Source organism: Salvelinus sp. IW2-2015, linkage group LG11 (genome assembly GCF_002910315.2).
Source record: "Salvelinus sp. IW2-2015 linkage group LG11, ASM291031v2, whole genome shotgun sequence".
NCBI lineage: Eukaryota > Metazoa > Chordata > Actinopteri > Salmoniformes > Salmonidae > Salvelinus > Salvelinus sp. IW2-2015.
In genome coordinates, this window is record NC_036851.1 from 6,379,199 (window position 1) to 6,451,287 (window position 72,089).

A 72,089-nucleotide genomic window follows, 5' to 3' on the forward strand; every position below is an offset into this window, starting at 1 on the left:
CACTTGTATGTTGGCTCCATATTGATGTTGAGGTTTTGGCTGACTTTTCTTAGAAATAGCCCAAAAACCCCCAATACATTTTGACCCGAGACATCGTTTTCAAAGCTGTCCAATTTGCTATAAAACCGTGAACATGGCAACACTGGCTATAATTCAATTCGCGATGATTGTACATCCGCTAAGTTGCACCGCGGCCGCCATGGCATTTATACAAATATATATTTCACTATGACCTGCTGCTGACTGTCAGGCAGTGAGGCAGGTTGTTGCTGAGTGAGTGGTGAGGAGAGCCGAAGGGGTGTGTGTTGAGCAGTGGTGGAAAAAGTACCCAATTGTCATACTTGAGTAAAAGTATAGATACCTTAATAGAAAGTTACTCAAGTAAAAGTGGAAGTCACCCAGTAAAATACAAAGGGGATTTTTTTAAACAATTATAAACCTGGTTTGAACCCTGAATGTGGTTTTGGCTGAAAGCTGTGGTATATCAGACCATGTACCACAGGCATGACAATACTTTTTACTGTTCTAATTACTTTGGTAACCAGTTTATAATAGCAATAAGGCACCCAGGGGGATTGTGGTTCTCCCACATGACTGGGTAAACCTTTTCAAGGAAGTAAATACGTTTAGAAGATGTAAAAAAAAAATATATATATGTATTATTAGCTAACTATAGTAGCTACAGTGCAGGCTAACTCAAATGAGCTGCTAAATGAGCAGCTACCTAACATCACATTAGCTAGCTATCTTGATGTATTTATCACTGTAAAAAACAAACACCAAATGCATTTGTAGGTAGCTAGATAACAGACATGGAGGAAGGTGAAAGGATAGCAGCCCCAACTGTCAAAATGAGAGAGTAGGCTATTCTGGATGGGGCAGGTACTTTTGTGTAGTTCCTGTCCCTAGAAGTGAGGATGGAGATAATAGTAACATAATATTCAGTGCGGTGTAATTTGAGTATAATGAAGTCTGTTTCTTGTGAGGTTTTCTGTCCTCAGATACAGAGAGCTGTGAAAGCCTGTCTACAGATGAAGAGGTCTCAATGAAGAGCAGTGGGTCTCAGTCCTGGGGACTCAAAGAGGTGCACATTTTTGTTTTTGCCTCAGCACTGCACAGCTGATTCAAATGATCAACTCATCATCAAGCTTCAAGTGGTATTTATGTATTCATTTGTGACGCTTCCTTGATATGATCCTGTTATTGTCACATGCATCTATCAATCTAATGTTATCATGATTTGTTATCAGGGATATTATACTTCAATAATCCACAATGACCTGGTGATGTAAAAGTCTAATAATGACATTATCTTCCATATTCCTACAGATACCTTGTAACTGGAGATTCTTTCAAAACAATTGCCGACAGTTAACATGTGTAGGACACTGCATGGTTGGGTGACCAGGGCCATCTGGGACTGCCTCCTGGAGGAATTCAGGTGTATGAAGGCTACCTGTGTCCTGCATAACTTCATGAGGATGGACACGAGGACAAGGAGGGGATCTGCAGCTTGCCGACGTGTTCCAGAGGATAGTCTGCTGCTCTGCAGGATGTTTCAAGGATGGGGTCCAACTACGCAGCAAGAGAGGCAATCCGTGTGCGGGAGATCTTCACCTCCTATTTCTTCGAAGAGGGTGCTGTTCCCTGGCAACACCATAGACTACACTATGCACAACCAAAGGCTCTTTTAAGAGTATTCTTCCATTTACTTAGCTATAACAACTGCAGTTATTCAATTCCCAGTTTCTCTCCCTTCTACTTCTCAGGTGAGGGTGCTGTTTAGGTAAGGGTGTGATGTCTGTACAAAAACAAAACAGGCTATTTTAAATCACCCATATTGAAAAATTTTAGAACAATTAGACCCTATAACCCACACCTACACACTCCTGTATTAATCTGATTGATGGATTGTGTTGTGTAGTAAGCAGGCTCACCATCAAAGAATAGGCAAGAGGGCCAACCATGGAGAACAGTAAGACACTTCTTTATTTCTATAACTACGCAAAATTGTTTGTCCTCGTGTGTCCGTTCATGTTATTCAGCATAAAGTACTCTGCAGCCACTTTGTGTGTGGCCTCAGCTGGTGTCCACACTGTTCAACAGGAATCTATAATTACCTTATTTTCTCAATAACAGTCTCTCTCCTTCATGTCATCCCTCTCTCCCCCCTAAATCCTCTAGGTCATATCAGCTGTGTCGGTGAACCCCTCCCGCATCTGAACTGGCTACAGAGGGCACAGCATGATCAGAGGTGAGAGGTCAGGCCAACAGGAAGTATTAAAGAGATGCTTTACATTGAAATACAGACAGAGATGTAGTAGTCCCAGAGTTAATGATCCAAGGTCAGTTTTGCATTTCACCTCCTGATTATATGACTGACAGTGTTAGAATATTTAAAAAACATAAGGCTTAAACATGCTCTCTCTCCATCTGTCTCTCATCTGCAGGTATGTGTTGATGTGAGAGAGGATGCCAACCCCCAGTCCAGTCATCACCACCTCACCTGCTCTTAAGATAACCTTCGGGCCGGCTAGAGACACTATTATGTAATTGTGATGAACTGAGAGAATATTAGGGTAGCAATYTGATTCATATGCTGCCTTCATCCTATGTTCTTAACTCTTTCCCATCTCTTTCTTCCTCTGTTTTTATAATGCACAACAGATGTGCATTGTAGTAAAGATTGAACTCGTATTTATAATATTACAATATGTATAATGCATGTCATTTTACCACTTGAATAATGAACTTTTCAATAAAGCATTTCACATTTGCTACTGGTTGAAATMAAGTCTCATTTGATGAAATACTACACCTATCCTGTGTTTATCAGATCAATGCAGATTAAGGAAATTAGATATTGAGATGAACCGGTTTTACAGTATTTTTTATTTATTTCACCTTTATTTAACCAGGTAGGCCAGTTGAGAACAAGTTCTCATTTACAACTGTGACCTGGCCAAGATAAAGCAAAGCAGTGTGACAAAAACACAGAGTTACACATGGGATAAACCAACGAACAGTCAATAACACAATAGAAAAATCTGTATACAGTGTGAGCAAATGAAGTAAGGAGGTAAGGCAATAGGCCAATAGTGGAAAAGTAATTACAATTTAGAAATGTACACTGAAGTGATATGTGCAGATGAGGATGTGCAAGTAGAAATACTGGTGTGCAAAAGAGCATTAAAACTAAAACAAATATGGGGATGAGGTAGGTAGTTGGATGGGCTATTTACAGATGGGCTGTGTACAGCTGCATTGATCGGTAAGCTGCTCTGACAGTTGACGCTTAAAGTTAGTGAGGGAGACATAAGTCTCCAACTTCAGCTATTTTTGCAATTCGTTCCAGTCATTGGCAGCAGAGAACTGGAAGGAAAGGCGGCAAAAGCAGGTGTTGGCTTTGGGGATGACCAGTGAAATATACCTGCTGGAGCACGTGCTATGGGTGGGTGTTGCTATGGTGACCAGTGAGCTGAGATGAGGTGGAGCTTTACCTAGAAAATACTTATTATAGAAGACCTGGAGCCAGTGGGTTTGGCGATGAATATGTAGCGAGGACCAGCCAACGAGAGCATACAGGTCGCAGTGGTGGGTAGTATATGGGGCTCTGGTGACAAAAGAGATGGCACTGTGATAGATTACATCCAATTTACTGAGTAGAGTGTTGGAGGCTATTTTGTAAATGACATCGCCGAAGTCAAGGATTGGTAGGATGGTCAGTTTTACAAGGGTATGTTTGGCAGCATAAGTGAAGGAGGCTTTGTTGCGAAATAGGAAGCCGATTCTAGATTTAATTTTGGATTGGAGATGCTTAATGTGAGTCTGGAAGGAGAGTTTACAGTCTAGCCAGACACCAAGGTATTTGTAGTTGTCCACATATTCTAAGTCAGAACCGTCCAGAGTAGTGATGCTAGACGGGCGGGCAGGTGCGGGCAGCGATCGGTTGAATAGCATGCATTTAGTTTTACTTGCATTTAAGAGCAGTTGGAGGCCACGGAAGGAGAGTTGTATGGCATTGAAGCTCGTCTGGAAGTTAGTTAAACAGTGTCCAAAGAAGGGCCAGAGGTATACAGAATGGTGTCGTCTGCGTAGAGGTGGATCAGAGAATCACCAGCAGCAAGAGCGACATCATTGATGTATACAGAAAAGAGAGTCGGCCCGAGAATTGAACCCTCTGGCACCCCATAGAGACTGCCAGAGGTCCGGACAACAGGCCCTCTGATGTGACACACTGAACTCAGTCTTTGCAAGGCAATCAGAGAAACCAAGGCTGTTGAGTGTGCCCAAATTAAATGTTAGCTATCTGGCTAACATTTATCATAAATTAGCTTTATGATAAAAAAATATGCATAATTGTTTGTTTCTACATTAACATATTCCTATCAAGTGTACATTTTTTGCATGATTCATTATGTTATAATCACTTACATTTGCTTTCATCCTAGTATTTTTGTCAGCCATATTTGCTGAAGAAAGTCTCTAGCCTTGGGTCACATAGCTTAATATTCATCATGGGAACCATTCGATATGATTGGTCATCGCTCAGCGGTCTCCGCTGGTGATATGCATAACGTTGGGAAAAGTTTATTTTTCGCCACCTCTTGCACCATGTTCGCACTGCCCAAAACGTCCCCGCCCTCTTCGCTTCTCACCGCTTTCCTTCTATTGAAAATGAATGGGAAGCGGTGTTTCACCGCGCGGCATCTTGTGCTAGTGTACACGGGGCTGTAGCCATAGTATATTGGCCATATACCATAACCCCTTGTGCCTTATTGCTTAAAAACCTCTGGACCACCCATCCCAGATCCGGGATAACTGTCATCAGAAACGCTGACTAGCATAGCCTAGCCTAGCGCCACAGGTATATAATATAATATAATATCATGAAATCACAAGTCCAATACAGCAAATGAAAGATAAAAATCTTGTGAATCCAGCCAACATGTCCGATTTTTAAAATGTTTTACAGCGAAAACACAACATATATGTATGTTAGCTCACCACAATATCCAAAAACACACCGCCATTTTTTCACAACAAAGTTAGCTTTCACAAAACCCACAAATAGAGATAAAATTAATCACTAACCTTTGAACAACTTCATCAGATGACATCATGTTATACAATACATTTATGTTTTGTTCGATAATGTGCATATTATAGCCAGAAATCGTGGTTTTACATTGGCGCCATGTTCAGAAATGGCTCCAAAATAGCGAAAGTAATTACAGATAGCCACGTGAAATACAGAAATACTCATCATAAACTTTGATGAAAGATACATGTTTAACATATAATTAAAGATACACTGGTTCTTAATGCAACCGCTGTGTTAGATTTAAAAAAATAACTTTAGTAAAAAGCACAGCATGCAATAATCTGAGACAGCGCTCAGCCATTCTCCGCCATGTTGGAGTCAACAGAAATACAAAATTACATCATAAATATTCCCTTACCTTTGATGATCTTTCATCAGAATGCAGTGCCAGGAATCCTAGTTCCACAAGAAATCGTTTTTTTTGTTTAATAATGTCCATTACTTCTGTCGAATTAGCAACTTTGGCTAGCATGTGTAGTTCACGTGTCCATAGAACTTTACGCTAATGAACGAAAACTTCAAAAAGTGATATTACAAATCGAATAAACTGGTCAAACTCAGTTGAGAATCAATCTTCAGGATGTTTTTCTCATATATATCCAATAACGTCCCAAACGGAGCATTTCTTCATGTCTATATAATCCATGGCAGAGAAGGACATCACATTCCCAGTGTGCGTGACCAAGAACTGGAAATCTGCCTGACCTGTCACTCCAATGGCTCTCATCCGGTCCCACATCAAGCTAGARGCTTCATTCCACGTTCTACTGCCTGTTGACATCTAGTGGAAGGCGTATGAAGTGCATACAGATCCATAAATATAGGAGAATTGAATAGGCGATGCCTTTCACAGCGACCCATTTCAGAATTTTCACTTCCTGTTTGGAAGTTTGCCTGCCATATGAGTTCTGTTTTACTCACAGATATAATTCAAACAGTTTTAGAAACTTCAGGGTGTTTTCTATGCAATAGTAATAATAATATGCATATCATATGATCTAGGACAGAGTACGAGGCCGTTCAATTTGGGAAACAATTCATCCAAAAGTGAAAATGTCGCCCCCTATCCCTAAGAAGTTTTAATCATAGCAGTCAAACCAGTTAAACCGACATCCGTTGATGGAAAATGATCTGGCGAATTTAATAACGGTGAATTATATTTTTTCGTGCGACATATTCAAATTCCTTTTATGTCATTTCATTCCTCTAAATTATTATTATTTTGAAGAAAACAGCATTTTGCTTCTAACGCCGTTATTACAAGTTACTACGATATTCCTTCTTAATTTGCTCGATAACGTTATGGAAAAAGGGGCTGGAATTTTTTGCGGACATTGAACTACAGCAAAGGGAAATAAAAACTGTCACTATTGGACTTAGACATAATGTCATTCATAGAACGGGATAGTAGCAGTGTGAACGGACACTGACAGTGTGAAGTTGGCAACACTAACAATTAGCCACAATAGCAGACAGTGTTAATTTACGCAAATACAGCTATTCTGGAAACTCATGAGCATATCGCTAGCTCTGACTATAGAAGCAGATTACTAACTCATTCTAGCTGAAGATCATTTGTTTGGTAACTGATATGCGAGAAGCAAACTTGTGATTTCACAGTGACTCTAAAAGAAAGAACATTGTTAGCTCATGAGAGAAAGGAGTTCCATGATATTAATGTACTTCTTTCCTTGAGCTGTTCTTGTCTATTAATGTTCTGTATTATGTTAAGTTTCATGCTTTGTGTGGACATCAGGAAGAGTAACTTCTGCTTTTGCAAAAGCTAATGGGGATGCTAATAATATACCAAAATACCAAACATACTTGGCTGGACAGCAACAAAAAAAACTTTAAAGGCATTTCTCAGTTTCACTCTTTGCATAGTTACTGCTCTTTGCCTTTGTAGGGCAGAGCGGGTAACRGCAGTCTAAATATGCTGAAACAAAGACACACTGCAGGAACTTCATTTACTGCCGTTGTCCTTGGATTTTGTAGTTACTCTAAATGTCATACTCCATTTTCTCTTTAAAGCTAAAATAATGTCACTTTTGGGTGACCCAACCAAATTGTCATAGAAATATGATTTATAGATCTTTCATTGTCATTGAAAGTAAGTCTAAGAAGTGGTAGATCTGTTCTAATTTATGTGCACTCTTTCATCACGTCCCGTTCTTTAGTTTCGTCTTTTAACTTTCAGTTTTGTACACCAGCTTCAAACAGCTGAAAATACAATATTTTTGGTTATGGAAAATACATTGCACAGCGATTTAGACGGTACAATGATTCTCTACACAATGTCTACTTGTCTTGTCACTTAAACTGAAATTAGGCGAACTATTAGAATTTTAATAGTTGGCCTTGGAGAAATGGCGGATCGATTTCTGCATTAGTAAACCTTAAACCAGGACACTTTATAACAAGATAAAACAATTACTAAAATAGTCATTTATCAGCGTAGTAACAAACCTCCACCCATGCGACCCCAAACTGTTCACAACCTCTTGTTGGCAAAGAAAAAATGGTGCAGTTTTAAAGCTATGTTCCTGCAATTCTACACATTTTTCCATGTCTTGTGAGTTTAGATGATACCAGGGGTAGAAGCACGACCGAATTCAATAATATATTTATAGACCATCTCAGTGTTGGAGTCTGGATAGATAGCTAGAGTAAAGACWGGATCTGACAGTTAATCTGAAATTAGTCTGAATCACTCTGTGATTGGAGATGGAGAAGAGAGAGAGCGAGAAAGCGGGGATGGATGAAGAGAGTACAGGACGGTGAGAGTGTAAGTGTCTACTGTAAGACTGCCGTAGTTACTAGTACTGGCACTGCCAACCACAACATCATGCCATTTCCAAAGTAGACGAATAGTTAAACGTGTCTGTACTGGCACATATTTACTGAGGTATTTTCTCATGGCGGGGAGCCAACACCAACTTCCCTTCCCACATTAGTGACAGCCAGTCAGTTGTGACACATTACCCAACCTTCTAAAGAATCAGTTCCTGAACATGGCCTTATTTCTATTTAAACCATATTGGATGACTCATTCATATTCCAGTCACCCAGCTCAATGTAACATCGATAGCTTTAGGCTATTACATGATACTCAGATTTTCCCTATAGGACTACCCATCATGAAGTTGCGACAACCTAGTCTATGAACGAAAGTTTACAATGTAAACTCAAGTTGAGGGAGCYTGGAATTGACATGSTGACTGCAGGAATGTCCYCCAGAGTTGTTGCAGAGAATTTAAAGTACATTTCTCTACCATGACGTCGTTTTAGAGAATGTGGCAGTATGTCCAACTGGCCTCACAACATCTATCCACTCCAGCCCAGGASCTATTCGGCACATGTGACAAATAAAATGMGATTTGATTTGACATTTTGATGCCTTCAAAATAAACCAAACAATTTATTAAACGTTATGTTTTGTTCTACTGATGTACAACCTAATACACATTTCCAAAGTTAAAGAAGAATTATAGAAAATTATCCTAATGAATAAAAAAAACAAAGATGTCTTGATTGTTTATGTCTTAGCCCAGAGTTAACATTTAGTTGCAAGTATCTTTGGCATCCATTACAGCTGTGAATCATATTGAATAAGATTCTACCAACTTTGTACAACTCTTCAGGGCAACATACACACTACATGACCAAACGAGTCGTCCGTCGAACTACCAAATGGCGAAGCATGATTTAACACTCCAGAGAACGCGTTTCCAATGCTCTCGAGCTTTACACCACTCCAGACTACGCTTGGCATTGCGCATGGTGATCTTAGGCTTGTGTGCGGCTGCTCGGCCATGGAAACCCATTTCATGAAGCTCCGGACGAACAGTTCTTGTGTTGACGTTGCTTCCAGAGGCAGTTTGGAACTCGGTAGTGAGTGTTGCAACCGAGGACAGATTTTTACGTGCTATGCGCTTCAGCGGTCCCATTCTGTGAGCTCACCACTTCACGGCTGAGCCYTTGTTGCTCCTAGACATTTCCACTTCACAATAACAGCACTTGCAGTCAGGCCAGCTCTAGAAGGGCAGACGTTTGTTGAATTTACTTGTTGGAAAGGTGGCATCCTATGACGGTGGTACGTTGAAAGTCACTAAGCTCTTCAGTAAGACCATTCTACTGCCAATGTTTGTCTATGGCGATTGCTTGGCTGTGTGCTCGATTTTATACACCGGTCAGCAACGGGTGTGACTGAACTAGCCGAATCCACTAATTTGAAGGGGTGTCCACATGCTTTTGTAGATACAGTGTATGACAGTGAAAAGAATGAAGCCTGTGTTAAAAGAAAATCCACTCCAAATCATCCATTCTGTTTGCAACAAGGCCATTTACAAATACTGCAAGACAAAAGAGCAAAGAAAATGTACTTTTGGCCTAAATTTAAAAAAAACGACAGGCTTGAGTCAAATCAAATACAAACCCTCTCTGTATTTATGTTGTGGTGGCAGAATCAAGTGATTGGTATGCTTGTGTTGGAATCGACTAAACTTTGAACATTAAGATTTAAAATAAATGATAGAGACAAAGCCTTCAAAAGAAAGAGTTTGTAAAAAGCCAGAAGGCTTTGGAATGTGTTTGACGGAGGASAGCGATGTGTTGATATAGGGAAGACAGATGGATATCTGTGGGTCAGGAGGTGAGGGGTGAGGTCAGTTCCCCTTAAGGGAGTAATCAGGGTTGTTATCTGGTTACCTTCTATCCTGTGGAGCCATAAACTGTAAGGAAGAGGAGTGTCTTAAGTAGGATGCATATAAACTGTGATGTCTGAAATGTTTAGCGGTCTGATTTCAGCTGTAAAGAACCTTTGGGAAAGATTAAACTTGGTTAAAGCTTCTCTAGTGTCCGTGAGTTATTTACTCTGAAAAATAAGAACCTAACAGTTGGCGTTGTCGACAGGATTCAKCACGATTTTTAAATCAAACCAAAGAGTCCAGATCAGTGGAACAGGAGCCGGCACAGCAAATAAGGTAGGCAAGTTCGTACACCTGTTACCACTCATTTTGACATCTTGGGGAGATGAGAATCGTAGGCTGAATAATTATGGAATACGGATTTAGGAAGCCTGAGTWTATTCAAAAGGCCCATTGTGTAACGACCGGTCGTAGCTTTATAGTAAATGGTAAGGCCCGGAAGGTAAACTCATACAGGCTGGTACCTGTAGGGTAAGTCCTAGGGGGTAACTCCCTAGTAGGTTGMTTCCAGCTAGTAKWATAAAGRCAATWGTAAATCCCAGTGGATTAATATCTYTGATTACTATTAATATCCAGGAAGGTAAGCCTGCGCAGGCTGGAACCTGCGAAGGGTGAGTCCTAGGGGGTAAATACCAGCAGGGTTGGTTCCCTGCATAGCTATAACGGGGTGAGAGCCTAGTTGTATTAGCCATAAAAGTGTGAATGGAAGGTTAGTTAGGTGTCCTGTTGGGGMGGTGAACCATGGCAGATTATGTGGAAATAGGAAGACAAGTGTGAATAATTTTGGTGATGTGTTATCAATAATAGGGATATTGGAGGAGATACGGCACAAAGACATTAATAAATCCGTATTCTCCAGTAATAGATTCGCAGACGTTTATGATATCGGTTTTAATACAAGGTATTAAGTGCCGTGTCCAATTAATTATTATCCGGGGAAGTGTGTAGTGCTATCTTAGAAAATAGAAGGACTGGGAACGGGAGTGTATTGATAGAATTTGCGCTTCTGCTTTAATGACGAGGTCCGAACCCTCTGACCAAAACGGTAATTGCGGGAGGAGTAGATTTAATTCAAGATGATGTTTTGAGAGTGGAATATGACTCCGCTCACCTCGCAGACGTGCGAGGGGTTAATAGGACCATTGATAAAAGCACTGAATATAGTTTCAATGGCCACGATAAAACTAAGAAACGTAACGAAAAAGCATCAAAGCGTAGGGAAACTGAGTCCTGTATTAGGTGTGGGGCTATTGGTCATTGGAAAAGGGAGTGTAAAGTGGGTAAGGAGCTTCTATATTCGGAGAAAATGTTGCCAGGCAAGCGTTTGCATCATTTTCAAAAGCGCACAACTTCAAAAGAGAGAACTTTCACCTGACCGTGTATAGTCTCTGTTCGATCGATAGGGGTACATAGAGATTACAGTTTCTATGTGAATGAAGACGTATGAGATAAAGTTATACCGAACTGTTTAGTAAAGGCCAGGATTAAATCTTGCGAACACGGATGAGAAATTGGCTAAATTTGCGACAGGGAAAAGTATCACATTCAGCGGATAACAGGCACAATCTAAGGCGATACAAATATATTACCCATGTCATTAAACATAGGACCAGTAACAATACCAGATCATTTTACATGGCAATGGATTAGAACCGATTGGAATGAGCGTAAAGAGAGAGAACAAGCTCAGTGAGAGACTCGTGTACGTGGAAAAAACAAGTATCTAATTGGATATTAAAATCGGACATTATCAAGGCCAAAATGTGACAGGCAAAAGTTACATGTGCCGTTGGAAATTGAACTGTAAACGATATCTGAAGAAGAACCCGCTAGAATGATAAGTGCCGGGTGAAAGGGGGGGGTAATACGCCCTGCTAACAATTTAAACTGAAAATACATTGAGATAGCATTTTTCTTTACCAGGCCACTCATGACAGGAAAACAGGGACAAAGGGGCCTGTAATGAGAAGAGTTATGACCGGCAATAAAAGGTTGCTTAAATGTGTGTTCTAACAGGGATGTGTCGAGTTGATAAACTGGAAGTAGCCTTAGTCTCAAAGTAACACTGAGGTCAGTCATTCTAAATTCGGGTTTGGATAAGTGATAAAAAGTTTTCGTTGTGATTGGATACTGCGAGAGAGAGTGGCTAAAGCACGACGAGGGGCTGGGCGCTGCTAGCATTAGTTTGGCCGAGAGAGTTTCAGAAACTTCTCTAAGTGTCATCGTGAGGGGAGTGGTTTGTTTGGGAACTCACTGGATGACAGCTTGGGACGAACATACATATTTGTTTGTATTACCCTGTATTGAAAGTTAAGTTACATCGCATCAATGAGTGCGCACAAGTTATTAAACATACTTTGTTTCGCTTTTCTTTTCAAGTCAATATGTGTTTAGGTGTGTGGAACATGAGGGTGTTCATTGTCCAGAGGGGGAATGATGTATATTGACTAAATTGATTTGAGAATGTGTTAGTAGGTTTGAAAATGTAGAAAATGCATTTGGAGTATAATGCCGATGACTCCAGTTTTATATTAAGTCCGCAAGCTAGATCCCAGCAATGTCTCATTGACGATAATGTACAATATTACGTATTGGATCTTTAAAAAATACACTTTACATGACCCTGCAGTTTACCTATAAAATAGCTGATGGTGAAGTAGACAACATGGCATTCATATCACAAAATACACTTGCTCAAAAAAATAAAGGGAACACTAAAATAACACATCCTAGATCTTAAGAATAAATATTCTTATTAAATACTTTTACTGCTGACAACAAAATCACACAAAAATGATCAACCCATGGAGTTCTAGATTTGGAGTCACACTCAAAATTAAAGTGGAAAAACCACACTACAGGTCTGATCCAACTTTGATGTAATGTCCTTACAACAATCAAAATGGGCCTCAGTAGTGTGTGTGGCCTCCACGTGCCTGTATGACCCTCCTTTACAACGCCTGGGCATGCTCCTGATGAGTGTGTGGAGGTTCTCCTGAGGGATCTCCTCCCAGACCTGGACTAAAGCATCCGCCAACTCCTGGACAGTCTGTGTGCAACGTGGCGTTGTGGATGAGCGAGACATGAGTCCCAGATGTGCCCATTGGATTCAGGTCTGTGGAACAGCGGCAGTCCATAGCATCAATGCCTTCCTCTTGCAGGAACTGCTGACACACCTCCAGCCACATGAGGCTCTAGCATGTCTTCATAGGAGGAACCCAGGGCCAACCGCACCAACATATGGTCTCACAAGGGGTCTGAGGACTCATCTCGGTACCTAATGGCACTCAGGCTACCTCTGGCGAGCACATGGAGGCTGTCGCGCCCCCAAAAAGAATGCCACCCCACACCATGACTGACCCACCGCCAAACCGTCATGCTGGAGGATGTTGCAGGCAGCAGAACGTTCTCCACGGCGTCTCCAGACTCTGTCACGTGGCGGACAAATTTGCCAATCTTGGTGTTCTCTGGCAAATGCCAAACGTCCTGCACGGTGTTGTGCTTAAGCACAACTCCCACCTGTGGACGTCGGGCCCTCATACCACCCTCATGGAGTCTGTTTCTGGACCGTTTGAGCAGACACATGTCACATTTGTGATGCCGCTGGAGTCATTTTGCAGGCTCTGCAGTGCTCCTCCTGCTCCTCCTTGCACAAAGCGGAGGTAGCGGTCCTCTGTCTGGGTTGTGCCCTCCTAGGCCTCCTCCACGTCTCCTGATGTACTGGCTGTCTCCTGGTAGCGCCTCCATGCCTGGACACTACGCTGACAGACACAGCAAACCTTCTTGCCACAGCTCGCATTGATGTGCCATCCTGGATAGCTGCACTACCTGAGCCACTTGTGTTGGTTGTAGACTCCGTCCTCATGCTACCACTAGCAGTGAAAGCACCGCCAGCATTCAAAAGTGACCAAAACATTCAGCCAGGAAGCATAGGAACTGAGAAGTGGTCTGTGGCACCACCGCAAACCACTCCTTTATTGGGGTGTCTTACCTAATTGCCTATAATTCCACCTCTTGATTCCATTTGCACAACAGCATGTGAAATTTATTGTCCAATCAGTGGTGTTCCTAAGTGACAGTTGATTTCACAGAAGTGTGATTGACTTGGAGTTACATTTTTGTTTTAAGTGTTCCCTTTATTTTTGAGCAGTGTATATAAATAAGCTCTCCAAAATGGATTTCAATATAAAACTTGGTAAAAATAGACAAGATTCCTGCAACCATAGAAGGTAAATACCTGTATTATGAAGAAAATGCCCTGGATTAACTCCTAGTCATATCTGTTTACTCACTTACTTATGGCATTGCCTACTCCTGATGACTTGTTTTTTTCAAATAAAATATTTCGCTTTATCTGGGACGCTAAACCAGACAAAATAAAGCATGTCTATTTTATTATGAATTGGGGTTGAGATGATTAATTAACTATAAAAAGCACTTAATCTCTCTAAAAGCTTCACTATTATTAAAAGTTTACTTGAACCCTAAATTGTTCTCAAGTAGATTACTAAGAAAACTCATCCATTGTTTTAGAAATGTTTTTTTTGCCTTTGCAGATTCCATGTCTCTTTTCAATAAATTAATATTATATTTTTCAAAAGTATCTGTCTTTTTCAAACCAGCTTTACAGGTGGCTTCAATTTACCCTGAAAGAGAAACAAATATCATGGCTGAACTCATGTGCTGGTTGATAAAATACCTGTATTTATTGGAAAGATGTTTGAAAAGGGTATTTTGTTCTTAAATATATGTAAGTTGGAATGGTAGAGTTGTCAGAATTGTATGGGAAGTCTGCTCAATCCAGGAGTACACCATTTGAGACATTGGGTTGGCGCCCCCCTGGGTTGTGCCGTGGCGGAGATCTTGTGGGGCTATACTCGGCCTTGTCTCAGGATGGAAGTTGGTGGTTGAAGTATCCCCTAGTGGGTGTGGGGCTGTGTTTTAGCAAAAGTGGTTGTTTATATCCTGCGTGTTTGGCCCTGTCCGGGTTATCATCGGATGGGCCACTGTCTCCTGACCCCTCCTGTCTCAGCCACCAGTATTTTATCTGCAGTAGTTTATGTACAGGGGCTAGGGTCAGTCTGTTATATCTGGAGTTCTTCTCCTTTTTATCCGGTTGTCCTGTGTGAATTTAAGTATGCTTTCTCTATTCTCTTCTTCTCTCTCGGAGGACCTGAGGCCCTAGGACCGTGCCTAGGACTATCCTGCATGATGACTCCTTGCTGTCCCCAGGTCCACCTGGCCGTGCTGCTCCTCCATTTCAACTGTTCTGCCTGCGCTATGGAACCCTGACCTTTCACCGAACTGCTACCTGTCCCAGACCTGCTGTTTTCAACTTCTAGAGACAGCAGGAGCGGTTAGAGATACTCTCAATGATCGGCTCATTAACAGACCAACTGACATTTATTCCTAATTATTATTTGACCATGCTTTTCACTTAGGAACATTTTGAACATCTTGGCCATGTTCTGTTATAATCTCCACCCGGCACAGCCAGAAGAGGACTGGCCACCCCTTATAGCCTGGTTCCTCTCTAGGTTTCTTCCTAGGTTTTGGCCTTTCTAGGGAGTTTTTCCTAGCCACRGTGCTTCTACACCTGCATTGCTTGCTGTTTGGGGTTTTAGGCTGGGTTTCTGTACAGCATTTTGAGATATCAGCTGAGAGAAGGGCTGTATAAATACATTTGATTTGATGACAGCATTYCCCCAAAAACGGAGGCAGCGGGAGGAGGTAGGGAACTGGTCTGTCTGCCCAATATAAAGGATCAACTTGCGGAGGAATAAAAATAGGAAAGTATACCAGTTTCATTTGAGGACCAGGATGTTGACAACTGTGTCATACAGATTGCAAAAATAGTTGGGAAGAGATTTTTGATATACCGATTCCATGAGTTGATATATAAAATGATGCAAGATTCAAGACTTTCAACTAAAATTATTATGTAGAATACTTGCCACCAACAAAATTTTGAATATTTGGGGCATAGAATCATCAAAGCTCTGCAGATTTTGTTTTGAGGATACAGAATCAATAGACCATTTATTTTGATATTGCCCTCAGGCAGGCAGCCTGTTTCTGGTCTCAGGTTCAGAAATGGCTGAAAATGCATAGCATTGATCTAAAATTGCCCCTAGAAATAGTACTGTTAGGAGATCTGGAGAGACCGGCTCAGTCAATTACTAATACTCTATGTAAAAGTATTTATCTTCAACTCGCTATCTGTGGATTCTATTCGATTGAAATTGAACGTTAAACAGCATAGTTGAAAGACATGTTGCGTAGAAATCTGAGMGTGGCCAGCAGAGATAGGTGGGATGGGCTGAGGGTTGGAATGTGGAATTGGAGACAAGTGTGAATGGAGTTAGCATGATGGTCAAAGATAAGTTTAAAAAAAACATAGGGCCAGTGTTTTTACAGCGTTTGCCTGAGGCTGATGCCGTGCAGGTGTTTGTACACATGCGTATACACGGACACACACGTAATAGTGCCAGACATGCACTCAAACATATACAGCTGGCATTGCTGTTATGAATTTAGTTGTCCTTGATGTCCTTTGTTAATTAAAAAGTAGATTTGTAGAGAACCGTGCTACCATCTAAATAGCTGTGAAATGTATTTTACATAACCAAAAATATTGTATTTTCAGCTTTGAAGCTGGTGTACAAAACCGAAAGTAAATTTTTTTTTWAACTAAACTTAAGAACAGGAAGCAAAGAAATAGTGCACATAGAACAGCTACCGCTTCTTATACTTGKTTTCAATGAGACATCTATAACGCACATTGGTCGGGTCGCTCAAGAAGTTACACATTGTAGCTTTAAAGAGAAAATGGAGTATGAAATTAGCAGTAACTACAAAAACCAAGGCAAACGGCAGTAAATGAAGTTGTCCACCGTGTTTTGACTGCAAATGCAAAGCGCAGTAATTATGCAAACAAGGAAATGGCTTTAGAGTTGTTGTTTTTTGTTGCTGTCCAGACAAATATGTTGTAGTTACATAATACATCAGTGAATTATCATTTATATTATTATGGAGTACTTTTTTAAGCATATCAACCATGACCACTGATCTGACGTATGACCCCAACTATCACTGGCAAACATGGTTACCGACCTAACATTATATACTATTCTCTCCTTGTGGAGAAAAGCACACGCTAAATATAATACACAAAGTAAGCAAAACAATGAAATACATCATTTCAACATTGCCTAAAATGATCAATAAGATAGACCTATATAACAAGTGAGATGTACAAACTATGACATAAGGAAACAATGAGCAGATAAGAGGCAAGCTATAATTTTGTTTAAGACATTAATGAGCGAGAGTCGATATGCCTATTGGTTCAGCACATTTGAAATGGAAAACGACAGAATTCAGAACATGGGCCGTTCTTACAGCATTTTCCGAGTACACCATTTCAGGACTGTTGGATAAATAACAGTGGCATATAAGCAGACAATGAAAACTCTTAAAAGATTAGATGACATTTCTCAAAKACAGGTTGTTACATGTGCACCACCAATTTAAACAAAAATTGGCTAAGTTCTGGAGGAGGAGAGGGGTCAAATTCTTGAAGTGAGACTAACTTCTTACTACACAACATACACTTAGTATTAATTCATTAGCTACAGTATACATATTGTGGCATGTAACCTTAGTTATGCAGCAGCATTTAACCTCACTAGGGTAGGGGGCACTATTTTCACCTCCGGATGAAAAGCGTGCCCAAAGTAAAACTGCCTGCTACTCAGGCCCAGAAGCTAGGATATGCATATAATTAGTAGATTTGGATAGAAAACACTCAAGTTTCTAAAACTGTTAAAATAATGTCTGTGAGTATAACAAAACTGAAATGGCATGCGAAAACCTGAGGAAAATCCATCCAGGAAGTGCCATTACTTTGAAATGGCTGTTTTTCCAATGAAAGCCTATCCACCATTTAAAGGGATAGGACCCAGATTCCGTTCCCTACGGCTTCCACTAGTTGTGAACAGTCTTTAGACATTGTTTCAGGCTTTTATTCTGAAAATGAGGGAGAATGTCAATGAGTGAGTGGACCCTGGGATGTCCTCAGAGCTGGTTACTGCGAGCGACCGAGAGCACGCCTTTCTTGTTTTCCTTTTATATTGACGAAGCTTTTGTCCGGTTGAAATATTGTTGATAATTTAGGCTAAAAACAACCTGAGGATTGAATATAAGCATCGTTTGACATGTTTCTACGAACTTTACAGATACAATTTAGAGTTTGTCTGCCTCTTGTGACCGCATAAGAGCCATTGGATTACTGAACAAAGTGCCAACAAAATGGAGGTTTTTGGATGTAAAGAGGTACTTTATCGAACATTTGTGTAACATGGACCAAGTTTTAACTTCCTGACTGATGTCTTGAGATGTTGCTTCAATATATTCACATAATTTTCCTGCCTCATGATGCCATCTATTTTGTTAAGTGCACCAGCCCCTCCTGCAGCAAAGCACTTCCACAACATGATGCTGCCACCCCCGTGCTTCACGGTTGGGATGGTGTTCTTTGGCTTGCAAGCCTCCCCCTTTTTCCTCCAAACATAACGATTGTCATTATGGCCAAAAGGTTCTATTTCATCAGACCAGAGGACATTTCTCCAAAAAGTACAATCTTTGTCCCCATGTGCAGTTGTAAACCGTAGACTGGCTTTTTATATTGGTTTTGGAGCCATGGCTTCTTCCTTGCCGAGCGGCCTTTCAGGTTGTCAACATAGGACTCGTTTTACTGTGGATATAGATACTTGTGTACCCGTTTCCACCAGCATCTTCACAAGGTCCTTTGCTGTTGTTATGGGATTGATTTGCACTTTTCACACCATAGTACGTTCATTTCTAGGAGACAGAACGCGTCTCCTTCCTGAGCGGTATGATGGCTTCGTAGTCCCATGGTGTTTAAACTTGCGTATTATTGTTTGTACAGATGTACATGGTACCTTCTGGCATTTGGAAATTGCTCCCAATGATGAACCAGACTTGGAGGGCTAAAATGTTTTCTTCTGAGGACTTGGCTGATTTCTTTTTGATTTTCCCATGATGTCAAGCAAAGCAGCACTGAGTTTGAATGTAGGCCTTGAAATACATCCACAGGTACACCTCCAATTGACTCAAATTACATCAATTAACCTTTGACAAATTTCTGGATTTTTGCAAGCGGTTTAAAGGCACTTCTGACCCACTGGAATTGTGAGAGTGAATTATAAGTGAAATAGTCTAAACAATTGTTGGAAAAATTGGTGGGCAGAACTGAAGCAGAGTGTGCGAGCAAGGAGGCCCACAATCCTGACACCAGCTCTGTCAGGAGGAATGGGCCAAAATTCACCCAACTTATTGTGGGAAGCTTGTGAAAGGCTACCCGAAACATTTTACCAAAGTTAAACAATTTAAAGGCAATGCTACCAAATACTAATTGAGTGTATGTAAACTTCTGACCCACTGGGAATGTGATGAAAGAAATAAAAGCTGAAATAAATCACTGACATTTCACATTCTTAAAATGAAGTGGTGATCCTAACTGACCTTAGACAGGGAATTTTTACTAGGATTAAGTGTCAGGAATTGTGAAACTGAGTTTAAATGCATTTGGCTAAGGAGTATGTAAACTTCCGACTTCAACTGTAGCAAAACATCATAATCTGATGGCCAGCCCTTCGTCCAGTTCCCCGCTGTCAAAACATCCCAGGCAGTCCTTTGATTGGTAGAAAGCAGGTTGTCTGGCATGCTGGACCCTGCAAGACCTGAAATGCACCACAAAATAATCTCAGCCCCCTTACAGTCGGACCGTGCATTCTGATGGCCTGACAGCCGTCATTACACTTATGACTCCACTGAAACATGTATGGCGTGTTGCGCAAACCCTCAACCTTCCGGCTCAAAGCCCAGTGCACTATCGACTCTGCCACCATAGATATGCTGTTAGGTAGAGTCGATATCTCTTCTTACAAAACGAGGTAACCACAACACACAAAGATAATTAGAATAAGACCTAGAGTATATGCAACGTTGCATTACTGCAGTCGTGATTTCCTCCAATCTCAGAGCACCTTGTGCTCATCGTAAGCAATCACTCCCCTATTGGAGTGAACGCAACACCATGCTACGCTCAACTCCACATGGAGTGAAAGAGGTATGTGACTGTAGGTGTGGGTAAGGATGACAGAGGCAGAATATACAGTTAACAGGTCATGTATTCCTTCACGCGGTAATTTAGGGAAAAGGGGCTGGACGGAACCAAAGCAAAGAAAGTTAGGAGAGGGGGGGGGGGGCTCTACCCATTACTTACCTAACACCAACCAAAATACAGGGGATGGTCCACCCAGGTCCTACCTAGTGTGCATAGACATGGCACATACTACAAGTATATATATATATGCCCACAGGCCTCTTGCCTAAGCACTCTTAAGGTGCCTTCCCCTCTGGGAACAAATGAAAAAGAATAAACTTAAAAAGTGAACAATTTCACTAATCAAAAACACAGTCCTATGGCATACACAAACATCAGAAGGACTGGCTACAAAATACTTTCAAAATTATACAGACCAACAACAAAACACAGGACATACCAAGAAGCTCTCTCTGAGCAACAACCAACACAGGACATACCAAGAAGCTCTCGCCGAGCAAAACAAGACATACCAAAAAAGAAACTCTCTCTCCACGCAACAACCAATACAGGACATACCCAGAAGCTCTCTCTCCTCCTAACAAAGAAACACTGGCTTATATCCAGCGCAGAAGGAGTCTGTAATTGAAGACAGCTGTATCCCCTGACGAGAGGGCGGGGTCAGAGCTCCAATTAGCAATGGGGTCAACCAAGCATTGAAAGTGGCTCATATTGCATTGATCAGATCAAAATTGCCACAGTAAATGGTAATGTTGATAGTGTTAACAGGGAAAACTACAGAACAGTAGTCACCAACCTTTTCTGAGTCAAAATGCAAGCCGAGATCTACCGCTCAGATTTTGTTTTTACATGACTTAAAAAACGAAAGCTTATGCAACATTAACCAATTAAAAACTGTACTGTAGCAATGAGGTTTGTGCAGTAAGCTATAGGCCCAATACATTATAAGTGCATATTGGCTTTGCTTGAATTCCCCTGCCAATGTATTGTTGTTGGGGCTGTTTAAAAAAAGATAGATTTCAAAATTTGAGGTAGGTTATATGATCACACCAGTAATAGATCCGTTGTGAGGCACAGCTGAGTGTACATACATTTACATTTCCTTTTTAAATTGTATTTACTGGGCTGATGGTGCCTGCATCTGATGGTCAGTCTCAGTGGAGGGAGAGAGCAGGAAGGAGACTGAGGGTCGCCTCTCAACATCCCTCCGCTCTCCCTTTCCTCCACTGACACTGACCAAAAAGGGACACCGTCTTCCAGCTGATGGCAAAACTCATGTCACACCTCACTATTTCTGCCTCATGCACAAATTCGTAGACAGTCTCCCTCTAGTCATGGTTTTAAACTTTTTGAAAACTCACAGTATGAATTTTGCTGTAGCTTTCTTTTATGCCTGCTACATTCCTGCATACACGGTAATCTGAGCCATCTGATTGGTCAGCGGTAAACCTATAGTGCACTTGATTTGCTCTCTGGGGGGGGAAGGCAGAGTTTGTACCTTCAGACACATGAAATGGTTCAAAATGGCAACAGTTGCTTACCCGGCGCACAGACCAGCTGAATCGGGTGCACCTTCCGTCAACGATACAAAGAAAATAGGAACACAAGGCTTTATCGTTGGTTTTGTTACAGAAATGTTTGGTGATCGCCTAGGAATGCCTTGAAGATCGACCAGTCTACTGCGATTGACCGGATGGTGAACACTGCTCTAGAAAGTTGAGTGAAGTTCAATCTCGTTGGGCTAATATTTCTTCCCCGGGGAGCAGCACGGCAGTCTCGGCTACTGCGCACCCAGTTTAGAGGGAACACTGGACTTGACCAGTCTACCACGATTGACCAGTTGGTGACCACTGCTGAACTCCAAGGCATTCCTCCTTCCACTGCGACTGACCTGGGGAATAGTTACAGGGGAGAGAAGGGGGGAATGAATGAGCCAATTGTAAGCTGGGGATGATTAGGTAGCCATGATGGTATGAAGGACAGATTGGGAATTTAGCCAGGACACCAGGGTTAACACCCCTACTCTTACAATAAGTGCCATGGGATCTTAAGTGGCCACAGAGTCAGGACACCCGTTTAACATCCCATCCGAAAGACTTCACCCTACACAGGGCAATGTCCCCAATCACTGCCCTGGGGCATTGATATATTTTTTAGACCAGAGGAAAGGGTGCCTGCTACTGGCCCTCCAACACCACTTCCAGCAGCATCTGGTCTCCCATCCAGGGACTGACCTGGACCAACCCTGCTTAGCTTCAGAAGCAAGCCAGCAGTGGGATGCAGGGTAGTATGCTGCTGGAGAGGAAAGAGAGACTCAAGTCCATTGTGGCATCATCCATAAAGCTGTAGTTGGTGTATTTTGCTGAGTAGCCAGGGCTGTCGGAACAGCCATCCCGCACACACATCAACGGCGATTCCTTCTTGTGTCTGGACTAGGGCTGTTGCTGTGACCGTATTACTGCCACACCTGCAGTCATGAGTCATTCCACGTGACTCCCATTTCCTCTTATGCTCTTAACAAGGGCACTGCGTTCATCCACCTCTGGCCTGCTCGCCTCCCTACCTCTGAGGAAGTACAGTTCCCGCTCAGCCCAGTCAAAACTGTTCGCTGCTCTGGCACCCAATGGTGGAACAAACTCCCTCACGACGCCAGGTCAGGAGTCAATCACCACCTTCCGGAGACACCTGAAACCCCACCTCTTTAAGGAATACCTAGGATAGGATAAAGTAATCCTTCTAACCCCCCCCCCCCCCCCCCTTAAAAGAGTTAGATTCACTATTGTAAAGTGGTTGTTCCACTGATATCATAAGGTGAATGCACCAATTTGTAAGTCGCTCTGGATAAGAGCGTCTGCTAYATGACTTAAATGTAAATGTAAATGTTATGCATTCTCCCTAGTCAAAAATTCCTATAGAATTCCAATTTAAAAAATTATATTATAATCCAAAATAAAATCCTATCAGATTTTGGGAACCTATCGTCTTGGGTTTTATACTATAAGATAGAATCCTATTGGACCTATCCTACACGATTTTATCCTATAAGATTGGTTCCAAAATCTGATAGGGTTTTTCTATTGGATTCTTGTATTGGGATATAATCCCATAGGAGTCCAATAGGACTGGTTCCAAAATCAGATTTTTCGGTAACACTTTACTTGACACCCAGCGTCATAACATGTTATGACATGGTCATAAACATGTCATAATATGTAAGAACAGCTGACATAACCTGTCATAATATGGTCATAACACTGTCATGACTCATATTTACACCTGTTGTGACATATTTTGCATTTTATTGCTGCTTATGACCCCTACATAAGTGTCAAAACCCACATTTATTCAAATGTGTTGTTTCCCTGCCAAGAACTTTCCTTTCGTTTTAAAGTTTGTTTCTTAAGTCCTTTGTTGTTGTAACGAAGCCTTTACAGGCATGTTCTTTTCATCATATTTTAAATAACTTGTAGAAAATACACTTTATGACACTGTCAAGAAGCATTATAAACATCATAATCATACAAGCCAGATAAGCCTATCACGTACATGCCCTTATGTCAGTCATCAGTCACAAAGAGGGAGTCTTGTGCTGTTCCTGAAATCTGCTCCTGCATTCATCCCAGTCATCAGAAACAGAGCATTGAGGTAGGTGCATGTCTGAAATCCACGTGTGCACAATTACAATGACAATTTAATATGTTTTAAATAACCTAAACATACTGTTGACAAGTAGGCTATGGTGTAATGGAATGTTTTGTCTTGTGTGGTAGGTTTTGACACTCTTATGTAGGGGTCATAACCAGACTTAAAATAATGCAATCTATAGCGCATTCGGGAAAAGTATTTAGACCCCTTGACTTTTTCCACATTTTGTTACGTTACAGCCTCTTTCTAAAAATTGATTTAAAAATATATCCTCATCAATCTACACACAATATCCCATAATGACAAAGCAAAAACAGATTCAGAAATTTTTGCAAATGTATTAAAAATAAAAAACTGAAATATCACATTTACATAAGTATTCAGACCCTTTACTCAGTACTTTGTTGAAGCACCTTTGGCAACCTTGAGTCTTCCACAAGTTACCACCGGCTAAAGCTATGACGGTGATATGCCTATTTACTCTGTTCGATCTCTCAGCGCAATCCACTGTCTCATCAGCCCAGCCAGGCAATTTATAAACTTGATCTCCACTATAAAAACCACCTAGACATTATCTCCCATTTCTTTTAGACTAGAATTTGATTTTCAACAGAAAAGAGTTGTATAAACCTTGCTGTCTGTCTCTCTGACATTTGCAACATTTTTTCAATATTGAAATTCGGTCGCCAGCTGTCCCATAGTAATGAACTTGGGAGTCGAGACGAGACAGACAAGCAGGCAGCTTTTCTCAGCCAGTCTAAATCATGAATCAGCTGGCATAATGTTTATGGATATATACAAATAAATGTGAATAGAAAACAGGTAAAACGAAATTCAGCTAGTTTGCTGTCTTTCCAGCTTCAGTTTGAAGTGATTGTGTTAGTTCTGTTGTTGGCTAGCTCCTCTGAACAACAGTGTCCTGACGAGAAAGCACATTTTCTATGCCAGGCAAAACTGCGTATCATTAGCTCATTGTTATGGATGGATGTAAATAAATGTAGCTAAAAACAGCTTAAACACAAATGCACCTATTTTGCTGTTATTCTGTCTGCAATGTTTGACGTGACTGTAAGTTAGCCGTAGTTTGCTAGCTAGCAAGCGATAAGAACGTTGCCAGTCAGTATGGCAATGGAACATTTAGAATGAACGACTGGGTCGCGTCTCTGGCAACCGAACCAATAGAACGAAAGACCAGCCTACTTGGGTAGCAACCCTATATTTATGTTGGGACTATATCTTGTGGAAGGATGAAATAGTATGAATAAATTTATCAAAATAACATTTTTAATTAAAATATGTAAATCAATATTTGATATGTTGGTAACCCGTTGAATAAAAGTGATAATGCCCTCGGTGTTGAGGATATATTGGCACGGTTTGCTGGCACGAGACAAACCCCTGCCCATATATCCTCCAAAACACCGACTTCTCTGGCATTACCAATTAATTAATATTCTACTACCGCAGGGAATAAATAATACCTACAACTTTTTTGTAGGCATCCCCCTCCACGTCTGTCCGGGGCGTATTCAGTATGTTGGCCATCAGGTGCATGACAGCAGACTCAGTGGCATATGGGTGGGTGATCATGATGAAGTCTGGAATATAGGCAGAGGTTCGGAGAGGAGAGAACACTAGTTAGGGATTAGGGATTGTGGCGTACCGCAGGTTGGCCACCAGGGGGAGACTCGTCGAGGCCTGGTGACAGATGGAGTCTACATCACGCGGCGATGGATCCCTCTGCAGGATGTGCCAGGTCTCGAAGGGCTCTCCCGCCAGGACTAATTGGGGCTGATTGTGGTTGGTGAGTAATCAAGTGGCTGATTGCTCACCAGCTGGACGAGTACCATAAAGCTGACAGAAGGGCAGCACATGGGGGTGGGGACTGGGGAAGAGAGATTACTTCTGTATAGTCGTGCTCAGTATAAGAGATAAACGAGGGCGGACGGTTTTGTTCCCCACAGGATACAGCAAGACCCGAGCCCAGTAGACGATATTCTGGAGGACTTATTATTATTTTAAATAAACATCCGTGAAACCGAGCTAATACAATTTTGTCTGTGTCTGATCTGTGTAAACGTCTTGACCAAATCCCCTGGTCTGCCACAAGTGGTGGAGAATGTGGGCATTCGGATAACGTGGTCAGATCAGGGTTGATGTTTATGCAGCATCAGCATGGACGAGTTGATAGCAGTCGGAGCAGTGGAGACGCATCAGAACGCCGAGGCCCTGCTGAAGGGGAGCCGGGCCGAGGACCCATCCGAGGGGACGGAAGGACACCCTCACCGCCGTATATCCTAAACCGACCATCAGCGGGGCCAAAGGGCCGCGGAGAGATGGCCCGGGAAGATCCGACCCGCCTCCACCGACCCCAGGTAGATGGAGACCAAAGGAGGTGTTTTGAGTGTGATGCCTGGGGGCACCTTGCATTGAATTTCCCGGCTCAAGAGGAGAGAATGCCAAGTGTGTGCAAAGCTGTCATCAAGGCAAAGGGTGGCTACTTTGAAGAATCTCAAATATAAAACATATTTTAATTTGTACAACACTTTTTTTGGTTACTACATGATTCCATTGGTGTTAGTTTTGTCTTCACTATTATTTTACAATGTGGAACATAGTAAAAATAAAAACCCTGGAAAGAATAGGTGTCAACTTTTGACTGGTACTGTGTATAATAATAGTATATATTTTTTAACTTTCTATGTCCATGAGTTTCTATTAGATAGACCATATGGATAAATAAAAAATAGCCTAATTAATAAATAACATCTATTTAACAATGACATTATTTTCAAATAACTGCAACTCTTCCAACTATTGATTTTTTCACAACTGCCACCATTTGTGCCAAAACATTTAAAACAAAGACATATTGACATAGTCAAATGTGTAAAACAAAGGATATTTCATGTTGAAATCCTATTAAACACCAACGGTATTCACCAAGTTAATGGTTTATATTTAGGATAAAGTTTTACTGCTTAGTCATTCTATTATTTTTGTAATAATCTTGAGGGCCAGAATAATTAGACACCTGTCATGAGCTCAAGTACCCAAAAAGGACACTAGATGTCATGTGATACATTTACATTTTTTTTTAAAGTTTGCAAAAGTTACCAGCAATATACCCTTTGAAACCCTGATCACATGTAAGACAATCGAAAACAAATGTCACTTAAACTTGGCACATAAAATGATAATCAGATAAGGCATTGAAGACATAATAGCCTACTACTGCTCATTCAGTCACATAACATGTCATGCTTTTGCTGTGTGACTCTTAGAGTATATGAGCGGAGCAGAGCGTGTCCAATTTGACTGAAGCGAGAGTGAGTTTCCCCAAAGGCTGGATCGTCGCCGCCTTGTACACTCCAATTTAACTCCAGTAGTGCTCAATTCACTTCACTAGCTCAGGGCATGCCCGGGCCCAGCATGCATTTGAAGTCTACTTGTGTACTGCTATAGCCCCTTTGCTTTAGCTACTGTCATGGAGTTCGTTAGATATTATCGAGAAAGAAACTGATCAAAACATACAGGTGCAAAATCAAGGTAACTTACAAAAATGAGGACCAAGAGGGAGTGCTTTGCCTCCAACCCCCTTCGATTTGTAGAACGGATGTGGGTGGGGCCAGTTCTACATAAGGGTGCAAATTTCAAAAAATCACAAAAGCTCTGACGAAGGCCGATACGTAAGCTTATTAAATATCGGTGATACTATCAAGAGCAGTGTGRGGTTTCCTTTTTCCTTCATCTGGCTTCAATATTTCAAAAGCAAATGGTAGGTCCAGGTAGTCACAAAAATAGATGGGTGTTGGTGAAATGGTGATTTGAATGAATGGAGTAAATTTTGAGCAGCGTTTTTTTTCTTCTGTGTTTGAGGAACGTTTTTTGCGGTGTGGTTGTAAAGAATGTGGAGCGCTGGCTCAGTGAGCGATAAGCGTTATTTCAGACCGCTCCACTCTGCTCATATACTCTGTACTCTTACCAATAAAGATTTTGCTCAGGGAGTGTGTGAGAACTCTTCTTGGTCCATTTCCTTCCTTTCATGTTGAAGTTGCTCATCAGTTCATTGGTTATCAGCCTAGTACGAGAACACTGTTACCCATCAAATAGCAGTCACAGAAAGAGAGATTTACACAGGAGTACAACAGTATTTTAGCCAGTGTGTGCCCACTTTTCCATCACTCCGGTGACATTGTCCCTCAACGTGTTCCCACCGATCCTACTCAGAAACTGTTTCTGAAAAACATACAAAAAAAAACGAACAAAAAATGTATTATTCAATATGTATTGGAGTTACACCTACAACTTTAAGTCGAGGTAAATTCATTGATGCCAGTTTGTCATTCAATGCTCCTCTGCAGATCCACATACCATCTGGCCAGCTACCTCCGGAGGCTCTAGAACTCTCTCCAGGTTGGCCATGTCTTCCAGGATTCTACACACAAACTGGAAGTCTGTTCCAGGTCCAGAACCCTCAGTAGAATCCCAGTGTTACAGAACTCCCCCCCCCCCCTTACCAGCTCCTTCACTGACTGACTGATTTCCAACAGCAGATCCAGGACCAGCTCCTGAAACTCTGGAGGAGTCAGAATGTGGTACAATGGAATTGTATCTTTATGGGCCATTTTCCCCAGATCCTGATTAAACCTACACCTGGATGGAAAAGCATGCTCAATGGAAATGGCTTTTAAACATGGAATAGGCTTAATGTGGTTCCGCGACACAGGCCATAAGCATTTCTGTGTGACTGACCAGATTGAATAAATAAACGTTATACTCGGTCATTTGGAAGAGGAAAACTTTTGGTTGGATTCAAAAGGTTTCCCATCATATCCTGTCCACTAAAAACACACAAATCATTTTTCAGAGGGAGGACATTTAATTCCACAGCACTTATCTATCTGCTTTGGCATTGGTAGTGCCAAGGTTACATTCTTCAGCTGCAGCACATACTTTAGGTATGTTCCCTCTCTGGCCTGTGAGGAAGGAAAAACCGCATCCCCTAAAAAAAGCAAGAGTGGAATTAGCAAGGACGTAAATCACATACAGAAGGATGATGCATTCTCTTCAACTATATACAATAAAATGTGTAATGTATTAATATGTATTATTAAACATATCAATACCCTCATATGGGACATTCACACAGTCCCATTAGACTGTGCCTGTCTTACATGAGGTAGAAGAGTGTGGTCCACCCTCTATGAGGTAGCTCTCCTCGTTGAATGAGTCGTCAAGGCTTGAATAACACAAAAGAGGCTGATCAGAACATATACACTATACAGTTGAAGTCGGAAGTTTACATACACTTAGGTTGGAGTCATTAAAAATCGATTTTCAACCACTCCACAAATTTCTTCTGTAACTATAGTTTTGGCAAGTCGGTTAGGACATTTACTTTGTGCATGACAAGTCATTTTTCCAACAATTGTTTACAGACAGATTATTTCACTTATTATTCACTGTATCACAATTCCAGTGGGTCAGAAGTTTACATACACTAAATTCACTGTGCCTTTAAACAGCTCGGAAAATTCCAGAAAATTCTGTCATGGCTCTAGTAGCTTCTGATAGGCTAATTGATATCATTTGAGTCAATTGGAGGTGTACCTGTGGATGTATTTCAAGGCCTACCTTCAAACTCAGTGCTTCTTTGCTTGACATGGGAAAATCAAAAGAAATCAGCCAAGACCTCAGAAAAAAAATTGTAGACCTCCACAAGTCTGGTTCATCCTTGGGAGCAATTTCCAAACGCCTGAAGGTACCACGTTCATCTATACAAACAATAGTACGCAAGTATAAACACCATGGGACCATGCAGCCGTCATACTGCTCAGAAAGGAGACGCGTTCTGTCTCCTAGAGATGAACGTACTTTGGTGCGAAAAGTGCAAATCAATGCCAGAACAACAGCAAAGGACCTTGTGAAGATGCTGGAGGAAACAGGTACAAAAGTATCTATATCCACAGTAAAACGAGTCCTACATCGACATAACCTGAAAGGCCGATCAGCAAGGAAGAAGCCACTGCTCAAAAACAGCCATAAAAAAGCCAGAGTACGGTTTGCAACTGCACATGGGGACAAAGATCGTACTTTTTGGAGAAATGTCAACTGGTTTGATGAAACAAAAATAGAACTGTTTGGCCATAATGACCATCGTTATGTTGGGAGGAAAAAGGGGGAGGCTTGCAAGCCAAAGAACACCATCCCAACCGTGAAGCACGGGGGGTGGCAGCATCATGTTGTGGGGGTTCTTTGCTACAGGAGGGACTGGTGCACTTCACAAAATAGATGGCATCATGAGGGAGGAAAATTATGGGGATATATTGAAGCAACATCTCAAGACATCAGTCAGGAAGTTAAAGCTTGGTCGCAAATGGGTCTTCCAAATGGACAATGACCCCAAGCATACTGCCAAAGTTGTGGCCAAATGGCTTAAGGACAACAAAGTCAAGGTATTGGAGTGGCCATCACAAAGCTCTGACCTCAATCCTATAGAAAATGTGTCAGCAGCACTGAAAAAGTGTGTGCGAGCAAGGAGGCCTACAAACCTGACTCAGTTACACCAGCTCTGTCAGGAGGAATGGGCCACAATTCACCCAATTTATTGTGGGAAGCTTGTGGAAGGCTACACGAAACATTTGACCCAAGTCAAACAATGTAAAGGCAATGCTACCAAATACTAATTGAGTGTATGTAAACTTCTGACCCACTGGGAATGTGATGAAAGAAATAAAAGCTGAAATAATTCATTCTCTCTACTGTTATTCTGACATTTCACATTCTTAAAATAAAGTGGTGATCCTAACTGACCAAAAACAGGGATTTTTTACTAGGATTAAATGTCAGGAATTGTGAAAAACGTAATTTAAATGTATTTGGCTAAGGTGTAAGTAAACTTCTGACTTCAACTGAATATACAGAAGTATGTGGACACCCTTTCAAATTAGTGGATTCAGCTATTTCAGCCACACCGTTGCTGACAGGTGTATAAAATCGAGCACACAGCCTTGCAATCTCCACAGACAAACACTGGCAGTAGAATGGCCTTACTGAAGAGCTCAGTGACTTTCAACGTGCCACAGTCATAGGATGCCACCTTTCCAACAAGTCAGTTCGTCAAATTTCTGCCCTGCTGGAGTTGCCACGGTCAACTGTAAGTGCTGTTATTGTGAGGTTGAAACATCTAGGAGCAACAACAGCTCAGCCGTTAAGTGGTAGGCCACACGAGCTCACAGAACTGGACCGCCGAGTGCTGAAGCTCGTAAAAATCGTCTGTCCTCGGTTGCAACACTCACTACCGAGTTCCAAACTGCCTCTGGAAGCTATGTCAGCACAATAACTGTTTGTCGGGAACAAAGCGAGGTCCATACAGAAATTGTTTATCGAGATTGCCGTGGAAGAACTTGACTGGCCTGCACAGAGCCCTTACCTCAACTCCATCGAACACCTTTGGGATGAACTGGAACGCCGACTGCGAGCCAACCCTAATCGCCCAACATCAGTGCTCGACCTCACTAATGCTCAAGGCTGAATGGACGCAAGTCCCCAAAGCTATGTTCTAACATCTAGTGCAGTGGTTCCCAAACGTTTTTATAGTCCCGTACCCCTTCAAACATTCAACCTCCAGCTCTGTACCCCCTCTAGCACCAAGGTCAGTGCACTCTAATTGACTCTAGTTGTTTTTTGCCATCATTGTAAGCCTGCCACACACACACTATAAGATATATGTATTAAACATAAGAATGAGTGTGAGTTTGTCACAACCCGGCTCGTGGGAAGTGACAAACAGCTCTTACAGGACCAGGGCACAAATAATAATAATATTTAACCATCTTATATATAAAACCTTATTTGTTCATCGAAAATTGTGAATAACTCACCACAGGTTAATGAGAAGTGTGTGCTTGAAAGGACGCACATAACTCTGCAATGTTGAGTTGTATTGGAGAGAGTCTCAGTCTTAAATCATTTTCCACACACAGTCTGTGCCTMTATTTAGTTTTCATGCTAGTGAGGGCTGAGAATCCACTCTCACATAGGTAGGTAGTTGCAAAGGGCATCAGTGTCTTAACAGCGTGATTTGCCAAGGCATCCTACTCTGAGCGCAGCCCAATCCAGAAATCTGGCAGTGGCTTCTGATTAAATTCAATTTTCACAGAACCGCTTGTTGCAATTTCGATGAGTCTCTCTTGTTCAGATATCGGTAAGTGGACTGGAGGCAGGGCACAAAAGGGATAACGAAACCAGTTGTTTCTGTCATCCGTTTTGGTTAAGTACCTGCGTAGTTGCGCACCCAACTCACTCAGGTGCTTCGCTATATCGCATTTGACATTGTCCGTAAGCTTGAGTTCATTTGCACACAAAAAAAGAATACAATGATGGAAAGACCTGTGTGATGTCCTTGTTAATGCAGACAGAGAAGAGCTCCAACTTCTTAATCATAGCCTCAATTTTGTCCTGCACATTGAATATAGTTACGGAGTCCCTGTAATCCTAGATTCAGATCATTCAGGTGAGAAAAAACATCACCCAGATAGACCAGTCGTGTGAGAAACTCATCATCATGCAAGCAGTCAGACAAGTGAAAATTATGGTCAGTCAAAACTTTAAGCTCGCCTCTCAATTTAAAAAAAAAAAAGTGTCAATACTTTGCCCCTTGATAACGAGCGTTACATGGTCGCTGCCCATATCATTGCATAGTGCAGAAAATACACGAGAGTTCAGGGGCCTTGCTTTAACAAAGTTAACCATTTTCACTGTAGTGTCCAAAATGTCTTTCACGTTGCCAGGCATTCCCTTGGCAGCAAAAGCCTCTCGGTGGATGTGTACCCAAGTGGTGTCAGGAGCAACTGCTTGCACGAGCGTTACCACTCCACTATGTCTCCCTGTCATGGCCTTTGCGCCATCAGTACAGATTCACCTTTCTTTTTAATAAATGTGAATTACTTTTTTTATTTGGCGTACTACCGACGGCAGGGGTACGCGTACCCCAGTTTGGGAATACCTGATCTAGTAGAAAGCCTTCCTGGAAGAATGGAGGCTGTTATAGCAGCAAAGGGGGGAACCAACTCCATATTAATGCCCGTGATTTTGGAATGAGATGTTCGACGAGCATAAGATGTTCTACATACTTTTGGTCATGTAGTATACAGTGCCTCAAACTGACATAGACCATGTGTGTGGCAAACCAATGGGAAATAACACTGGTAGATGTAGGGATCGAGATGAGGTTCTGCTTCTAGAACTGCAGAACTTTCCTCCAGGGTTCCAGAGTTGAACGTTTCTGAAGAGAAGAGCAGAGGGAGTTTGATGAACCTGCCACAACTTTCAACAAACAGGCAATGAGTATACATGTATGAGTACACTTACACTTCATGTAACACTACAAAATTGTGTTTCATACATATAGCTAGTACAGTGAAAGTAAAACAGTGGCCGAATACAATCGAAACATTCTCTCACCTGTGTGTCCCATCTCCATGGGGTCCTCCTTGAGGTATCTGCCCAGTGTCTTTTGTAAAAGTTTATGGAAATCAAATGTTAGTTAAACACACTGTTCTACATAAACAATCCTAATTAATCAACGTCTATGTTTTGGACGTCTCACACTGACCAGTAACATGTCCCTCGCCCGTCTTCCTTTTCGTCTGCGTGTTGGGCTCACGTGTTGTCTCCGTTGTCAGTCAGCTCATCACTGGACCTACTGTACCCTTCACACTCCTCCAGAGATTCTGAAACCATACAGAGTAGCTCGAGCTGTGTTTAAAACATTTTGAGTATTGGTTGTTAACCAATAGTATATGACCAAGCCTTAGCGTAAACAAAACTAAAGAGGGACGTGAGACCAGCATAATTGTATCTTATTCAGTGACCTCAAATAAGGTAATATTTTTATATCTTACATTTACTGACATCATCCTCTATGAGGAAATAGCAAGCAATTTTGAAACAGTCAGTTTGAGATAGAAGTTTGAGGTGTTTTTTTTTTTTAAGAGTTTTTTTTCTCCAATTTATACTTTGGCCACAAATACCTGTATAAGATGAGTCAACATTATTTGGGTACGAGTTAACAGAATATTAACTTTTAAAAGTGAGATTTACTTTAGTTCATTTTAAATATTTCTGATAGTGAGAGATTTGGGGAATTACGCCCTTTGTCCTACTTAGTCAGAGTGAAAAAAGGTAAAAAGGGGTTAATTGCCAAAATATCAAACTATCCCTTTAAGATTTGTGTTAGTTACAACATACACCACCGTTCAAAAGTTTGGGGTCACTTAGAAATGTCCTTGTTTTTGAAAGAAAAGCACATTTTTTTGTCCATTAAAATAACATGAAATTGATCAGAAATACAGTGTAGACATTGTTAATGTTGTAAATGACTATTGTAGCTGGAAACGGCTGATTTTTTATGGAATATCTACATAGACGTACAGAGGCCCATTATCAGAAGCCGTCACTCCTGTGTTCCAATGGCACGTTGTGTTAGCTAATCCAAGTTCATAATTTTATAAGGCTAATTAATTGATCATTAGAAAACCCTTTTGCAATTATGTTAGCACAGCTGAAAACTGTAGTTCTGATTAATGAAACAATAAAACTGCCCTGAAGATCTCGTATAACGCTGTGTACTACTCCCTTCACAGAACAGCGCAAACTGGCTCTAACCAGAATATTAAGAGTGAGAGGCCTCGGTGCACTTTTTTTCTTTCAAAAACAAGGACATTTCTAAGTGACCCCAAACTTTTGAATGGTAGTGTATATTTGTAGCAAACAGAGCGAGACTTGCACCTCATAATCTCCGTACAGTGCAGTGGCACGCATCAGTTATATTTCCAATGGTTTCAACATAATTACATTTTCATGCATGTCAGAGCAAAAACCAAGCCATGAGGTCAAAGGAATTGTCTGTAGAGCTCCGAGACAGGATTGTGTCGAGGCACAGATCTGGGGAAGGGTAACAAAAATGTCTGCAGCATTGAAGGTCCCCAAGAAGTGGCCTCAATCATTCTTAAATGGAAGAATTTTGTAACCACCAAGACTCTTCCTAGAGCTGGTCGACCGGCCAAACTGAGCAATCCGGGGAGAAGGGCCTTCGTCYGAGAGGTGACCAAGAACCCGATGACCAATGACAGAGCTCAAGAGTTCCTCTGTGGAGATTGGAGAAACTTCCAGAAGGACAACCATCTCTACAACACCACCAAACAGGCCTTTATGGTAGAGCGGCCAGACGGAAGCCATTCCTCAGTAAAAGGCACATGATAGCCCGCTTTGACTCAGACCATGAAAAACAAGATTCTCTGGTCTGATGAAACCAAGATTGAACCCTTTTGCCTGAATGCCAAGCATCAATTCTGGAGGAACCTGGCACCATCCCATACGGTGAAGCATGTTGGTGGCAGCATAATGCTGTGAGGATGTTTTTCAGCAGCAGGGACTGAGAGACTAATCAGAATCGAGGGAAAGATGAATGGAGCAAAGTACAGAGAGATCCTTGTGAAAACCTGCTCCAGAGCGCTCAGGACCTCAAACTGAGGCGGAGGTTCACCTTCCAACAGGACAACAACCCAAAGCACAAAGCCAAGACAATACAGGAGTGGCATCGGAACAAGTCTCTGAATGTCCTTGAGTGGCCCAGCCAGAGCCCAGACTTGAACCCAATCGAACATCTCTGAAGAGACCTGAAAATAGCTGTGGAGTGACGCTCCCCATCCAACCTGACAGGGCTTGAGATGATCTGCAGAGAAGAATGTGAGAAACTCCCCAAATACAGGTGTGCCAAGTTTGTAGCGTCATACCCAAGAAGACTGGAGGCTGTAATCGCTGCCATAATTGCTTTAAAGTACTGCGTAAATGGTCTGAATACTTATGTAAATGTGATATTTCAGTAGTTTTTTTATACATTTGCTAAAATTTCTAACAACCTGTTTTACTTTGTCATTATGGGGTATTTTTGTAAATTGATGAGGGGAAAAAACGATTTAATCCATTTTAGAACAAGGCTGTAATGTAACAAAATGTGGAAAAAGTCAAGGGGTCTGAATACTTTCCGAATGCACTGTACGTGGTGGGTTAGATGCTTCAGTACCTGAGAATAGTTTGACCTTAACAAGGTCATATGCTGTCCAATTTGCTCCTGGCTTGTGTCTTTCAGGACTTTCCTGCCATTGACTGGAGGCGAAATGACCTTCTTGCCCACCACCCAGGTACTGGGAAACACATCCTCCACCTCCTCCTTGCTTTCCTTCCTTCCACACCGCACAGCACCAGAAGTCAGTGTTCTCATAGTCCTGGAACCCACATAGGTAGAAAATATATACAAGACTTTCTTGATTATTACATTTATTATGAATGGTTTAACATTTTCTGGGGGGACCTCACAATTTAGAAGAGGGGTGAACAGTTGAGGTGGTGGATAGGCCACAAAACCAGACATAGTCTGTATAGTTGTCTGTTCCCAGAATAGATTCTATACGTTCTACATACTGAACTCGACTAAAGGCATATTTTAAGTCAACCGACCACTGTGAAGCTGATTTTGAGTGATTATGAAGCTTTCCCACTTTGGAACGTTGTTTCTTGGCATTGAATCAGCAGCTACCATCATTCACCCAACTTTGCAGATTCTAAAACCTTCTTGACATCTAGGCTTGACAACCACCACTAAATAAAAACGAAAAAAAGCTGATGTTTTGTTTAAACAATTCTGACCTTTATTTACCAAAATACACAACACAAAAATTTCCAAAACATCCCATTCACATCCAACTGTCCAATAACTGTTTTCACCAAGATCACATTGCACTTCTGTTTATGAAGGTCATTAGCCTACACTAGGCTACTTGCCTAAAGGCCTAAAATGACAAAATAGCATTATTTAGATTTTTCAAAAGGTATCAAAATACAGTGTGAAAGGAGTCAAATGCTTGAAGAATATTCAAAGTAAATAACATTGAAATGCACTACCAATAGATGTCAGTCAATGAAGAGAATAGTTTGGATGTTTGAGTCCTTTGACTAACAAAATGTATTACAGGAAATTATATTTCTGTACTTATAGGCTTACCAATTTAAAAAATAATAATAAACTTGAAAATTACTTCACATAGACAATGCCATTGAGGTAATACAGTGCACTCGTAAAGTATTCAGACCCCTTGACTTTTCCCACATCTTGTTACGCTACAGCCTTTTTCTAAAATTGATTAAACTGTTTGTTTACCCCTCATCTACACACAATACCTCATAATGATGAAACAAAAACAGGTTATACATTTTTGCAAATTTATCAAAAGAAAAAACTGAAATACCACATTTACAAAAGTCTTCAGACCTTTTACTCAGGACTTTGTTGAAGCACCTTTGGCAGCGATTACAGCCTCGAGTCTTCTTGGGTATGATGCAACAAGCTTGGCACACCTGTATTTGGGGAGTTTCTCCCATTCTTCTCTGTAGATCCTCTCAAGCTCTTGTCAGGTTGGATGGGGAGCGTCGCTGCACAGCTATTGTCAGGTCTCTCCAGAGATGTTCGATCGGGTTCAAGTCCGGGCTCTGGCTAGGTCACTCAAGGACATTCAGAGACTTGTCCTGAAGCCAATCCTGTGTTGTCTTGGCTGTGTTGGTCATTGGCCTGTTGGAAGGTAAACCTTTGCACCAGTCTGAGGTCCTGAGCGCTATGGAGCAGGTTTTCATCAAGGATCTCTCTGTACTTTGCTCCGTTCATCGTTCCCTCGATCCTGACTAGTCTCCCAGTCCCTGCTGCTGGAAAAACATCCCCACAGCATGACGCTGCCACCACCATGCTTCACCGTAGAGATTGTGCCAGGTTTCCTCCAGATGTGACGCTTGGCATTCAGACAAAAGGGTTCAATCTCGGTTTCATCAGACCAGAGAATCTTGTTTGTCATGGTCTGAGTGTCCTTTAGATGCCTTTTGGAAAACTCCAAGCGGGCTGTCATGTGCCTTTTAGTGAGGAGTGGCTTCTGTCTGGCCACTCTACCATAAAGCCCTGATTGGTGGAGTTCTGCAGAGATGGTTGTCCTTCTGGAAGGTTCTCCCATCTCCACAGAGGAACTCTGGAGCTCTGTCAGTGACCATCGGGTTCTTGGTCACCTCCCTGACCAAGGCCCTTCTCCCCTAATTGCTCAGTTTGGCCAGGCGGCCAGCTCTAGGAAGAGTCTTGGTGGTTCCAAACCTCTTCCATTTAAGAATGATTGAGGCCAATTCTTGGGGACCTTCAATGCTGCAGACATTTTTTGGTACCCTTCCCCAGATCTGTGACTCGACACAATCCTGTCTCGGAGATCTACGGACAATTCCTTCGACCTCATGGCTTGGTTTTTGCTCTGACATGCACTGTTAACTGTGGGACCTTATATAAATAAGGTATTACAGTTTATTATTTTCTAAAAACCTGTTTTCACTTTGTCATTATGGGGTATTGTGTGTAGGTTGATGAGGAAATTGTATTTAATCCATTTTAGAACAAAGCTGTAATGTAACAAAATGTGAAAAAAGTGAAGGGGTCTGAATACTTCTCGAATGCATTGTATGGTTGGGAAGACATATTAAAATCCTCATTATAAACCAGTAGCCTTAACATTTCCTACACCAGAATGGATTTGAAATAGAATTGGAACTCCCATCATGTACATTTCACTTCCTTAAACAAACATCTCCGTTATAGGCCTGGTAGGAACGAACCATCTCTAGAATGTGTCACAAGGTGTCTTTTCACCTTGTTGGATTGACTGAAGCTTTTCCCACAGACGGGACAACTAAATGGTTTCTCCCCTGTGTGGACTCTCAGGTGTACCTTCAGGTGCGCTGTCTGATTGAAACGTTTCCTACAGATATGGCACTGGTAGGGCTTCTCCCCTGTGTGAATCCTCTGGTGGCCTTTCAACCTCCCAGACGAGCTAAAGGACTTACCACACAAGCCACAGAGAAATGGCTTCTCTTTCGTGTGCATTCGCACATGTGCATTTAAATGGCCCATGTGTCTACAGGGTTTCCCACACACCTTGCAACACAATGATGTGTCGTGGTGGATTTGAAGGGAATTTGAATTTTCCGTGTGTAGCGGTATCTGTAGAGCTTCAAATCCTGACAGTAGTTCGTCACCACCTTCCACCCCCATCATACTTACACTGTTCTCACTCTGTGCTGCCAAAAGGTCGAGGTTCCCTGAAGAGAAAGTATTTGGGTCACTTGATGGATCATCCAATGGACAGACGCCCAATCTATCAGTCTCTGTTTTGATTGGATTGGAGGTTGTTGAGCTTGATAGAAAGCCTCCCTCTATAGTCTTCCCAGTGTGAGTTTGTATTTGGAACTGATGTGAGGTGGGTTGAGGTGGGTTCTGATCATAGTCATCATTTCCATTAGAAGGAGTGAATCTAGACAGAGGGGCCAGTCCCCTAAACAGCTTTTCCTCCCTTCTGGCCATTCCGTCCTGTTTCTCCAAAGTCTGTCCGGGGTTTGGTTCCTGCTTATGCCCAATGGCTCCCTCCTCCTCCTCCTCCTCCTCAGATTCTACAGGAGAAAATGGCTCTAGGTCTGAAAGTCAAGAAAGGAAAATGTAGTGTTGTTAGCTAGGCACCTTTACTTGAGCATCACGACCTGCTACCACCCAGTTCTGAGTTAACCAACTCATAGCTAGCGAGAAACAGAATACACAGAATGTATTGACAACTATGGGATTTGCTAGGCATGAATGCTAGCTAGCGGTCTCTGCAGATAAAGAGCTAATCTGCCAAAATAGCCACTGCCATATGGCACATTAATTGTTGGTTAGCTGAAGCATAACGGTGTATTTCAGATAAAATAGCAAATTACAGGTGTGCATATTATCCTCGCTAGCACAGCTTGCTAGTCAGCAAACGTTAGGTATCTACTAGCCTATTCATAGACGCTAACTATAGCGTCTATTCACGAAAGTATCTTCTGTCCGGGGGATTTGTTATTAAGAACCCCGAATCGGTCTGAACGTTAAGTGATGCGTGGTGTGGTACGGTTTTGTTAACATTAGGCCCTTATCTTTCATATCAGCGATAAAGAATTGTCAAAAAACTAAAGGTTAAATTACTACACACCTTTATAAGGTTAGGATTCCCACAATGCCATATGTTCATGTTACAGCGCTTGTTTACATTAGACAGAGGCGACCACCTGTGCTAATTAGGCATCTAAGCATGTTCCGAACACCTTGGCCCAGTTTTTCACAAATTATCGCCTATAAACCCCTGGGTAATTTTCTTAGAGCAAGCTAGCTACTAACCTGGCCATGGAATCCCATTTTCGTGAAGCTTCCGTCTCAGTTTATCATTCTCTCGCTTTCCCTGGAATATTTCCTCCTTGTATTCTAATATGGTCTCTTCCACTTGCTTATATATATCTTGGGCAGCTAACATCAACCTTTCTGTCAAATATACATTTAGAAACTGTAATTTCGTCATTTTGAGGTTCGATGGCAGCCAGGGCACGTTTACCCGCTAAACACAAGCAGAGAGGAAAGAGGCGAAGCGGGAGGTTCGACTCCGCCCAGATTTATAGCGTTAAGCAGACCAAGTGTCAAGTGAGTATTCTTTTTTTGTTTGTTATGAGGGGCAACGAGAGTGTCGAATTTGGTCAAGATAAAAGTGAATTGCTATTTTGATAGTTGAGCGTTATTTCATCTAATGGACGTTTCATAATGCTTAGGTTGTTAACGGTTTCCAATCGTTCTTCTCTGAGCAGAACCCCTATATATTTCGTCCTGTCCCAGTGGTCCAACCAGCATAAAGTTCTGAACCGCAAAAAAAGTAACGGTTCTTATAGTTCCTTTTCCTTAATTTTGTACCCGTGAAATCAACAGTTTTACATTTTAGCTAATTAAATTACTCCACCAATTAGCGTGGCTAGAGCAGCTTGCTATGGCAGCTTGCTATGTCACGGGTAAACTAGTTGTCTACATGTTTGATGGACAAATAAGTGCAGGGTTGAGATGCGACTGAAATTTCACGGGTGGGGAGATGGAAAAGAGTGGACATGGCGGAGGCTTGGCTTGAAGCGGACGGCCGAGGGTCTGTAGGTTTTTAGTTTTTTCCTTTCAAATAAAACCTAGATAACCAGGTGAAGGGAATTCTTTAGAAACTCGACCCTCCGTGGAATTACTTTGACACGTTTGGTTTAGGCTATTACTAGCGTCATAACTTCACTGAATTACAGAATTGTATACTAGACATTAGGAATGTTTTTTGGAACAAAAAATAACATTATTAACCGGTTCTCAAGATTTCAGTATAACGGTTCTGTTCTGGAACACTAGAGATCACATTTCGTTCCCTGAACCGGTTCCAATTTATGGTTGTTTATTGAAATCAGTGGAGGCTGCTGAGGGAATGGCGGCTCATAATAATGGCTGGAATGGAACAACAAACAAATTGAAACGAACCTGGGTTTATAAGCGTGGATATCGACACTGCCGCTTGAGCAAGGACATGTTTTTGGGGCACAGTCGATAGCACACTGGACTTCGGGCTAGAAGGTTGAGGGTTCGAGACCTGCTCCCTGCCCGTTTTATTACAATACCATTCCACCTGTGCCGCTCCAGCTGTTACCACCAGCCCGTGTTCCCCAAATAAGGGGCCACCAACCTCCTGTGATGTTTTCTACATTAAATCATGGGCTAGATCTAGAATGTTTCCATGTATTCCCATTGTTAAAGCGGTCTGTAGACCATCTTGTCAATATAATAGATAATCTTCGACACAACAAAACGCTTTGAGAATTTGACGCTTGCTGGTGACGCAATCAGAAATTGGCCCGCTGTTAGTTACCGTAAGTACCTGAGAACCTGGGGCAGTTGAAATAATTGTACCATCAGAGACAAATGAATTAGCACATGGAATACAATAGATTAGTAGAGTACCACAGTATCTCATAATACCCATAAAACCTAGTGATCTAACAGGGAAATGGTTCCAATCGTTTTTCCCATAGGGGATTTTAGAAACACTTAAAATAAGGTATGTGTTTCATGTAGGCTTACCCTGGCATGACGTCTTGATAGCCTTGTAAATTTCTAGGAAACGTGACTTGTCAATATATTCACCTGTATTTACCCCAAATGCCACGATCTGGGCAAGACTGCCGAATCGAGGCAAAGGTAAGAATATCTGTATTAGCTAGTTAAATGTAGTAATTCATAAATTGGCTACATTTCTTTCAAATTGACAATTCTGTGAACTGTTTTGTGCAAGTTTTAAATTGACACAATACCTGTTAGCTAAGATGTCAGCTAGAGATGACATGCAGGAGCTTGCAGGGATTTGAAGTTTTGCATGATGTCTGCTTTGACACTAATTAGCATTTTCAAATCAGAGTAAATAGAGCCAACTATATTGATAAGTCACCATGTCCGAGACAGATTTACATGGTTATCAAAACATCACACCTGGGTACATACGCCTACACAAAACAGCCTTTGGAGTATTTCTAAAATCCCCCGTGTGAAAAATGAATGCTAGAAAAACAATTGGACCCATTTCCCTATTTTTCCTCTAGGTTAACACCTCCACTGTGAGGCTCTATAGATACATCTATTCAAGGATGTATCGGAAAGGATTGGATAGGCATGGGTAGCACCATCTTGATTGGGGATTGAGCTTCTCTGCAGTGGCTATCGAAATCACATTTTATTTGTCACATGCGTCGTAGACAACAGGTGTAGATTAACAGTAAAACTTTTACTTACAGGTCCTTTTCCAACAATGCAGAGTTAAACATCATATATAAAAGTTAAGTTTGTTACACTGTACTTCTAGGTTAAGGATAGTTAATGTGTTCAAACAAACTTTTTCATTTGATCCGCTGTCAGATAATGCACTCTAACGCTCATCTATGCCTTATGTAGAAGGAACCTGACAATTTAGACAAGGTACTCAAAGACTACTTTATTTTAAAAATTACATTTATTACATAATGATACAACACTGTACAGTAATGTGTGTGTGGGAGCAGCGGTGTCCCAGAATAAACTGTGTGGGAGGGGGAGGAATGCTGGTTAAATTAGAGGGCCTACTGTAGTAGCCTCAGTCCTGAGAGGAGATAAAGACCCTGTCTACTAGTAACAACCCCAAGCACCTATTGCCCAAGACACTTGCCTAGGGGATGGGGCAATGGTTTGTTTCTGGTCCGGGCCATAGGCCTACTGCTTGTTCATGAGCCTCGTTCTCAGCTAGGCACTGCTCAAATTCTGATAAAAACATCTAAAAAGGTACAGACTTGGATTAAGTCTACCCCTAGATTACAAGCACTTGCAGTATAAACTGCTTTTTATTCCAGGAGTAGGCTTGATCTGTCTGTAACAAAACATATGTTACACTTACAAACAACTGGCCATCAAGAACAGATCTTTACTATAGTGAATATACAGTATGTGCAGTGCTGAGCTCAGGACCAACAATCGGGAACAAGCAGCTCAGATACAGGGTAATACTGTATGGCTCAGCTGGGGAATCTGGTCTCTGCACCGTGTTGGACAAATTCTGTAGTGCGGGTCATAGAGAGGACACACACACTCTATATGCATCAGAGGTGGGGGAGAGATAGTGGTCATATACAGAATTCACAAACAATCCTTATCAAGGCAACATTTATCTTGCAAAATAGCAGTCTTTGCATTGAATCCTCATTGATAAGTATGTTTTTATTGTAAGATAAGTTAGTTCACTGAAATCCAGGTGGCAGTACACCGTTCTGCAACGATGACAAAGGAGAGAGGCAAATGGTCCTTTAACATCAGTTGTATCAGGGAGGCTTTAGGTGACTAACCGTACAGAAACCTTGAATAGAGCAGGCAGGGCTATTGCTAAACCTACCTGACCCTAACTAACAAATGGTGAATATGTGTACTTATATCCATATTAGTAAACTCAAGGAATGGACAACTGTTTATAGACAATTTCATACGGTTAGCCAATGTTAATTAGAATTACAAATAAAAACATCTTACGTATTTCAGCCAGCTGACTGAGGAAATAAGATTAGTGGGTTTCTAGAAGAAGCTGTTATATACTTTATAAAAAAAATTGGAAAAAAAACAACATTTAAAACAATTTTTTAGAAATGTGTAAATTGGCCCTGTGCAAATCGTCTGGGGCAAGACCACCAAGTTTTGGAATGCTGCTTATTGTTGCAAGCCTGAATGCATCTCCGTTTCAAGGCGCATAGTGGAAGACTTCATTATCATCATCATGCTACCAAGTTCATTACTAAAAGTAAAGACTAAATCATTCAGAAAGACTAGCTACTAAATCGTTCAATTTGGCGTTTAAAGATTCCCTATTATCCCATTCAGTGACAAGTACAAAAAGTAAATGGACACATACTAAATCGACTATACAAAATCTACGGCATGAGAGAGAAACTATGGCATGGAGAGAAGTGTTAACTAGGAGATAAAACATTCTCTAAGAAAGTCGCAGAATCCCTAGCTCTTTGAGAGAGAGAAAAATAACAAGCCGTCTTAAATGGCAGCAATTTTAGCTTTTAAAAAATGTCCCATAATCAGTAATTCATTCATTCATACAGACTCAGTCGCTCATTAACAACCACCGGTGGTCTCCCTCATCTTACTGCCCTGAGAAGTAAGTGCCCTCGCGGCTGTGGGTCTGGAGATGACGTTTGATTTTGTCGGAGCGGCTGAAGCACTTTCCACACACTGGGCAGCTGTATGGTTTCTCTCCCGTGTGGATCCGCATGTGGACCTTCAAATGGGCCATCTGGGTGAATCCCTTCCCACAGATCTGGCAGCGGAACGGCTTCTCTCCAGTGTGACTCCTGGCATGCTCCTGGAGCCTGCCGGAGGAGCTGCAACACTTCCCACACACCCCGCAGCGGTACGGCTTCTCCCGGGTGTGCACCTGGACGTGTACATGCAGGTGTCCGACGTGGCTGAACGCCTCCCCACACACCTTGCAGCAGAACGATGACACGTGCACCTGGAGGGGGGATTTTCCACACTCTGCGGCCGCGTTACTGCCCTGGTCACCTAAGTGGGAGCCCTGACCTCTGCTCCCACCAGCTCGTCCTTTAGACCCAGACATCTGTCCTCCGTTCTCCACTCCAATGATGTCAATGTTGTTCTCGTTGGAGCAGTTGGGGTTGACTGTGGCAAGGGGCTGCGGGACGCTGTTGGACGAAGATGATGATGATGAGCCTCTGTGGGACACTTCTGACTTGACGTGTCTGGATGAGGTTCTGGGACCAGGGTCCCGCTCTCTGTTCTCCACTGACGGGTTCTGGGGCAGGTTAGAGGAGTGGGGAGGATCCTGGGGGTATTCGTTGGTGACGCGGGGAGGAGTGAACATGGACTCTGGGGTGCTGCAGGAGCCATGGCCCCGGAGTTGCTCGTCCCCCTGGCTGGACCTGAGCTCCCGTTTCTCCTTGATCAGGATGGGGATTCGCTCCTCATGGCCCATGCTGGGGCTCCACTCCCGCCGAGGATGCTCGCCATCCTCCTCCTCCAATAGTGCCATAGACTGACGGTCTGGATGGAAGAGAGGGAGGGACTTGGCAGTCATATGATTTACGATCGAGGAAAAACACTATCAACTACATTTACGTATCAAAGGAACTAGATTTCAGAAATGATAAACAAAACAGCTGAGTCTGAATCTCTGCAGCTAGCTAGATAACTTGTTGGCTAGCTAGTTAGCTGGCTAACGAACAAAGGTGGCTAGTTAGCTAGTTACGTGAAGGAGCTACGTTAGCGTAGCTACCATTATTAGCTTTCTGAAAAACATTAACTAGCTAACGTTAGTTAGTTCTCGCAACATTAATACAAGGGTGTCAAATATTTTTTTTAAATTGCCTTTCAGTTGCTTGGTAATGCATGTAACGTTACAACAGTTTAGCAACCAATTTGGTTTAGCGTGAGGTTTCGGCGCTAACTTTAACGTTAGCATAATAGCCAACGCTAGCTACTAACCTGGCCATATTTCAATCCCAGCGTCTCGGAGTCTGCGTCTCAGATGGTCGTTCTCCCTCTCCCTGAGCGCAATCTCCTCTTGGTATTCCAAAATCGTGTCTTCGACAGATTTGTAGATCTCCTGGGCAGCGAGCATAAGCCGCTCGGTCAAAAATACGTTTAAAAACTGCAATTTTGTCATTTTCGGGTCGTGGTTAGCTACAAGGACTCAGCTATCATCCAAAATGGACCAAAAAGATGCTCTCGTTGATCACGTGACAAGGAATGCCCGCTGTTACCGTAATAATAGGAAAACGCGAGGCCCTAAATCTAATGGGGCCAGAATATATATTGTAACGACCCTGGGTTTATACGCGTGGAATTCGACTCTGCCACACGCCGGACTTCGGGCTAGAAGGTCGAGGGTTCGAGACCTGCTCCCTGCTGTTTCATTACATTGGTGTCAGAAGTGGGATCGGACCTTGCATCCACGACAGTGCGTGTGCTTGGCCGGTGAGCGCGTTCCTGTAAGACGTAGAGTCGCAAGCTAGCGCGAGGACGCGCTCTTTGAAAGGAGGGAGTAGTGTAACGACCCTGGGTTTATAAGCCCGGAAATCGACTCTGCCGCACGAGCATGCTTTTCCGGTACAGTCGATAGCGCGCCGGACTTCGGGCTAGAAGGTCGAGGGTTCGAGACCTGCTCCATTACAATATGTTCAGCTCATAGCCTATTTGGGTATTATTGTTATCAATGGAATATATTCAAGATTTATCAAAAATAAATACCAGTGTATAAGTACACAATACAGTCAACTCCTTATGCAGCGAGTTTATTTTTATTTTTTACAAGAGCTAGAAAAATGTTTACCATCTTACCTCCAGGCTGTATCACAACCGGCCGTGATTGTGAGTCCCATAGGGCAGCGCACAATTTGCCCAGCGTCGTCGGGTTTGGCCGGTGAAGGCCGTCATTGTAAATATGAATTTATTCTTAACTGACTTGCCTAGTTAAATAAATATTAAATAAGAATATTAACTCTATGTTGTATATGGCCCTTATCATTACTAAAATTACATTGCGTGCGTTACAGTCGTCATTCAACATCCCTTTTTGCACCAAGGCTCCGACACTGTCCAAACGCTCTGTCTAAACACAAATACGCCTCGCTTGCGATACGGTTTAGGAAACATTTGGAATTGAACTTTCATAAGATTTACACCCCAAAAAAATTAAGGCCAGGTACCAGACCCTAATAGGGTCATTTTCCCCGTAATCATATCACAATCCACTTTTACCATTTTAATGTAGACACAATAATACGTTTTTGTATTATAATTTTCCTGAAATGTGTTATTAAAATATGCAAATTTATTTCCTGAAATTTGTTATGCAAATTTGGCGATCTCATTAAGTATATTTGCTTATCACGCCAATAAAACATTTCTGGACACTTTAAGTCAGTCTAAATATGTTGGTTTAATGTCGTTAAGACACTCCAGAACCGGATATATCCAGAGCAAATGTTCATCAAGACGAACCAACTGGGCAGTGAAGTGCTTTCTGGACTGGCTGTCACAAAAGGGGATAAACATCGATCTGGCAACTGTTGCAAAACAGGAGATGGGTAATATTCTCCGGAGTTTCAACGCCACCTGAATAAGGTGTTGTTTGATTTACAGTTGGACTTTGGCCGAAGAGGCAATGAAGGAAATCGCAAACTGAAGACAAGACTCATTCGTGATAAAATACAAAAATGAAGAAACCAAGAACCACAAAAATACAATGAAAATACAAAAATGAAGAAACCAAGAACCACAAAAATACAATGGAAAGAGACAGATAGAATCGTTGTGGCTGCATGTATGAGAACCTAGGGGAACGACTTAATGTGCAATTCAGTATCCTAAATAAATAACTGTTGATGCTGGACCATCCGGGGAAAATAATTATTGTTGTTTCTGTTCTGATCTGCTGTATCAAATGTATTTGCTACAACGTTTCAGCGCTATTTTCAGATCCATGGACAGCGGCCCTATACAATGTTTTGATCTGACATTCTATGCCCAGACCAGACGTGTGCTGTTTTCAGAACCATGGACAGCGTCCCTAGAAACCAAGGTTCTGGAACTATCAACCATCGCTTGGTCAGTTTTGGTTTACATGCCAGTCAATGCAAAAATAACTAACGACCGGCAGAGAACGCCTAAAATTCAACTTGCTTGAATGGCTGCATTCTCTCAATGCATAATCATTCCTCACCTACGTTTCACATAGTTTAGGCATAGCATACCCAAACATTATCGGGTCATGGTTGGCAATATTTTTATCCGAAAATCTGTATAAAGCCTATAGGCTTAAATAAATTAATAAAAGCGCAGGAGTCAATTTGGCAAAATATAAACCAACTGGCCACCTCTACTGAACTGTGTAGAAGATGAGAAATCCGAAGAAATTAGTTGACAATGTGAAATGAAATCACTGAATCATCCATCCACATTGCATCTTATAACAATGCTTAACACTTGAGAAGTCAATGGGTTCTCAAACGGGATTCTCAAGCAAGAGACCACATTTGACATCCACCATTTTTTCCCACCACATTTTACTCGTACACTTGATTTTTTAAAATGCAAATCTTAAAATTACTAAAAGATGCTTGTAATATTCATATGTGTAAACATACTGAATTATAATTGGATGCATTTTACCGCCATATCATACTGTGCTATGATTGGTTAAGACCACCCAAATGGTTAGGTCATGGTCAGTTTGATCCTGGTTGGCGATACTGAACATGCCAGTTATAGCTAGCTAATAAAGAGCTACGTTAAGAAATATCCTGTAGTACTGCATTTTATTATTTTGTACAAAGTGTGCAAAACAAGACAATGCTGTGATGCCAAATCGCTTAAAATAAATCAAACTAATCAATAAACAAGTAGGCTACATTCAGACATCAAAGACGATGTTCTCTATAATATATTGTAACGACCCTGGGTTTAGGCCAGCGCGCTATCGACTGTGCCGCAAAAGCATGCTCGAGCGGCAGAGTCGATTTCCGCGTTTATAAACCTAGGGTCGTTACAATATAAAGGGATTCGGGTAACGGCATACATGAGTGGATTTGATGGAGGAAGACATTTTATAAAAAAATGGTGAGATCTGGACTAGGATTAATAAAGCAATTTTATGAAATAGGCTTAAATTACAAACTGATCCAGTATAGAATGCATGCAGCCACCACGTCATAATTCCAATAAAATAAATGTATTTAAATAATACAAATAAATTCAAATAATTGAGGGTTGCCATCTACAGGTAAATAGAAGACTACCAGAAAAAGACAGTACAGCCATAATCAAAGCTAGCACTCAGGCAATGCTCAGAATTATTTGATGGCTTGTTTGCGTGTGTTGCCAGTAGTTACTCGTTGAAGGTTGTTAGGATTTATGTTTAAGCATAATAGTCTGTTAGCATATTGGTTGAAGAGGAATATTGTTTTGTTACACACATACACAAACTATACAGAGGGGTGTGGGTGTGTAGGTGTAAGGACTGACCAACACAGGCCATAAAAGTTGTGGACAGTCTGGAGAGGGGAGGGGTGCATCTCTCTAGACCAACCYGGAGGTTAGAATACTGGACAATACCATATTAGGAACTGTTTTAGTGTAGAATCGACAGACCCAAGACGGATCCAATCTACCCAGCAACCAGATGTGAACAAAGGAACGCGCCAAGGGGCTTGGACAAAGGGCCAGCAAAGGGGGGCAAAGTCTAAACCAAGCCCAGCCTCTACTGTGATAGGCCAACTGGACACGTTGAGAATAAAATTGTCATAGTAMWWWWWKTACTATGTGAGTACATTCCACAGTTCTCTGTTCATCCTGCGCGGTGAAACAGCGAACCCGTATATACGAAAATTGCATTTACCATTTATAAGTTTGAGTTTAATTAAAATACTTAAAATATATTCGGGGACTCTGAATCACATTTTGTCCTGATGCCAGATATGAACAGACGCAAATCTCTTTCAAGGTGAAGAAGCTAACGTTAACTGTCAAATTGGGTAATTATCTATTATTATTACATTTAATTTGCAACTAGCTAAAAGTTTGTAAATGCTAACAAACATTAACGTTAAAATATCATAGCTAACGTTATATTAATTAATTTAGCTAACATTAAATACTTTACCTTCGGTCGCCTGTATAGCTAACGGTAACGTTAGTTTAGCTATAGCTGCAAATTAATCTAGCGGTAGCTAACGGTAGATAGCTAGAAAACTATCGCACATATTAGATTAAAATGCAATTACGTTAAATCAAGTTTATTCTATCGGGCCGCGGAGTTGTAATGATAACGTTAATTTAAGGACGGTTGCTAGCTACAGTAACTAATGTAGCTAACGTTAGCTAGCTAACACCGATAACGTTAACTATCTAACATTAAAACTTTGGACCGGAGAACACTCACTTGTTGCTAGTTATTGCATTTTACTCGCCATGCAGGGCCGCATGACAAACTCATATTGTCGTCGTTCATTCTTTTATATAGCTAGCTAACCGTAGCTACATTAGGTTCAGGCGATATCGATCGAAATGTCTTCGTTTGGGGGGAAACCCGAAGCAGATAAGACGACGAGTCTCACACAACGTTATCCATCTGTGCGACAAGGGAAACATTACTGATGAGCCTTAAGATGTTTCTACCCTATTCTCCATATAGTACACTATTTTTGACCAGGGTCTATAGGTTGCTGGTCTAAAGTAGTTTACTATGAAGGGAATAGAGTACCATTTGGCGTGTAACCTCTGTATTCATGTAGTCTTCTGATGTAATTGAAAGTACTGCACATGTAGAAGGGGTATTGAAAACTAGCCCTGCCTGCCGCTCCCTAGACTTTCACTGTGTTCTCTATATCATATCATACACTGTACTGTATAACGGTTTCCATTAAACTAAAATCATTCAATCTCTGGCAGGATATAGGCTTGCTTCCAATAAGTATTTTTTCTATATGTATTCATGTGTGTTTCTCTTACTCTTCTTTTCGTTCCTTCAAGAAGCGACCATCATCATGACTCCAACCGTTGGTCATCCAGGCCTGTTTCTGAAGGTTTCTCTTGCTCTTCTTTTCGTTCCTTCAAGAAGCGACCATCATCATGACTCCAACCGTTGGTCATCCAGGGCTGTTTTTAGAGAATGATCTCGTTCTTTCATCAGTTTCCAGATTTCTCCATTTAGCCAAGGAAGTGTGCTCTTTTGGCCAGGTTTGGATTCATCAATTAATCAAATGCTACGGCGGCAACATGTTTTGGTCCAGACAGCATCAGATACATGGGATACACATACTGAGACAGAGGGGTGCTGTTTCTCTCACTCTGATGATTTGTCCGAGATTCAGCCGTTTGCGAATTTACGGAAAATTATGAAAACACAGAGACGAAAGAAAAATGATTGAACATGTAATTATTTGTCAAATGTTTGGGGTAGCCTGGTTTCCTTTGCCATCCATGTATACATGCCACTGCTGTCAAATATGGTAGGGTAACGTTACACGTGTCTGTCATTCTCACTGGGAGGTGGGGTTACTACTACTTGCACCTTGTAGAGTTCTCCATGTGAGACGGCTCCTCTGCCTCTGAGCACTCTCTCGAAATATACTGCCAATTTTCTCCACATTAAACAGCATGATCATTACACAGGTGCACCTTGTGCTGGGGACAATAAAATGCCACTCTAAAATGTGCAGTTTTGTCACATAACACAATGCCACAGATGTCTCAACTTTTGAGGGAGCGTGCAATTGGCATGCTGACTGCAGGAATGTCCACCAGAGCTGTTGCCAGAGAATTCAATGTTAATTTCTCTACCATAAGCCGCCTCCAACCTCGTTTTAGAGAATTCGTCAGTACGCCTAACCGGCTTCACAGACCACGTGTAACCTCACCAGCCCAGGACCTCCACATCCGGCTTCTTCACCTGCAGGATCATCTGAGACCAGCCACCCAGACAGCTGATGAAACTCAGGTGTATTTCTGTCTGTAATAAAGCCCCTTTTGTGGGGAAAAACTCATTATGATGGGTGCCTTAAATAAGGGGTTCAATGTGTCAATTTCTGAATATTTGAAACTTTTTGTTAAAAAAATGATGCGAAAAAGCAAATCCATGCTTTTGTCACTTCAAGATTAGACTATGGCGGTTACAGTGACCGTATTACTGCCACACCAGCGGTCACGCGTCATGACAGCAGTCAAATTCCACGTGACCATTATACAGAGCCATGAGTGCATGGAACTCCCTTCCATCTTATATAGCGCAAGTGAACAGCAAACCTGGTTTTGAAAAACAAATAAAGCAACACCTCACGGCACAACGCCTCTCCTCCATGTGACCTACTTGTTGTGTGTATGTACTGACATGTGTAAGTGATAGATGCACAAACACCCTACATGTTAATGTTTTTAAATTGTAAAGTGTTTTGTCTGTAATGTCTTTTTCGTTATATGTCGGTCCCCAGTAAGACTAGCTGTTGCCATTTGGCTAAATCAAAATCAAATCAAAAAATCATCCAACCCCTCCAACCATTGACCTACCCTTTCGTTAGGGAGCACCTTGGACACTGTTCTTGGGTCGAACCCTGACACTTCTGACATGCCTCGGATAACCCTTCTCCGATCCTCCATCTGCTCCCTGAATGTTTTCTGAGCTCCCCAACTCRACGGCTCTGACTTTACCAACCTAGGGGTACCTCCTTCCTTTAGGTCTCCTCTATTCTCGGGTGCTGTATAACCACCTGGCCTGGAGCACGCAGTTCCTTCCCCACTGGCTCCCTTGAGGCCCCCTTGGCACATCCCCGTTCTGTTGGTTATTTTAAGACCCTTTAGCAAAACAGACAGATCCTCCGTTTTGCAAGTATGGGCTCCTAGTCTCAGGCTCCGGCAGTGTTAGGGGACCCACTCTCCCTTCCTCCCACACTGGTGCTGTGGGACCTTCCGCTACCCGGGGAGCTGTCCCTCTCTGAACAGCTCCACCATAGCCGTCCCTTTCTGAACAGCTCCACCATAGCCACTTTGGTCTGGATACAGCCTTACCCGGGCAGCCCCCACCTGAGCTGCCATGGGTCCGTCAGCCTGCGTTTCTGCACTCTTACTATGCCTCTGGATTATAGTCACCCCACCTTAACACCCGGGGTAATGTCCAGATAGTAGTCTTTGTACATTTTATCCCACTTGGCGTCATACCCCGTTTGCCTTGAGGCTGTCCTTGGTGAGTATCAGTAGCACCTCCGGGGTAGTGCCGTCTTTCTCCGTCTCCTCCTGCTGCATCCCACACCAAGGCCTGCCCACTGTCACTCAAGGAGATTCTGCAGTCTGCATGGTCAGATGCATAAAGATGTTGGTGACAACAATGATGCTTCCTACAAGCGTTCTATAATTACACTATTAGTTTGCGTATCTTCCATTCTGCTAGTTTGTCTATTAGCAAGTTCTAGCTAAAATAAATTGTGTTCGCTGGCTAGCTAGCTAATACAGCCGGGTTTTGTTTGAATTTGGATTGAACAGTATTAAACATTCAGAATGGAGAAATCACCATTTGAAATAACCCCTAGGGTCATGAACTACTCAAAGCATATTTTGAACTTTTATTATTCAAAAACATAAATAAAATAAAAAAATACCGTCAAAAATGTCATGATATTTTGGCCATGTCGCCCTGCCCTATTGACAATGGTTGTTTCTCCCATACTCGCTCAGTCACACCCCTCGTCACCAATTTTTCTTTTAGCCTTTCATTCACAATTGACCGTGTTCCCTTCTTGGACAAGAGCTTCGGCCTTGCTTCCATTACCGCTATGTTCTCACACGCAGGATACCAGTTTTCCCAGGCGTAAGTTTTAGATGAGCCTATCGACTTTAAACCCACCTTTCCAAGTTTTTCTTACACAGCCTGTTTTCTTTTGTTATTGTATTTTGGGCTAACCTTTTAGTTGTGCCCACCTAAGGCTCTTTTGTTCAAGCTCACACTGCCTCAAGTCTCTCCCTTGAGATTAGTGAGCTAGCCTAGGTTACCCGTTTTACGCCTATTACCTACAGGTGTTGTCGTTACAGCCCAGTCCTGATCCTAGGGAACCGCTTCACACTCGGCAGCCGACAGGTGGGGTGGGAGAAACGTTGTTTAAAAGCCACTCAGCGAGACATCTAACTCAGGGGTAGGGCGACCTGTAGTTCATCAGGCATTCCTAGGACTATAAGAGCAGGGGAATTTGAGTGGTGACTATACTTACTCCGCTCTGCAACTGTTATTATTATACTGAACAAAAATATTAAATGCAACATGCAACAATTTCAAAGATTTTACTTACTTACATTTCAGATAAGGAAATCAGTCAATTGTAATAAATTCATTAGGTCATAATCTTTGGATTTCACATGACTGGGAATACAGATATGCATCTGTTGGTCACAGATACCTTAAAAAAAAGGTAAGGGAGTGGATCAGAAAACCAGGTGTGACCACCATTTGTCTTATGCAACGCAACACATCTCCTTCGCATAGAGTTGATTAGGCTGTTGATTGTGGCCTGTGGAATGTTGTCCCACTCCTCTTCAATGGCTGTGCAAAGTTGTTGGATATTGGCAGGAACTGGAACGCGCTTTTGTACACGTCGATCCAGAGCATCCCAAACATTCTCAAATGGGTGACATGTCTGGTGAGTATGCAGGCCATGGAAGAACTGTGAAATCTTCCAGGAATTGTGTACACATCCTTGCGACATGGGGCCATGCATTATCATGCTGAAACATGCGGTGGTGTATGAATGGCATGACAATGGGCTCAGGATCTCATCACGGTATCTCTGTGCATTCAAATTGCCATCGATAGAATGCAATTATGTTTGTTGTCCGTAGCTTATGCCTGCCCATACCATAACCCCACTGCCACCATTGGGCACTCTGTTTACAACGTTGACATCAGCAAACCGCTCGCCATACACGTGGTCTGCAGTTGTGAGGCTGGTTTTATGTACTGCCAAATTGTCTAAAACTACATTGGAGGCGGCTTATGGTAGAGAAATTCCAACAATTTTGAGGATCTTTTATTTCAGCTCATGAAACATGGGACCAACACTTTACATGTTGCATTTATATTTTTGTTCAGAGTAAATATTAGTTTTACACCCATGGGTGTGCGCCACAAACCCTTCACCTGTGAACCTGGAGTTACTTACCGCAATGGGACCTATTGTCACACGAGATGAGAGGTATAGTTACCATCTCAGCTTTAGCCTACCATCCTAAAGCATTATAAAGACCCTAAGCATGTACCCACATGGTAGTTAAAAAGAGGAAAACCTCTGCTCTATTTTGGTCAGTGGCCCTAGCCGGAGAAATTCACTGCCTGTTTTTATTCAAGCGAAGCCCATTGCAAAGAGTCTATTATCTTATGGGCACCCAAGCTCCCCACCACGAGAAACCCAATCCTATTCCTCCTAAAATAAAAATATAACTCTGCCCCTGTGGGTATAAAGAAGGCTTACGTCTAACTGAAGTCTATAAGAATTCAGAAAAAGTAACAATCTCCAACCCCAGAAATAAAACCGCTCCAACAAGTAGAACTAAAAACAGTCCCATTCTTCGTTGCACTTGGTCGACCTCTAGAAGGATGTCAAAGGAGGGGGTTGGAGGAAGTTCATGTTCCATTTCCTGTTCTTCGACCTCCCGTTTGGGTTCTTCCCCATTCTCCATCTTTAGCTCTGTTGATGTTGCTGTCGGTTGCGAAGGTGCTGACGTTGCCAGTAAGAATACCGACTCTGTGGCGCCACTTAGCTCTTGCTTTCCTGTTTTTTCTTGCCTTATGACGAATCTTGGTTTTTCTGGCCTCATGTTCCCTCCGTGCTAGAATGAAGTGTAAGCTCAGCAGAATTGAGAGTTACATCCATCTCATGGGTTTTGACACCCCCTCCATTGATTTAACGCTCTCTCCTGGTAGATAACCTTTCCACTGTCCAGGTGAATGGTTCGGGTTCTGCCCCTACTTGGCTTTGCCCATGACTTCACCATCACCTTATGGATATATCCAAACCCTTTCCCTCAAGCTTCCTCTGGCACACTCCACCCCTTGTGAGCCCTTACGGAGCACCAATAAGGTGTGACCTGTACCTCAAGATTTTTGGACCTTTCCACATCTACCCTCCGGCACTGATTCGTGAAAACCTACTGCCATCGCACGGATCTCTTCTATTGCTCTAGACCTCTCGGTACATAGTGGCGCCTCCGGGGTCAACCATAGATAATGGCATTCCACGTGGACTATTCCGCATGTTCCACAGCAGGCCTATAGGAACAAACAACACTGTTAGTATTTCCCGTCTGTGTATCCACTTGTCTATTTTCAGTTAACTTAAGACAATGAGTGTACCCAACATTAGGAACACCTTGCTAATATTGAGTTGCACCCCCTTTTGCCCTCAGAATAGTTTACATTCTTTGGGGAATGGACTCTAATACACACACACATAATTACACATACATATACTTACACATATACACACACACATACAGTTGAAGTCGGAAGTTTACATACACTTTAGGTTGGAGTCATTAAAACTCATTTTTCAACCACCACAAATTTCTTGTTAACAAACTATAGTTTTGGCAAGTCGGTTAGGACATCTACTGTGTGCATGACACAAGTAATTTTTCCAACAATTGTTGGAATTTTTCCAACAATTGCAAATCAATCCCAGAACAACAGCAAAGGACCTTGTGAAGATGCTGAAATAAACAGTTACAAAAGTATCTATATCCACAGTAAAATGAGTCCTATATCGACATAACCTGAAAGGCCGCTCAGCAAGGAAGAAGCCACTGCTCCTTTTACCGGCACAAAAAAGCCAGACTACGGTTTGCAACTCCACATGGGGACAAAGACCGTACTTTTTGGAGAAATGTCCTCTGGTCTGATGAAACAAAAATAGAACTGTTTGGCCATAATGACCATCATTATGTTAGGAGGAAAAAAGGGGAGGCTTGCAAGCCAAAGAACACCATCCCAACTGTGAAGCACGGGGGTGGTAGCATCATGTTGTGGGGGTGCTTTGCTGCAGGAGGGACAGGTGCACTTCACAAAATAGATGGCATCATGAGGGAGGAAAATTATGGGGATATATTGAAGCAACATCTCAAGACATCAGTTAGGAAGTTAAAGCTTGGTCGCAAATGGGTCTTACAAATGGACAAGCATACTTCCAAAGTTGTGGCAAAATGGCTTAAGGACAACACAGTCAATGTATTGGAGTGGCCATCCAAGCCCTGACCTCAATCATATAGAAAATTTGGGGGCAGCACTAAAAAAGTGTGTGCGAGCAAGGAGGCCTACAAACCTGACTCAGTTACACCAGCTCTGTCAGGAGGAATGGGCCAAAATTCACCCAACAATTGTGGGAAGTTTGTGGAAGGCTACCTAAAACATTAGACCCAAGTTAAACAATTTAAAGGCAATGCTACCAAATACTAATTGTGTATGTAAACTTCTGACCCACTGGGAATGTGATGAAAGAAATAAAATCTGAAATAAATCATTCTCTACTATTATTCTGACATTTCACATTCTTAAAATAATGTGGTGATCCTAACTGACCTAAGACAGGGAATTGTTACTTGGATTAAATGTCAGGAATTGTGAAAAACTAAGTTTAAATGTATTTGGCCAAGGTGTATGTAAACTTCCGACTTCAACTGTGTATACACACACACACACACACACACACACACACACACACACACACACACACACACAGAGTATACCAAACATTAGGAACACCTTCCTAATATTGAGTTGCACATACACTACCATTCAAAAGTTTGGGGTCACTTAGAAATGTCCTTATTTTTTAAAGAAAAGCACATTTTTTGTCCATTAAAATAACATCAAATTGATCAGAAATACAATGTAGACATTGTTAATGTTGTAAATGACTATTGTAGCTGGAAACGGCAGTTTTCTTTTGATAGAATATCTACATAGGCGTACAGAGGCAGATTATCAGCAACAATCACTCTTGTGTTCCAATGGCACGTTGTGTTAGCTAATCCAACTTTATCATTTTAAAAGGCTAATTGATCATTCGAAAACCTTTTGCAATTATGTTAGCACAGCTGAAAACGGTTGTCCTGATTAAAGAAGCAATAAAACTTTCTTTAAACTAGTTGAGTATCTGAAGCATCAGCTTTTGTGGGTTCAATTACAGGCTCAAAATGTCCAGAAACAAAGAACTTTCTTCTGAGAAATGAAGGCTATTTCATGCGAGAAATTGCCAAGAAACTTTAGATCTCGTACAACGATGTGTACTACTCCCTTCACAGAACAGAGCAAACTGGCTCTAACCAGAATAGAAAGAAGAGTGAGAGGCCCCGGTGCACAACTGAGTAAGAGGACAAAGCTATAAAATAGTTCAGTTAGAACATTGGGATAAAAGTTCTCGTGACAGTTGCCAGCTACAATAGTAATGTACAACATTAACAATGTCTGCATTCTATTTCTGATCAATTTGATGTTATTTTAAATGGACACTTTATTTTTGCTTTTCTTTCGAGAACAAGGACATTTCTCAGTGACCCCAAACTTTTTAATGGTAGTGTATATATATATATGTGTATGTGTGTTTTAATAAAATCAACCATATGAACTGAGCTTGTCTGATTTCTTTAAGGGCACTGTTTGAGGAAATAATTGAGACAACTGACTCAAGAGGGAGACAGAGATCAAGATAACCAGAAGGAAAAAAAACTGTAACCAACCCGACCATCCTCCTCCCGCTCCTGCTGGCCTTCACAGATTCTGCCGTTGAGCTCCTGAAGTTGCCGGAAACAGGCTACACTAGGGGTCGGCAACTTGTTTCATATCGAGTGTCAGTTTATCTTACCACTTCTACCAATCTGCATGCCAGTTGAGGTTTTAATATGCATGGAACAGTTTCATTTATAATATCTTTGTATCTTAAAATCATTGTCATGTGGTAAATAAAAATTATACACATCTAAAATAACTTCTATTGCTAACTATATAAAAATAACATAGTTTAGAAAACATTAAGAATACCTGCACATTCCGTGACAGACTGACCAGGTGAATCCAAGTGAAAGCTTTGATCCCTTATGTCACTTCTTAAATCCGCTTCAATCAGTGTAGATGAAGGGGAGGAGACAGATTAAATAAGGATTTTCAAGCCTTGAGACAATTGAGATATGGATTGTGTATGTGTGCCATTCAGAGGGTGAATGGGCAAGACAAAATATTTAAGTGCCTCTGAACATGGTATGGTAGTAGGTTCCAGACGTACCAGTTTGTGTCAAGAACTGCAATGCTCCTGGGTTTTTCACACAACAGTTTCCTGTGTATATGAAGAATGGTCCACCCACTTGACAACTGTGGGAAGCATTGAAGTAAACATGGGCCAGCATCCTTGTGGAATGCATTCGACACCTTGTAGAGTCCATGCGCCAACGAATTGAGGCTGTTCTGAGGACAAAATGGGGGGGTGCAACTCAACAGTATAGGAAGGTGTTCCTAATAAAATGTTATTTGTCACATACATGTGTTTAGCAGATATTATTGCAGGTGTAGCGAAATGCTTGTGTAATGTTTGGTCTACTCAGTGCAAAGCCAACAAAAACATTGCAGCCTGCAGGCAGAAAATATCCCGATAAAAATAAATATCCTATAAATCATGTTGGCTACGCATGATCTGTCTGCAAGGAACTTGAAACATTGTATCAACTTGGTCCAGCCCTACTAGGCCCTCAGTTTTCCCATCAGTGATTTCCATCTCCAGACAGACACAGCTTTAGGCTATTTACGCAACAGATAAGAAGTAACCAGGTAGGCCTATTTTATTACGTTTCCACTGGGTCAGACCATGACATTTTTCTCCCCTTCCACGTGGAGTGGTTATCGAAAAGTAGAGAGCTGGCAAGATTTTTCTAATAGGCTACATTGAGGAACTATTGTCATTCTCTATGTAAACGGACTGTTTCTTCACCTCAAACAGCAAGTGAACAATTACTTTGAGAACTCATAAGTGGTGAGTTAGAACAATCAGATCCCCAAATGGGCACATTTATTGGCCTACTTCTATGCGTAATCAGGTACGCGTCCATACGCAACACTGACATGGGCGCTTCAAGCAAAAAGACAATGAAGAAATTGACAAAACTCGTAAATGGAATGAAGTAAACCAAAAAGTTGTTTCTCACAAGTGTAGCATAGCTTGTGTGCTCCGCAAACAACATGTCCACTCCGACAATGAGAACAGTAAACTACACTTAATAATATATTGAATGCATTAACAGAAATTACCGTAACCAAACAAACATTGTAGATTAGAAATTATGTGAATTAACGGTAGACTAAATGTACTACTGGTGAGCCATCCCCGTGGCCTACGCAATGGATTAGTCCACTTAGACAGGTGCAAATCAGACAGGTGTCTCATGTGCCATTAAATATATATATATATTATATATATACACACATAATACCAGTCAAGTTTGGACACACCTACTCATTCTAGGGTTTTTCTTTATTTTGACTATTTTCTACATTGTAGAATAATAGTGAAGACATCAAAACTATGAAATAACACATATGGAATCATGTAGTAACCAACAAAAAAAGTGTTAAACAAATCAAAATATTTTATATTTGAGATTCTTCAAAGTAGAAGTCTTTATTCATTCAAAAATGTATTGAATTAAGGGCACTTCATATAATTGAACAGGCTTTTAAAATCCAATATCGGTGCACAATTTCTACTTAAAATATCAAAGGGACACAAAAGGTACTCATTTCGTGGAATAACTGCTATTGTTGTCAAGTACCTTACGAACGTGAGCTGTGATTTCCTTGTTCTGCATGAGAACCTTACTTTTCCAAACGGTTCTCTCTTTCCAAGAAACTCTCAGGACTGTGTTCTATGGTTTCCCAATCTCTGGAGGTACTCCTGGGTAGGACAATGAGAGAGAAACAAGGTCTGTTTCATACAGTGACACTGCACATAAACATGCAATGAAAAGAGAGGTTGGTGTGTGTGACTGCATGTGTGCACCCCATTCAATTATTCAAATGTAGTTGTAAAGCCCTTTTTACATTAGAAGCTGTCATAAAGTGCTTTACAAGAACCCCAAATGTTTAGTACCTTGATATGGTGGATGTAGAACTAGACAAAGTTCTTCTGGACAGCTTTTATAATCTTCACCAGGTTACTGAACAGCTCAGGTTTCAGCTGGCTAATCAGACTACTGATGGCTGCAGGTGGATCCGGCCCTGAGCTTGGGAAAGGCCCTCCCACCCCTGAAGAACTCTCAATCATCTGAGTGAGATGATGTGGAGCCACCATGGTGGCTTCTGAAACTGGAGGATCAACAATTATGACCTTGTCTTTTGATTGAAACGTTGCGCTCGTTTGTGGCTTACACTTTCCTCGTAGCCCTCGAGCATCTAAGTCAGTGTTCTTTGTTGTGGTTGACGTAGCACTTGGCTTGCACGTTCCCAGTTGCTCTCGGCAGTCTGAGTCAGGGTTCTCTGTTGTGGTTGACGTAGCACTTGGCTTGCACGTTCCCAGTTGCTCTCGGCAGTCTGAGTCAGGGTTCTCTGTTGTTGTTATCCACTGGTTGCCCAGTGCCAGTGGTTGGATGGGGAGGGGCGCTAGACTAGACTGCAGCTGAGATAGAAGCAGCTCTGTCTGGGGTGGGTTGTTGTAGAGGGGAGGGGTAAAAGGACAGGCAGTGCCAGAACCGGGGAAGGATGAAGAACGAATAATAACATTATTGTTATTATTACTATTAAACTGAGACACAGCTGAGGGAAACTGATAAACTGCTAAAGAACTGTAAGTGTTTGAACTAGCAAGGTTAAGGCCAGGGCCAGAAGGAGGGGCAGGAGAGTGGCTGCTGGGGACAGAATGAGACACAGGTAGAGAACTGTGAGAGTTTGAACTAGCAGGACCAGGGGCAGACAGGGACGGAGGGTGAGGGCTGGGAACAGAGTGAGAAACAGGGCCACGGGAAGAAGGGTACCAGTTGTATGTAGTTCTCTGAACGTGGTTAGCATGGTGGTGGTTATTGTTAGATAAGACCAGGGGAGAGTCAGTGGCCACCATGCTAGGAATCCATTGCTCCTGTGTGTCTATGACGGTGCCCATGCGGTCTCTCAGGGAGCTGACGTAGGCCTGCATAGGAGGGGAGGAGTTGTAGAAGGAGACGTACTCAGAGAAGGGTAGGATGGGGGGCTGGCCTGGAGGACTCTGGCTAGGGATCAGGGGGGAGCTGTAGTGGACACTCTCTCTGAGCAGGAGGATCTGCATCTCTGTAGAGAAGTCGCTGAACTGCTGGTCCAGGACACAGTTCACTCTGCCCAGCACGGGCCTCTGGATGGGAGGAGTGTTCTGGACGGGAGGAGGATTTGGGACAGGAATCAGCTCAGGAGAACTGAGGTCAAGAGAGGGTGGTGACACCTCTTCTGTCTGCTTTATAACCGTCTTCATCTCTTCATCTACCACTTCAATCACATCGTCCTCCTCCAACTCTTTTGCTTCCTCCTCTACCTCCTCCCCCTCTTCTTGTCCAACATCCATTGTGGTTGGATCTTCAGCAACCACGCCAGATATAACTTTTCCTGTGCTGCCTTCAACCTGTTCCTGCCCAGCCTCCACAGGGCTAGGGATAGTAGGGGTTGGTTCTCCATTTGTCTTTGMCTTAGGTGAGGGGCGGCACTTGTCTAGTAGCCTGGTGCTCGCTGGAGCACCACGGATTTGAAAGAAGCTCTGGTTTGTGCTTGTCTTCTTGTCTGTGCTCGTCTTATGGTTGCCGCTTATTTCTGTGGGGTCACAGGGGGTTTCAGCTAATTGCTGCTCATCCTCCATGGGACTGGGGCAAGAGCAGGGGCTTGGGCAGGGACTGGGGTAGGGGTAGGGGCTGTGCTCTTGTGACACCTCTAGGGAAGTACTGAGGCTATGCCGTGGGAGCTCCTCTAGCGTAGAGTTGATTCTTCTTTCCCGTCGTTCTGGGACACAGGGGGGGTAGCTGCTGTTTMCCATGGGGATCTGGGGAACAAAGCGTGGGTCCTGAGGGTTGTCCTTCTCGCTCAGGCAGTACTTGTTTGACTTCAGCCCTGCACAGGAGTAAAAGGTATTAATAAATATCATAATAGTTTCACATATCAGCCAAATTATCTCACAGAAATGAAAATATACAATACTAATCAAAGGTTTGGATACACCTACTCATTGTAGGGTTTTTCTGGAATAATAGTMAAGACATCAACACTATGAAATAACATATGGAATCATGCAGTAATCAAAAACATGTTAAATCAAAATATATTTCATATTTGAGATTCTTCAAAGTAGCCACTCTTTGCCTTGATGATAGCTTTGCACACTCTCAACCAGCTTCATGAGGTAGTCACCTGGAATGCATTTCAATTAACAGATGTGCCTTGTTAAAAGTTAATTTMTGGTATTTCTTTCCTTCTTAATGCATTTGAGACAAGGTATGGGGGTATACAGAAAATAGCCCTATTTGGTAAGAGACCAAGTCCATATTATGGCAAGAACAGCTCAAATAAGCAAAGAGAAACAACAGTCCATCATTACTTTATGACATGAAGATTAGTCAATGCGAAAATTTCAAGAACTTCAAGAGCAATCATAAAAACCATCAAGCACTATGATGAAACTGGCTCTCATGAGGACCGCCACAGGAAAGGAAGACCCAGAGTTACCTCTGCTGCAGAGGATAAGTTAATTAGATTTACCAGCCTCAGAAATTGCAGCCCAAATAAATGAGTCAGAGTTCATGTAACAGACACTTCTCAACATCAACTGTTCAGAGGAGACTGCATGAAATCAGGCCTTCATGGTTGAATTGCTGCAAAGAAACCACTACTAAAGGACACCAATAAGAAGAGACTTGCTTGGGCCAAGAAACATGAGCAATGGACATTAGACCGTGGAAATCTGTCCTTTGGTCTGATGAGTCCAAATTTGAGATTTTTGGTTCCAACCGCCGTGTCTTTGAGACGCAGAGTAAGTGAACGGATGATCTCAGCATGTGTGGTTCCCAACGTGAAGGATGGAGGAGGTGGGATGGTGTTGGGGTGCTTTGCTGCTGACACTGTCAGTGATATATTTAGAATTCAAGGCACACTTAACCAGCATGGCTACCACAGCATTCTGCAGTGATACTCCATCCCATCTGGTTTGCGCTTAGTGGGACTATCATTTGTTTTTCAACAGGACAATGACCCAACACACCTCCAGGCTGTGTAAGGGCTATTTGACCAAGAAGGAGAGCGATGGAGTTCTGAATCAGATGACCTGGCCTCCACAATCACCCGACCTCAACCCAATTGAGAAAGTTTTGGATGAGTTGGACTGCAGAGTAAAGGAAAAGCAGCCAACACATGCTCAGCATATGTGGGAACTCCTTCAAGACTGTTGGAAAAGCATTCCAGGTGAAGCTGGTTGAGAGAACGCCAAGAGTGTGCAAAATTGTCATCATGGCAAAAGGTGGCTACAAATATAAAACATTTTGATTAGTTTTGATTAACTTTTTTGGTTACTACATGATTCCATATGTGTAATTTCATAGTTTTGATGTCTTCCCTATTATTCTACAATGTAGAAAATAGTATAAAGAAAGAAAAACCCTGGAATGAGTAGGTGCGTTCAAACTTTTGACGGGTACTGTATATGCATACATTTCTTCAAACATATTTCAAAGGAACAAGTACACACTACAGGGAAAGCCTATGTGATAGTCCATACCTGTGGGGATATACTATGGGAACATATAGCTTTAACTATGTGATCTTAATTGGAAAAACTTTTGCCCGGCCCAAGTTCTACTGTATGTGCAGTGACGGTCCCTACCTGTGATGGGGATGAGGACCCATGGCATCTGTTCTTCCCCCTGATATTGGGACTGTGATCTTCTGGGCATTTCACCATTGGAACTGGGGCTGAAGACCTCCAGACTGTTCGTGCTCCCTGCTGTCTGCTCTTACACARAGACACACAGAGAGAGACAGAACAATACAAAGTTATGTACACATATTCAAATCAAYCTTTATTTGTCACATACAACAGTGAAATGCTTACTTACAAGCCCTAACCAACAATGCAGTTAAAAAAAAATAGGAATAAGAAATAAAAGTAACAAATAAAGAGCAGCAGTAAAATAACAATAGCGAGGCTATATACAGGGGTTACTTGAGGGTTATTAAAGTGACTATCATAGATAATAAACAGAGTAGCAGCAGTGTYAAAGGGGGGGGAGGGGGGGGGGGGGTAATGCAGATAGTCTGCGCAGCCATTTGATTAGATGTTCAGGAGTCTTATGGCTTGGGGGTAGAAGCTGTTTAGACTCCTCCTGGACCTAGACTTGGCGCTCCGGTACCGCTTGCCGTGCGGTAGCAGAGAGAACAGTCTATGACTAGGGTGGCTGGAGTCTGACAATTTTTTGGGCCTTCTTCTGACACCGCCTGGTATAGAGGTCCTGGATGGCAGGAAGCTTGGCCCCAGTGATGAACTGGGCCGTATGTACTACCCTCTGTAGTGCCTTGCGGTCGGAAGCCGAGCAGTTGCCATACCAGGCAGTGATGCAACCAGTTAGGATGCTCTCGATGGTGCAGCTGTAGAACCTTTTGAGGATCTGAGGACCCATGCCAAATCTTTTCAGTCCCCATAGGTTTCGTCGTGCCCTCTTCACGACTGTCTTGGTGTGCTTGGACCATGTTAGTTTGTTGGTGATGTGGACACCAAGGAACTTGAAGCTCTCAACCTGCTCCACTACAGCCCCATCGATGAGAATGGGGGCATGCTCGAGTCCTCCATTTCCTGCAGTCCACAATCATATTGAGGAAGAGGTTGTAGTTCTGGCACCACACGGCCAGATCTCTGACCTCCTCCCTATAGGCGGTATCGTCGTTGTCGGTGATCAGGCCTACCACTGTTGTCATTGGCAAACTTAATGATGGTGTTGGAGTCGTGCCTTGCCGTGCAGTCATGAGTGAACAGGGAGTACAGGAGGGGACTGAGCACGCTCCCGTGTTGAGGATCAGCGTGGCYGATGTGTTTTTACCTACCCTTACCACCTCGGGGCAACCCGTCAGGAAGTCCAGGTTCCAGTTGCAGAGGGAGGTGATTAGTCCCAGAGTCCTTAGCTTAGTGCTGAGCTTTGAGGGCACTATGGTGTAGAACGCTGAGCTGTAGTCAATAAATATAATTCTGTGGTGTTCCTTTTGTCCAGGTGGGAAAGGGCAGTGTGGAGTGCAATAGAGATTGCATCATCTGTGGATCTGTTAGGGCGGTATGCAAATTGGAGTGGGTCTAGGGTTTCTGGGATAATGGTGTTGATATGAGCCATGACCAGCCTTTCAAAGCACTTCWTGGCTACAGACGTGAGTGCTACAGGTCGATAGTCATTTAGGCAGGTTACCTTAGTGTTCTTGGGCARAGGGACTATGGTGGTCTGCTTGAAACATATTGGTATTACAGACTCAGACAGGGAGAGGTTAAAAATGTKAATGAAGACATMTGTCAGTTGGTCAGCGCATGCTRAGAGTACACGTCCTGGTAATCCGTCTGGCCCTGTGGCCTTGTGAATGTTGACCTGATTAAAGGTCTTACTCACATCGGCTGCGGCGAGCGTGATCACACAGTCGTCCTCGAAGCGAGCATAGAAGTAATTTAGCTCGTCTGGTAGGCTCGTGTCACTGGGCAGCTCGCGGCTGTGCTTCCCTTTGTAGTCTGTAATAGTTTGCAAGCACTACCACATCCGACGAGCGTTGGAGCCGGTGTAGTACGATTCGATCTACCCTTTAGCTCAGTGGGGATGTTGCCTGTAATCCATGGCTTCTGGTTGGGGTATGTACGTACAGTCACTGTACGTATTGCCAAATGGAGGGCGAGTGAGAGCTTTGTACGCATCTCTGTGTTTGGAGTAAAGGTGGTCTAGAGTTGTTTTCACTCCAGTTGCACATTTAACATGCTGGTGGAAATTTGGTAAAACAGATTTAAGTTTCTCTGCATTAAAGTCCCCGGCCACTAGGAGTGCTGCCGCTTGGTGAGCGTTTTCCTGTTTGCTTATGGCGGTATACAGCTCATTGAGTGRGGTCTTAGTYTCAGCATCGGTCTGTGGTGGTATGTAGACAGCTACAAAAAATACAGATATAAACTCTCTTGGTAGATAGTTTGGTCAACAGCTTATCATGAGAAACTCTACCTCAAGGGGATGCAAAATGTCAAGACTTCTTTAGATATTGTGCACCAGCTGTTGTTTACAAATATACATAGACTGTCACCCCTTGTCTAACCAGTTGGCTTCTGTTCTATCCTGCCGATAGGGTGTAAAACCCGCCAGCTGTATGTTTTTCATGTCTTCGTTCAGCCACGACTCGGTGAAACATAAGATATTACAGTTTTTAATGTCCCGTTGGTAGTTTAATCTTGCTCGTAGGTCATCAATTTTATTTTCCAATGATTYCATGTTTGCCAATTGAATGGATGGCAGTGGTGGTTTACTCGCTCGCCTACGAATTGTCAGAAGGCAGCCCGACCTCCGCCCCCCTTTTGTCAGTCTTCTCTTCACGCAAATGACGGGGATTTGGGCCTGTTCCCGGGAAAGCAGTATATCTGTCAGACTTGTTAAAGAAAAAAAGCTTCTACCAGTTCGTGGTGAGTAATCGCTGTTCTGATGTCCAGAAGTTATTTTRGGTCATAAGAGATGCAGCAACATTATGTATAAAATAAGTTACAAACAACGCAAAAAAACTAACAAAATAACACAGTTGGTTAGGAGCACGTAAAACGTCAGCCTTCCCCTTCGACGCCATTCTACCACACTTTCAGTCATTGAACTGGTTCTAGAATAGATCAATTAAGTGGAACGGCTTGAGCAGAGGAAAGGTTTAGAAAACAAAGGAATCGATTTATTACCTCCAAGTAGTCAGCCTTGACCTGCAGGCCCCCAGGAGGTCGTTTCCTCAGGTCAATGTCCTGATTGGGCGGCAGGCCCAGCTTGATCATCCTATCAAACAGCAGAGCTTTAGTCTGCTTCGTCCCCTCTCTTGACCATCCTCCTCCTCCTCTCCCATCAGAGAACTTGAAAGCAGCCTCCGAGCGGTCTCTCCTCAGGTCCACGTCTCTCAGAACAACACTCTGCAGCATCACAGAGGACAGACAAGAAGGGCTCTGGCCCTTTTCAGCAGCTGCTGCTGGGAGGGAGAGAAAAAAAGATATACATTTACTGCATTAATTTCCGAACACTTTGTGGATCTCTTTTGCTAGGTGAGCCAGCAAATTATCCATGAAACACATTTGAGGAACTAGATTGAACATCTGAAGGACTGGATTTCAAGTTAATTTAATCTCGTTTCCACTACTTATACCTAACAGGCTGACTACACCGRTCGCGTCGCGTGCGCGAGCATTGCAAAATAAATTTAGAAATCTATGTAATTCAATTATTGCGCCAACGAGCATCTGCGTTGCTAAAATAGAAGTCAGTTCTATTTCTGACGCAGATCGCGCTGTAAGTCCTGCCTCTCCCATCTCCTCATTGGTTTATAGAAGCAGYTACCCACGTGCCATCTCCTCATTGGTTATACCCATGTGGGTGACTGAAAGACGAACGAGGTRAGTGGCGGTAATGCACCTAATTTATGAAAGTCGCCAATCGCAATATAAAGTCAAGAGAAMAAAAAGCCTAGAAGGAGGAGAGATGACTAGAAACGATTCGGTTGACCGTTTAATGTGTGGATTAATTGTCGGAGTAGAGGACCTTGTCATTTCAGGTAAAATAACAACTCAATGTTTATATCCCAGGACAAATTAGCTAGCAACAGCAAGCTAGCTAAATAGGACAAATTAGCTAGCAAGTGCAAGCTAGCTAGCTAAATTGCCATAAATGTTTAATGCTTTTCTACTTGTCCCCAAATTAATGTAATTGGTTCAGAGTTTGTTTTGATATTTTAACCTGCGTGTCGTGATCGCATTTGGTGTGGGGGGACAAAATAAATGTGCGCACGATGGTGTACGCGCGSAGCCGGTTTGGGTTCCGTMMAAGGCCAAAATTCTGCCCCAGTCCTCAGTAAGGCTTTCCATACCTGTTCTCCTGTCCCTTCTGCCTCTTTCCTGTGAGGCCTTCCGGTAATTCAGAGTCCTCTCTGCAGTCTTCCTCTTCAGTCCTCGGGGGTCCAACCCACCTGCCCCCTGCGGCACTCCCTTCTTCCGGACGTCCCCCTCTGTGTTCCTCCAACACAGTATCAGGTTAATCAGCTCCTTCAACTTCTGAGGGTTGGGGTCAGTGGGAAACTGAGAGGGAGAGTGGTTGACCTGGACCCCCGGGGACTGGGCAGCAGTAGCACCGTAAGGATTTACCTCCAACCCTACCACTGACTTGTRACCGCTGGCTCCACTGCCCTCCCAGTCCATTACAGGGCTGTTGTCATCAGGCACAGTGCAGTAACTCTCTACCATCTCCTTGGCTTGGACCACAGGCATGGTGTAGAGGTTGGGGTTGTAGATGTAGGAGCGCAGGTAGCCCTCCATGTTGAGTTTGTGATGTTTGGGAGCCGGGAACWGCTTCCCCCGGTCATCCAGCTTTGTGTCGTATTCAGTCATGGGGATGTGGCGGCGCTAGAGAGGGGATGATACAGTACTTTACTGTATTCTTGAATGGAAATAAGCTCCATGTCACACAAAGGTACAAAGTAAAACACCACATAACATTCAACGCATCATCACAAAACACATGTCAATAACATACACATAAGGTTAGTCAAAATCGAGTTCAAAGTTTTGACTAGTTAAAACACATAACATGTCATCAATATGATTATATCATATAATCACACATTTATACCTTTCCATGGTGGAGTCCACTGAGGTAGTCCCTYGCCTGGCGCTCGACCCCGGCCGAGAGGTCAGCGGGCGGGTTGCAGCGCACCTTGACCAGGGCGTGATGCAGGGCCGGGACAAAGCTGTTCAGCTGGGGCATGGCAGGGTCACGGGAGGATGTCTGTAAAGGATCATGGGTAGTTGGACACCTTGAACTGTATTTTGCCACATCCCTGGACTCTTGAAAAACAAATAGRGCTTGAAGGCATTTTTTCAACCCATCTCTTCTTTCTGAAAAATAAAAATGGTAAACAATTAGTGAATAACTAATGTAACTAATGTAATTAATACTAAGTTATTACATAGTTACTACACAGGCATAGAACAACTTAATGTAAAGTGATTTGACTTACCAGTTGGAGTGGCCATCTGAACTGAAGACAGGAGGAACAGGAATCCTTTGTCAGCCAACATGTGGACAAGAACCTGCACATAGAAGAGGTGTTAGAGCAGGGCTGGAGCAAAAGCCTGCAATCCCAAAAGCTCTCCAGGAGGAGGGTTGGTCTAATTAAGATGTGCTGGACCTGGACCTACCAGTCTCTGTGTCTCCATGACTTGAAGCAGTGCTGCCAGACAGTCTCCTGACTTGCTCTTATCCACCACCTCCAGCAAACTGCAGTGTGTCCCACTCTTCAACACTACAATCACACACACACTACATTAGAGACGTTTGAAGCCCTGTATCAGTATCAGTGAGTCTTCCTCACATCGCAGAAAATGGCACATGTATAGACATGAAATCGAATTAATTGTCAGTGGAGAGAAACACGACTTTGTATGACTCCGGGTCAAAATTACACAAAGAACCAGCTAAAAAGAGGACCATATGCATGTCAGGTAAAATAACAACCAAATGTTCATCTCCCAGGACAAACTAGCTAGCAACAGCTAGCTAGCTAAATGTCCATGAATGGTWCATGTGTGTTTCGATCTGCCCCGAAATTAACATAATTGATTTGGGTATTTTAACATGCGTGTCATGATCACACCTGGTGAAAGTCATCAACATCAATCAACATGTGCATGATGGCATACAAGCACCTGTGGCCGGTGTAGTCACAAGTAAGAATGAAAAAAGGTACCTAATGTCGTACAACATGGGAGCATAGATCGCAGTGTGACTAAGCAGTCTTTTACTTTTCGCTGAGCATACAGTACTGCSTATATATTCTTTGATCTCAAGCACTTGTGTAATGTGATCCCCTTGTAATGTGTACCTTGGTGGCTGCCTGCGTACAGGTTCAAGGAGAACAGAGCTGAGGGGATCATCTGAGTTACCTGGTCCATACTCATCACCAGACCCAGCTCCAGCTTCTCTGGCCTAGAACGGACACACAATGACACAGGTTACTTTCTTTCTGTAATAAAGCACTGTTGTGGAGAAAAACTCGTTCTGATTGGCTGTGCCTGGCTCTCCAGTGGGTGGGTGGACCTATAKCCTCCTAGGCCCACCCATGGCTGCAGCCCTGCCCAGTCATGTGAAATCCATAGATTAGGGCCTAATGAATTTATTTCTCTTGGCTGATTTCCTTTGATTTTCCCATTATGTCAAYCAAAGAGGCACAGAGTTTGAAGGTAGGCCTCGAAATACATCCACAGGTACACCTCCAATTGACTCAGGCTAATTGACATAATTTATCAGAAGCTTCTAAAGCCATGACATTTTCTGGAATTTCTCAAGCTGTTTAAAGGCACGGTCAACTTAGTGTATGTAAACTTCTGACCCACTGGAATTGTGATACAGTGAATTATAAGTGAAATAATCTGTCTGTAANCTGTCTGTAAACAATTGTTGGAAAAATGACTTGTGTTATGCACACAGTAGATGTCCTAACCGACTTGCCAAAACTATAGTTTGTTAACAAGAAATGTGTGGAGTGGTTGAAAAACGAGATAACGGCTCCAACCTAAGTGTATGTAAACTTCCGAATTCAACTAATTTGGAATCCCTTTAAAGCGTACTTTAGGGGGATGCACTCTCATACTCGGCAAAACAAGATAAATCTAAAAACATTAACAACTTCAGAGTTAAGAACACTAAACAATATTGTTGAAAATGAAACGTATCCAAGGATTGTTCCAAAAAGGTTGTGTTTTTAGGGAGTGATATTGGTTCTTGTAGAATACATTTACATTTTACATTTTAGTCATTTAGCAGACGCTCTTATCCAGAGCGACTTACAGTAGAGTGCATACATTTTATTACATTTTTACATACTGAGACAAGGATATCCCTACCGGAATACGTTTCATTTTCAACAATATTGTTATTAACGTGTTCTTAACTTTATCTTTTGAAAATAGACAACGTAAAACGATTCTGGGGATGAGCATGTGTGTCTTTAGTCGAGCAGTCGCACATTTTTTTTTTCTAGGTGCATCAGAATTCACCAATGAATTGGTCCACATGGAAAACGAAAAGCATAGAAACTGTAAATGACTTGGTAACAGGAAATACATTTATTTCCATGAAAGTACGAAGAAGTAATTTGACTGACCAATGTAGATAGTTTCAAATACATGCAACTTACAAAAGTTACATATCACAACATTTTTATTTGAA

The 72,089-nt window shown here is 42.3% G+C and overlaps 3 protein-coding genes across 9 annotated transcripts in view; all 3 read right to left on the reverse strand.

Annotated features, from left to right (window-relative positions):
• Positions 1–26,122: 26,122 nt before the first annotated feature.
• Positions 26,123–40,271, reverse strand: LOC111969704 (zinc finger protein 8-like). 6 transcript variants are annotated; one of them, XM_070445509.1, is made up of 9 exons: positions 39,888–40,258; positions 38,757–39,166; positions 35,697–35,898; positions 33,225–33,342; positions 33,074–33,122; positions 31,492–32,894; positions 28,735–28,847; positions 27,980–28,610; positions 26,123–27,844 (listed from the first exon to the last, which is right to left on the reverse strand). In XM_070445509.1, the coding sequence occupies exons 1-4, from the start codon at positions 40,063–40,065 to the stop codon at positions 33,272–33,274; spliced, it is 861 nt and encodes a 286-aa protein (XP_070301610.1). In that variant the 5' UTR covers positions 40,066–40,258; the 3' UTR covers positions 26,123–27,844; positions 27,980–28,610; positions 28,735–28,847; positions 31,492–32,894; positions 33,074–33,122; positions 33,225–33,271. The 6 variants fall into 6 exon arrangements, 5 of the variants coding, with proteins under 5 accessions (XP_070301610.1, XP_070301611.1, XP_070301609.1 ...); XM_070445510.1 differs by having other exon boundaries at positions 26,123–28,610; positions 28,783–28,847; XM_070445508.1 differs by having other exon boundaries at positions 26,123–28,610.
• Positions 40,272–42,528: 2,257 nt separating this feature from the next.
• Positions 42,529–46,159, reverse strand: LOC111969703 (zinc finger and SCAN domain-containing protein 22). The gene is made up of 2 exons (XM_023995888.3): positions 45,582–46,159; positions 42,529–45,140 (listed from the first exon to the last, which is right to left on the reverse strand). The coding sequence occupies exons 1-2, from the start codon at positions 45,760–45,762 to the stop codon at positions 44,224–44,226; spliced, it is 1,098 nt and encodes a 365-aa protein (XP_023851656.1). The 5' UTR covers positions 45,763–46,159; the 3' UTR covers positions 42,529–44,223.
• A 14,117-nt stretch (positions 46,160–60,276) lies between these two features.
• LOC111969705 (uncharacterized) overlaps positions 60,277–72,089 on the reverse strand; it is a 21,842-nt gene continuing 10,029 nt past the window's right edge. The window contains exons 10-18 of one of the 2 annotated variants that reach the window (XM_023995893.3): positions 70,744–70,847; positions 70,061–70,164; positions 69,880–69,952; positions 69,492–69,757; positions 68,734–69,265; positions 67,565–67,839; positions 64,499–64,622; positions 60,764–62,736; positions 60,277–60,568 (exon numbers count right to left, since the gene is read on the reverse strand). In XM_023995893.3, the coding sequence (XP_023851661.1) occupies positions 60,785–62,736; positions 64,499–64,622; positions 67,565–67,839; positions 68,734–69,265; positions 69,492–69,757; positions 69,880–69,952; positions 70,061–70,164; positions 70,744–70,847 (3,430 nt within the window). In that variant the 3' untranslated portion in view covers positions 60,277–60,568; positions 60,764–60,784. Of the gene's footprint in view, positions 60,569–60,763; positions 62,737–64,498; positions 64,623–67,564; positions 67,843–68,733; positions 69,266–69,491; positions 69,758–69,879; positions 69,953–70,060; positions 70,165–70,743; positions 70,848–72,089 lie in introns of both variants that reach the window. The other variant, XM_023995892.3, reaches the window with a different exon arrangement.

Bases quoted from the DNA above. Each gene is read 5' to 3' on its own strand.
- LOC111969704 (XM_023995889.2), bottom strand. From the start codon at position 40,065: ATGACGAAATTACAGTTTCTAAATGTATATTTGACAGAAAGGTTGATG. The intron at 39,167-39,887 runs GTTAGTAGCTAG...CTTGACTTTCAG, and splicing joins AAATGGGATTCCATGGCCAG to ACCTAGAGCCATTTTCTCCT.
- LOC111969703 (XM_023995888.3), bottom strand. From the start codon at position 45,762: ATGACAAAATTGCAGTTTTTAAACGTATTTTTGACCGAGCGGCTTATG. The intron at 45,141-45,581 runs GTTAGTAGCTAG...TCTTCCATCCAG, and splicing joins TGGGATTGAAATATGGCCAG to ACCGTCAGTCTATGGCACTA.